General features: G+C 44.2%; 1 protein-coding gene across 4 annotated transcripts; it reads right to left on the bottom strand.

The window, feature by feature from the left end:
- Positions 1-19,830: 19,830 nt before the first annotated feature.
- ABO1 (IKI3 family protein) lies at positions 19,831-61,082 on the bottom strand. Of its 4 annotated transcripts, none has more exons than XM_086519477.1 (6): positions 60,835-60,974; positions 60,432-60,766; positions 23,749-24,054; positions 20,533-23,663; positions 20,356-20,448; positions 19,831-20,267 (listed from the first exon to the last, which is right to left on the bottom strand). In XM_086519477.1, exons 3-6 carry the CDS (start codon positions 23,983-23,985, stop codon positions 20,015-20,017), a joined length of 3,714 nt encoding a protein of 1,237 aa, XP_086375603.1. In that variant the 5' UTR covers positions 23,986-24,054; positions 60,432-60,766; positions 60,835-60,974; the 3' UTR covers positions 19,831-20,014. The 4 variants fall into 4 exon arrangements, with proteins under 4 accessions (XP_086375603.1, XP_086375604.1, XP_086375602.1 ...); XM_086519478.1 differs by having other exon boundaries at positions 60,432-60,770; positions 60,835-60,948; XM_086519476.1 differs by lacking the exon at positions 60,432-60,766 and having other exon boundaries at positions 60,835-61,082.
- Between the last annotated feature and the right edge of the window lie 11,007 nt (positions 61,083-72,089).

Here is a 72,089-nt window from a genome sequence, read left to right as displayed (position 1 = left end):
CTGACCGCTTCTTCTATCGGTGCTGTAAAGAGGTGAATGTCAACTTCTCCAAAGCTTCAACCTCTCTTTACAAGCTCATCCCTTCTCTAAATTTTCTCATCATATATCTCACCATTTGGTGAATGATTTTGTAAATATTTTTTAGTGATAATTACTAACTACTAACCACTAACCTTATTGTAAAATGCACCCTGTACTAGAGTAGGCACTCCCAAATTATTCACTCAATCCCTCTCTCCTTTCATCCTCAATAATTCTCTTCCCTTGAGCCCACATCCATGTGACTCAAAGGACAAGAGATACCCACCCTCATTTAAAAAAATAAAAATATGTATAATCTTTTATTCTTTCAAATAAACTTGATTAGGCCTAATCCTAATCGGGGCTTTTAAAACCTATAAATAGAGCCCTTCTCTCCCTTGTAAATCACCACATGATCACACCACACCACACCATTCTCAACACATAACACACCACTCTTCAAGCCTAGTTGTGTAGAGTGTGTGCATTGTGAGTGCTCTATTCCATCACTACACATAGGTGCATGGAGAAGCTTGAAGTTAAGTATGCTATCTAGAAGAGTGGAGTGATACTATACTCTGCATCACACTTATAGCCTACTCTTGTCCATAAATAAGATTCATAGTTTTGGGTGCAATTGTATGTTGCAACTACGACTCTTCTCTCCAAATTGACTTGATAAGTTGGCTCATCAGGTGGTTGAAGGTATATTGTCCTTGAGTTTGTTGTGCCATTTCATGCTTGGTAGTTTGAGGGCTTGTTGAATTGTTTGCCAAAACTTTCAATCGTAAGAGGGTGCTCAGTGAGAGGGCTCCCGTGACCCTAAGACAATTTGTGTATTGGCAACAAGGTCAAGTTTTGTGTTGTCTCTCTATTTCTCATCAAGCTTTGTGTGCATCTAGTCTTTAAGGCTAAGAATGAGTTGCTCAAGTTGATTTGTGCTCTTTACCTCTCTCTGGCGTGGTGAATGTTTGTGTTTGGTGTGTGTGGCTATCTTTCATTCCCCTCTCTTTGTGTGTTTGAGTACAAGGAGATATCACATGCGTCCTAGTTCGCATCTACAACTAGGTGGTGCCCCTTTTCTTGTTTGGTTTCTGGCTGTGGGATGTTGTTGTCTTTGATTGTGCTTTCTCCAGTCCCAATTGAGCAGCACGGGAGCCTCAAAGGGTTTTTAGAGGCCGCTCTTTATGTTGCCCGCCCCAGAACGCCTCAATAGGATCAGAGGGTGGAGGACTCTGTAGGTCTTAGAGGGAGTCTAGGGAGCGTGTGTCTGGCCTAGATCCTTTGACTTAGGTAGATTGAGATATTTTTAGGTCTTAGTTGAGTTGATAAGTAGTAGTTGGAGTGGTAGAAGCAGTGAGAGGAGAGCTTGAGAGTCCGAAGAGGCTAGGAAGCAACCAAAACACCATTATTACCATTTCACATGATGAGTAGGAGTAGGGTAAGTAGGACATCATGATTCATGATCTAGAGCACTTCATGCATGTATACTTGCTTGTTAGATTCATCACAAGGTTGTAAAAGACGCAAAAGTGTGTTTGAAAGCTGAAGTGAAGTCCAAAGTTACTGTGAGTGTTTTTGATAGAGCTGCAGAGCATCATGAGCATTTCTGTCAGGAAAAAAATTTAATCTAAGCCAGGAGACATCCTACGCGTAGGATGTCTACATGCTAATCTGGTGGGAATTTTGGAATTTTGAGTTGACCAGTGTGTTTAGAAGGTACGTTTTACCCTATTTTCACCTGGAAAGTGAAAATTTGACCATATCTTGACAGGATAAGGCCAGATAGACAGAAATTGCCAGACATTCTACCCAAATTGTGCCAAGGCATTATTTTAAGACCAAAACCATAGGATGGCTGCATGAGAATGATCTGCATGATATAGTGAGTGACTGAGGAAGGTTTCATTTCATTTGGGAGAGAAAAATTGGGTTCTAAGCAGACTTTGGCACTTTTGCCTGAAAAAGGCTAGAACAGCTAAAATTGGGGACTTTTGAAATCCAAACCAAAATCTAAGCATACCACTGGGTTGCTGACATCAAGGGGAAGCTGTGGGTCAAGTCTGGGGTAAAACATGCCAAAACGACATCCTACGTGTAGGGTGTCATTTGTGTGATTTTGCACGCCAAACTCAGTGTTGAGCATACCAAAGTGATTAGCACTTAAAGGAGAGTCTGTGCTTTGCATTGGAAGCCATTCTGAGCAAAAAGACATGCTACACATAGAATGTGTTTTTCATGAAATTCAAGCTAGAAAATGACTGTAGGCCTAGCAAGGTGTTGTATAGCTTGAGGCAAGCCTCCTAGTCAATTTTGGTCCAAATTGGAGTTGTTTAGACTGGTCAGACCAACAACACGCTGGTCAGACCAACAACAGGCTGCTGGAACAGATTTCTAACCAATTGACCAGCTTATAGGTGTCCAAATCAGAAAGTAAAAAATAGCCGTGGACACAGCACATCAAGGGGAATCCATAGTGCAAAAATCCAAGAAAAATAGAGCAGGAAACATCCTACGCGTAGGATGTGTACTGGGGCTTAGGGAAGAGAAAATTTGACTGAGGCTATACAGCGAGGTTCTATTTGACTTAAGGATTCCAGAACTTCTTTCAGAAGTGAATTTGGATCTTGTTTGACCTTTTGACGGAGCAAAGACAGAATTAAGACTTTTTAGGTAAATTGACCAACATCCGAGGGAAGTACAGTTCCAGATTAGCACACCTAATCCAGAACATCAGTAGTGACCTTTTGACGGAGCAAAGACAGAATTAAGACTTTTTAGGTAAATTGACCAACATCCGAGGGAAGTACAGTTCCAGATTAGCACACCTAATCCAGAACATCAGTAGTGTATAAAATACAGTAGTGGTTGAGGTTAACTCTCCAGTTATACCAATCATTTCTAAAAACACCTCTAGCAGTTAGATGCTTTGATTCGATTGCTGAAATTAAACACTTGTGTACAGGTATATTCAGCGGCAGCAAAGCAAGAAGTTGTGCGGAAACTGACCCTTTTCCAGGTGAGTGGTTGGATTTGTAATAAATTGCATTGTTAAGTTTGATGAATTTAAGATCAGGAAGATACATTTTTAGAGACCAAAAGGTGGCAGGTGATCAAGGTAGCTTAGTGTCCACCGAGAAGAGTGTCACTCAGGCAAAGCTAGATCCACTAACACCAATTATTGAGGAGGGTAGTGATACTGACACTTCATCCGATAAATCCTTCTTCATGATGGGTACTCAACAACCAGGAGGTTTCACCTATGATGGACCAATGCCAAGGGGAAGCACCTCCCTAAATCCTTTGAATGATTCCAAGTTCACTGTAATCTTCTTAGAAGGAACAAACTCGAGGGGAGCCCTAGTTTATTCTGACTATCGAGGACGCAAGTGTATTTGTATTGAAGAAAGGCCGGCTTAGAGACTGGAAATAATTCGAGTCTATGATGTGTTGAAGATGATGAAACAGGAAATAGAAGGAAGACAGCAACTCAGAGTAGGAAGAAGATGGAGAAGGAGAAGACACAGAGCTTGTGTACGAGATCTCTGTAGTCTCTCTCTCTATATTGGAATAATAGAGTATATACAAACTCAGAGCTACAAAGCTTATATGAAACCTTAAGAGATAAGGTGTCCTTTCACACCGGATGTCCAGGGGGAAAAACCCAGTGGGAGAAAAGTGCCCCTGGTGAAGCGCGTATACACACTAACACTACTACATGTCTACAAATCCCCCCTGTAGTGATAGTGTGAATCCGTACAAGGTAGCAGATCATCATGTGTATGAGAGTAAGCCCAAAGCTTTTCGGAAAGCTTCAAACTTTTCTCGTGATAACGCCTTCGTAAATAGATCTGCAATGTTATCCTGTGTAGGACAGTAAGTTAGTGTGATCTCCCCTGCATGTAGCCTTTCCCTGACATAGTGGTAGTGAACCTCTATGTGCTTTGTTCTTGCATGAAATACTGGATTCCTTGCAACTGCCATAGCACTCTGACTGTCAGTGAAAATGGTAGTGGGTGCCTGTTGACACTCACAAAGATCTGCCAATAACCTGCGTATCCATACACAATCAACTGTTGCCGTGAAAGCTGCCCTGTACTCAGCTTCACAAGTTGATGTAGCCACTGTGGGTTGCTTCTTGCTTAGCCAAGATATACATGCATTTCCCAAGAAAAAACAATTGCCACTTGTGGAATGTCGTGTGTCAAAATCACCAGCCCAATCTGAATCGCTGTAACCAAGAAGCTGCATGGAACTGTGCTTTCCATACATATCCCCCCTTGGAAAGAACATGGCAAGATTAGGGGTACCTGAAAGGTAACGAAGTATGCGCTTCACAGCCTGCCAATGATGCATACCTGGGCTGTGCATAAATCTGCTTGCTTGTGAAACCCCAAATTGAATGTCTGGACGAGTGTTGCCTGCCAAATATATCAAGCAACCAATCGCTGCTGCATAAGTATGTACATCAAAAGTTTCTCCAGCATCATGCATGCTCAACTTTGATCCAGTTTCTACGGGTGTAGAGATTGGCTTACAATTTTGCATACCAAACTTGTCCAAAATTTTATGCAAATATTTTTCCTGCAACATGTATATGCCATCCTCTGATTGCACAAACTGAATACCCAAGTAATAATGTAGCAAACCAAGATCAGACATCTCAAAGGTTTTTCTCAAAGCATCTTTAAACGCTTCAATTTCATCTGCACTATTGCCTGTAAGAAGCATATCATCCACATAAAGTGTTAGCATAATGAGAACTCCATCTCTTTTTTTGACATACAAAGTACTTTCTGTTGGACTATTCTGAAATCCCTGGCCAATCAAATAAGTATGTATCTTCTCATACCATGCTCTTGGAGCCTGTTTGAGACCATACAAAGCTTTACGCAATCTACATACCTTTTTCTCTTGACCTTTTACAACAAAACCACTTGGTTGACTTACATAAACTTCTTCCTGCAAATCACCATTCAAAAAAGTAGTTTTGATATCCAACTGATGCACTTTCCAACCATGATGAGCAGCAATTACAACTAGTGATCTAACTGTGGACGCACGAGAAGTAGGAGCAAAGGTTTCATCATAATCTATGCCTTTCTGTTGCGCATAGCCTTTTGCCACAAGCCTTGCTTTGTACCTGTCAACAGTACCATCTTGTTTCCTTTTTACCTTAAAAACCCACTTCATACCAATAGGCTTTTTACCTGTAGGCAAGTCCACTAGATCCCATGTATGATTCTTATGAATAGAATCAATTTCTTGCTGCATAGCATCTTTCCACTGAACACACTCTAAAGCTTGTTCAAATGAATCAGGCTCATCTGCATCACAAAGAGTGCTAAAGCAAGCCAAATCTACTTGCTCTCTACCAAAAGTAGTACCAACACGTGTTTTTCGTGGCAACGGTGCATCCAACTTGCTATCCTGCAAAGTTTTCTGAACCCATTTAGGCAAGGTTCTTTCTTCCCTGAGAACTTCTTGCTCTTCACGCACAATTTCCTCTACATCATGAGGTGTCACATGCTGATCAAAAGATTGATCAAGATTATCAACCTGTTGTGATTCTTGATTCTCCACAAAAGAAGGAAGCAAACCTTCAAATACATCATGTGTCTGCATATGAGGTACATCAAAGGCAACCATAGGTTGAGCAGTAGTTTCTGCAAAAATTACATCACGACTTTCAAAAATCTTGTTTGTAGCAGGATTGTAAAGTCTATAACCTTTACTTCCACTACTGTACCCCACAAATATACATTTGATTGCCTTATCATCAAGCTTCCCACGTAACTGCTGAGGGATGTGAGCATAAGCAAGACAACCAAAAACACGAAGATAACTGACTGAAGGTTTTTTGTCATACCAAGATTCATATGCAGTAATGGTCTTCAAGGCACGAGTAGGACACCTGTTCAAAACATGTGCTGCACAAGCAACTGCCTCCATCCATAGCTTATGAGGCAAACTCTTAGCCTTGAGCATACATCTAGCCGTCTCCATTAAAGACCTGTTCTTCCTTTCTGCAACACCATTCTGTTGTGGTGTGTATGGCATAGTGCATTGGTGTTTAATGCCTTTCTTTCCCAAAAAATCCTTAAATGCACCTGACATGTATTCACCTCCTCGATCGGTACGAAGAGTCTGTACTTTGCAACCTGTTTCATTTTCAACCATGGCGACATAATGTTGAAAAACTGCAAACACATCTGACTTTGCTTTGAGTGGATACACCCAACAAAACCTGGAAAAGTCATCAATGAAGGTCACAAAATAAAGGCTGTTTCCTATAGATGGCGTCCTCATAGGACCACATACATCACTGTGTACAAGCTGCAACTTTCGTGTCGCTCTAACTGAACCATCCTCCGAAAATGCAAATCTGTGCATCTTTCCAAGAACGCAACCTTCACATACATGTCTTGGTGGCATCTCCAATAAAGACAAATCATGCACCATATTATGACGTTGTAAAGTCATCAAAGTGCCATAACCAACATGCCCAAATCTAGCATGCCACAACTCAGCATCCTGCATTGCCTGAGTCTTTGTTTCTGCAATACATACCTGAATCTGCTTTTCATAATGATCTAGCACAAATAGTCCATTTTCCAGCGTACCTGTAGTGATAAGAGAATAACCATTCTCTCGATCTCGTACAACACATCTGTCATCCTCAAAAATGACCCGAAGATCATTTTTTGCAAGAGAGGATACAGACAACAAATTCTTCTTGATCCCTGAAACATATAAGACATCTGGCAAGCATAAATCTGAACCATCTGAAATGGTAATCAAAATCTTACCAACGCCTTTGATTGGATAAGAAGCATTATTTGCACATGTCACCTTCTTTCCTGCTGGAGCTGCATCCAATGAACAAAACAAATCCTTCCTTGAAGTAATATGCCTGGATGCACCACTATCAAAGTACCAAATCATTTGTGTCTTGTCAACACTGTAAGCAGAAAAATCTGAACATACTACAAAAGCATAAGAATCTTGCACAAAGTTTGCAGACTCTTCTTTAGCTGTAGAAGAATCACCAAAAGCTGAAACAACCAAACTTGACTCTTTCTTCTTTTCTTTAGCAATTCGCTTTTTACATTCACTAATGTAGTGACCAGGTTTCTTGCAGTAGTGACATTTACCTTTCTTCTTGGACTTATCGGAATCACCTTTAGACTTCTCTGAAGATTGTCCTGCACTAGACTTGGAGTGATGAGCACTCTCTTTACCCCTGTTTTTGTTATGTACAACAAGAGCATGATCCATACCATCCACCTGTAAAGACTTGTTCTTACGTGATTGATCCTCCTGCAATAGCAAAGCCACTAACTCTTCAAAATGAAGAGGGTCAGGATTAGCTCACAAAGACAGAGTCAAAGAAGTCTGAAAAGTCAAATAAGATGGTGGTAGTGAATTGAGTGTTTTGGAAACCAAGTCCTTCTCTGGAATCACTTCATCAATGCTAAGCAATTGCTCTTTAAGATCCCTGATTTTTGTAAGATGCTCGACAATATCGTCACCTTCGTCCATCTGTATTTTGTCAAGTTGTTTCTTCAAAAACTCTATTCTGGCAGCGTTTCTTCCTCCAAACATAGCTTGCAGAGTGTTCCAAGCATCCTCAGAAGTTCTGCAAGATCTGATATGTGGTGTGATTGTCCTCTTTATGGTTAAGGCAATCACAGCCATAGCCTGTGCATCTTTAGTATCCCATCTCTTTTGCTCTGGAGTGACTTGTGAGGGTCCTGCACCAACAGCTGCACCACGACCAGGCGTGGCAGGTGCAATGCTACCTGGACGAACTTCATCTCCAGATACATAATCCCACAATCCTTTACCAACCAAAACATTTTTGGCCATAAAAGACCAAAGAGAATAGTTGGTACCATCCAATTTGTCTTCGGATGTAAACGCACCAAAAATCTCTTCCTCCGTAGATTGAGCCATACTGTAGATGCACACAAGAGAGCAAAAGAACCTCCAAGAGATTCACAAATCTCCTCTCCAATGCAAGAAAAACTCTACACAAAATCTCAGCACAAAGCTAAGACAAGCTGCTTCCCAAAAGAGCTGTTTACCTGAAGAAAATCTGTCAAAAAGCACACCCTCTTGATCTAAACGCCTCGGAAAAGTAACTTCTGCTACGCTGCTCAGAACAAAATTCTGAGGGCTCGAACGGCTTTGAAAGGGGGGTAAAACCCCAGGTCGCCTACTCAGAATACTCCCGGAACGTCGAGGATGCTCCCACGAGCAAATTTTCCGAAAACTGCCTGAAAACTGCGATTGCGCGCGCGGACGCGAAAACGCAAGTAGAGGCTCTGGAAATCACCTCGCTCTGATACCAATTATTGAAGATGATGAAACAGGAAACAGAAGGAAGACAGCAACTCAGAGTAGGAAGAAGATGGAGAAGGAGAAGACACAGAGCTTGTGTACGAGATCTCTGTAGTCTCTCTCTCTGTATTGGAATAATAGAGTATATACAAACTCAGAGCTACAAAGCTTATATGAAACCCTAAGAGATAAGGTGTCCTTTCACACCGGATGTCCAAGGGGAAAAACCCAGTGGGAGAAAAGTGCCCCTGGTGAAGCGCGTATACACACTAACACTACTACATGTCTACATGATGATGGAGATAGATTTCGAGACGAAAAGGGGAACCACTATCTGATAGTTAGTAACCCTGAGGATTACAACAGATATGAAAATAACGTGGCAAAAGGGAAAATGTTTTCAAAAACTCAAGAACCACCACCAAACATTGATCGACCTGGAGCGCTTTTTATGTATGATAAGAAAATAACCAGGGTTTCAACTCATAATGAGAATGTGGGAATTTACAAACATGAGAGCGATGGAATAGTCTCTTACTTTCGTTGCAAAGAACCATACCCAAACGAGTTAAGAAAAGATAAGGTTCTTTACTTATTCTCTTATGAAATTGCTATGGGGAAGGATATCGTTTTTGTTGATAGGTACGGGCGAGAATACAAACGTATTCTCCCAGAGGAGGTAGAAAAGGCAACAGTTCCAGGAGCATCAACATATGCCCCCGATGAAGTGCCAAGAGCCACCTACACCCCTAGCAAGTCGACAAATCCCTTTTCAGAAGATTACGACGCAACCTCACATTCTACCCGACATCAGACATTCAACAACCAAAACCAACCAGCAACTCAGCCATCATTGCAGGCATGGCTTCAACAGAGTGCAACATTAGAACAAGACCAAAACCAAGATGGTTATCAAGCCGCACGAGTGCTAAGGGATTTACAAGAACCACCACTCTATTCAAGATATCAAGGTGAGAGTAAGCCAAAAACTCAGACTAAGGAATGAAAATCTCCAGAAGGACTTACATATGAAGAGGAGCACGACGTTGAACGAGTTAACGAAGGAGGCTCTTTACCTTGTGGACAATTGTGCAGTCTACAAAGAGGGTGAGTTCAAGGATCTCGACGACGATTCATCCTCAGAACAAAGTGGAAGCAAGTCTGCTAAGACAACACTAAAAGGAGAAGTAGCTGTAACCCAGGAGTAGCTTGTAGAGGAAGTGCTAAAAAAGATTAACTTGTACGCCAAACCCTAGGCTAAACAGCCAAAATGGTGTGCTATTGAACAAAAATGGACAAACCATGGGATGGAGGAATGCTATTATAATAAGGGATATGTGAGAGAGAGACCTTACGCTCCCCAAGCTCAGGTAGCATCTCCTCAAATTCCACTGATGCCTAGGTATCCAGCAGGCAACCTACCAGGACCTGTAGGTGTAGAAAGACCACAACTAGTATTGAGGCAACAACCACCCCTACCAGGATTACGACCAGTTGGCATAAGATACACACCAACAGTAACCGAATCAAAAGAGAAGGCTTTGGTGCCTATGCATGCATATTATGAAGATCCCAATGGATATGCTGCAAACCTTGTCTATTATCCACCGAAAGAACCCTCAACACCAGAACCATGGAGCATGATAGGAAATACAGGACCACCAACCGCTGCACAGGCAACAAGAGAAGGAAGATATAGCTTGGATGAACGAACATTGTTGTTCATAGCCAACGGAGGCATGGGCGGGTAGAGACATGCATACCAACAAAGAGGAGCTCAAGGAGCACGTCAACAACCTAAGGGACCCTGCTACAAGTGTGGTGGAGACCATTGGCTAAGAGACTGTCCTCATGATGAAATCATTAGAGTCAACGTATATTGCATCGAGTGTGGAGTTACTCATTTGATTCTGGATTGCCCTAAGAACCCGAGCAAAGGAGCAAAAACTACCTTGAACATGATGGAAGCAGTGCCTTTCAGCAGAGGGTCAGAAAACGAGACAATCATACCTATTCAGGCAGTGACACAAGCCCAAGCTCAAAGAATGACGAATGAACCCATAATTGAAGAGCCAAAAACCGATGCCCCAAGTTCAGAAATAAAACATCAGAGAAGCACTTGGAAAGCTAGAAAGGCGCGTATGAAATCCAGGAGAGAACGAGAGCAAACGGCTCTATCCAAGGAGTTAAAACACACGAAGGATAGATTAGAGCGGTTAGAGGATCTAGCTAGCCTAAGCTCACACAGTGCGGCAACCATAGCACCCAAGGAAATAGCAGAGCCCAAAAGTGCAGGATCAGGAGGATCAATATTGGTAGAAAAGGTAAATGAGCAGTTAGATGCACTTCTAAAAGCTTACAAAGCTAGACTAAAAAAGAACCAAACCGAAGAGCAAAGATGGATGACTTATCCATATGCTGAAATAGAAAAACAGAGGTTGGAAATGTGTAGAAAGATGATTGAAACAGCTCAATCTTTGATAGAAAACCCGCTTGGTAAACCTACAAATTGGCATGAAGTACCAGCTCCAACCCCTATCAAACCAAACTTAGAGGAACAAATAGAAATGAAGGAAAGACTCACGAATGTCTATGAGCCTAGGGGAGAGCCTATCATAGTGCCAAATACAACAGATGAGGCAAGTGAGGGGTTCCAGCCTAAAACATTGGTAGAAATGGGTAAGGATTGTAACGGTCTAGATGACATGTGGAAGCAAATCCGTGAGATCAAAACGAAGCTAACAAGCTTACCTTTTAGATTTTGCCAAAACTTGCCACATGCATGTGCTTTCTCTTGCGCTAAAAGAAGTTGTTTTTTGACTTTCCACCTTTTCCTCTTTTTTTGAACAAGTGCTTTGTATGTGTGTGAACGTTCTAAGTAAACTTCCTTTTCTTTGCTTGCGTCCAACCTTAGCGAGTGTTTTCGGGCTTGACTACATTCCATGTCAAACCATTTCTTCTACCTTTTTTAGACCTTTTGCAAGACACGTGTTTCATTGAAAAGCATTCCTTCGCACAAGAGCATATTACTTCTTTGAAAACTTTCCACTTGCATTCTAATGTTGGGCTCTCTTGATACTTTGTCATGCTTAACATTTGGTCCACCATAGCAACATATATAAGTGCTCGTTTGAAGTCTAGACGTAGGTACGAAGGATTCACATCATGATTGGAGGCTACATGCTCGGATCTTTTATCACACTTGAGATGGATACATAGCATCCTATGATCTGATTCTGGATTCCATTCACCAAGTGTAAAGCTTTGTATGCATTCTAGAGTGACTTCCGAAAACAATATATAGTCAATCACGCTATCACTATTGTGCTTTCGACATGTAAAGTCCTTGGTGCCTTGCCATAAAGATACACCATTTGCAATGAGCATTCCGGTACTATTGCACATATATAGAAGTGACTTTCTATAGTGATCCAATTCTTTTGCATCATTAGAACTTCAATTATACATGTATGAGTCATCCATTCTTCTTGAGACATGCGGCATGTCGACTTGTTGTGTGTCGTGTTGTAACGTATTTGTGCGAGCATTCATGTCTCTAAAGACAATGACTTCACCATGGTCCTTGTAATGAGCAATGTCTTCCTCTAGTTCAACAGAGGGTTGATCTCTATCCATATCCAAGCGAGTATAAAAGTTGGAGTCATAGTGAGGAATGTAGCAACCAACCACAAATATGACTTGACCATTTGGTTGGCTAATTTTCAGCCATAAGTAGCGTTTATACTTATCTTCTTTGACAATGGAAACATCTTTCAAACCCTTTCTGATCATACATGCTACGCCTCCTTGGCCTCTACGTTGCTTTGTATTTTTCGCCCACATCAAAGAATGCACATCATATTTGCTCCCATGTTTCGACAAGAAGTATCACATCGGAGTCATTGGTAAGCTCATCAATGCCAATTCTCGCATTCCATGGATAGCCGTTACAATTCCAAAAGCTTATTCGCAAGCGTGAGTTGGTTTCATAAATTATGTGTCCCTATTTGTTGGGTGCACTTGCATCCTCCTCAAGTGACTTTTCTTCTTGAGATGACACCTTGACCTTCTTGGTTCTTTCCTCATATGCTTTTTGCAACGTACATTTTGTTGCATAAGAGTGCGATCCTCATATAGATTACAACCCGTTCCTTTGAGGTAGATCCAACTATTATCAAGGATTATCTTTCTCTTTACCTCATCAATCATGGTACATACAATAGGTCTTTCTCTCGAGCGAGGGACTCCTTGTTTTCCAACTCGATGTGCATCATAAGCCATGATTTTAGACATGCCAAAGTATGTAGGAAAAAACTCTTCAATAGCAACCGCAAGAGATTGGGGTGTTTCCATGCTTTCCTCCTTGATTCCACAAATGACGATGTTATTTGAGTGTTTTTGCCGTTCTTGCAATTCTTGAGTGTCCACATTCTCTACGTTCTTTGCTTGGACAACGGCTTGCGTGATAGGAGATGTAGAAACCACATTATCCTTACATATATCAGCCCATGATTTGGATGCATTTCTCATTTCACATACATCATGTCGTATTGTATCTATCGTTTCCTCTTTCAATACAGGATCACTCTCAACTTTGCTCAAACGCTCTTTCAATACATTCATGTCCACAAGAGAGCGCTTACATTCTTGAACTTCATTCTCAAGATGCATCAAGCGTGTTGTTTGCATTTCAACAAACTTCTTGAGGTGCTCATTCTCCACAACAAGAACTCTTAAAGTGCCATTCTCAATTGCAAGTGCACGTAGCTCTTCACCTTGCTTTTTGACGGGTTTCTTGTAATAAGATCAAGTAAGCCATGATCATTGCGTCCGTTGTTGTAGACGATGTGGTTGGATTAGCATTTAAATTCGTTGGAGATTTTGCATCATTCTCCATGGCGCATGTGAATTTTCCGCCCTTGCGAGTTTTGTTCGACATTGCCCTCAAGTCGGCAACAAAAACGCAAAGTTTTGACAGTATTTTCAATTCTGATATTCTGTTATAGCAAATCCTTCCATTGCTATTAAAAAAAATTATATCTTTACATCAATGCGTAGAGGGATTCGTGCTCTTCGATTGAGGCTATAGAACACCTAAATCGGAGTTCAAATGAAGAAGTTATGATCAAAAGAGTGAACTGCTATCTACTAGGTCAAAAAACGAGAGAGAGAGAGAGAGAGAGAGAGAGAGAGAGAGAGAGAGAGAGAGAGAGAGAGAGAGAGAGAGAAATGAAATGTTATATTAACGTCTTCAAAAGGCAAAAATGACCTATGAGACCAATCTGTTACAAAATGGTGAATCTAATACCATGTCTGGGTACAAAAGAACTAGATACTACTACTAGAATCCATCCTCATCTGCACTCTGGGTATCGACAGAGTATGGCTCGAATCCTCTGTTGTAGTCTTCGTCGATGTTGTGTAGCCCCTCTCCTCAATCATGGCCGTCTAGATCTCTGTAGCTCCAGTGATTGGTCGATGAGAGTGCCGGTAGTGGTCGAATGAGTGTGAACCGAGCTCTGCAATGATGACTGCTCCTTTGGCTGTCCCATATCTAGCGAAAAGAAATCTGTAATCTATCCCTGGGACTGTCTCTCGCACAAAAGTGTCTCTATATCTGTGTAACTCAAGTAGATATAGCCCAAGACATCTCTGATCCTCATAACTCATGACCCTAGAGAAAGGACCGAAACCCTCTCTGAATAAGCAATGGAAATGGCCCCATATCTCATAGTACACTGTGCAATGACATATGTAATGTAGCTCTGTCTCTGGCTCTAACTTGCATAAGCGGCATATCCTGTTGTCTGCTGGTATCACTCTTAATCTACCAGTCTCAATCTCCAATTGATGTGACGATGTGCATATCTGACCGATGGCACACCGCAAACCATGAGACATATGTGTGTCCATGTAGCTGGGCCGAATCACAAACCCATCTCTTGTGAGGTGGAGAAGATGCTCTCTATAGAAATCCATCTTCGTGCCCAACTTCTGTGGCGGCTCTATCCATGTCCTCCTGGTATCCAGCTAGATCAAGTCTTGACAAATGAGTCTAGTAATCTCTACCTGTGTAAGAGACATCGAGGGTGCCTGAAGAGAGTACTGAAAAGGGGGTAGTCTGTCCATGGTGAAACCATGCGTCTGAAACCATGATGTCATCTGTGTATACCAGCATGAAGTGTCCCTTTGAAGAGCTAACTGTCTGGAAGACTTAAGGGTCGGTCTAGCATATCTATCTCTAGTAGTATCCCACAAGCTGTGCACAAAGGAGACTGATCTGGTAAGCGCCTCAATCTCCATAGGAGGGGTAGCTAGCTCTGCTCGAATGATAGTGTGGGTATGAAGGCCTTGGCTTTTATTAGTCGAGAGATCATAGATACCAAGGGCCTCTCCATACGTCTCCAACCATCCTGGCCTACAGAATGTCTCCATGTCTGCACCCCATACAAACATAGCTGAGGCTACCAAGGTATCAAAGAGCCATAACTTTGTCCGAGCTGAAACTGCGAACACAACCTCTCCAAGCCTCCCCAGGCCGCAAAAGCTCTAGTCAATCTAGTCTCTGTTGCTCTCCCCCAACGAAAACATCGGCCCAGTGAAGACAACCCCAATGTAAGTGTATGCATATGTATACTCTACAATCTCTTGACCATATGTGAAAGTCGGTGCTGATCTCCTGATCCACTGTGGTGTGGTGTTAAACACCATAACCTTGGTTTTAACAAGGTTTACAGACAATCCACTATCCTCTGCAAATTTTTGTAATGCATCCAACTGTCGCCGCATACCCTCTAGTCAGAGATCAACACAATATCATCAACATATAACAACAATGGGATCCACGTCCTTGCCAGCTGGGCACCTCTATCACCCTCTCTGTCAATGTAATCAAACACCTCATCAACATACATACCAAATAGAGTAAGAGACAATGGGCAACCCTATTTCACCCCAATGGTGGAGTGAACTAAATCAGATATCCCCTCCTGAGTGTGTACATGTCCCATCACTGATTCGTATAGAGCCATAATCCCCCAAATCAACACTATGGGAATCCCCATCTCCTGCAGTCTGCGCATCAATCGAGCTCTCGGTACCATGTCAAATGCTTTGCGGAAATCCACAAAGCTACAATAAATCCGTCTCCCATGTGACCTGCCCTCCTCAATGATGGCTCTGAGTGTCAGAGTATGATCAAGAGTGGAGAAACCCCTCCTGAAACCAGCCTGGCCCGTTGCTCGTACACCCTCACCCTCTGCCTAATTACTCACTCGTTGCTCAAGAATGGACGTGCCAATGTGTGCCCAACCATAATAGTGCAGTAATTCCCAGGCTCTGTAGGATCACTTGCTTTGAAGATAGGCACACTAGTAGACAACCTCCAAGTCTCAGGTAACCCCTCACACATGGCACGATTGAACAACACTGCAAGAACCTCTACCAACATATCTCTAGCATGTGTAAAGTGCTCTGCTACTAGACCATCATGATCATATGCCGCCTACTGGTCCTCATCCTATCAATGGCTCTCTTTACCATCTCAGTGGTAAAGAAGGTGTTGGTAGGTGGGAATGGCTCTGTAGGATCTGGAAGGGGGTCCCGTCCAGGAACTGTATATAACAATGGGGCATAATGGCCCCACACATCGGGAGAAGTTATCATTGGGGGAGGGGAGTGCTCATGAAAGAATCGACATGCCTCTCCTGAGTCTCTACTCAAGAACAGTTGATACAAGTCTCGCTCCATCTGGGCCAAGTAAGCTCGTTTCTTTCGTCGCACAAGGCGTCAGGAAGCAATCTGAGATTGTCTGTAAGTGATGACTCCTAAAAGAAGATCCCTCTGAAGTTGGGCTCTCATCTCTCTGCACTCTTCATCATACCAACTATTCTGAGGCATGCTCCCAGAATATCACCTCCGACCCGGCTGAGTGTGTGGGTATGCCTCTGATGCTGCACCATGCAGTGTCTCAGTCAATAAAGTGGTGCACTCCTCCACTGAGAGGCCAGGATTAGTTGTGCATAGACAGCTATAGATCTCCTTTGTATAAATTGAGTTAGTCTCTGGTGTAAATGTATAACGGATATGTGACCTACCTCCTGATGTTTGGACTGTACTATACTAAAATGAAACAAAAAATATCAAAAGTGCATGATCCACTGCTATAAAGTGGTGCACTCCTCCATTGAGAGGCCAGGACCATCTGTGCATATACGGCTATAGATCTCCTCTGTATAAATTGAGTCAGTCTCTGGTGTAAATGTATAGCGGGTATGTGACCTACCTCCTGATGTCTAGACTGTACTATACTGAAATGAAACAGAAAATATCAAAAGTGCATGATTCACTACTATGCCCACTGGTCTGGCTCCCACTATGAAATCTTGAATACAAGGAATAAAGCTCGGTTGTGCCATAACATAGTCCATTGTACTGGCCCCGTGTCTGTGTGGAAAGCATGTGAAACCGGCTGCTCTAGGAAATCGTTGTAAGCCATTAAGTATGGCTAACCCATGTACAGTCGTCATCTCCGTGAGATATCTCCCATATTCCGTCTGCTCTCTGTCATGTGAGCATCTGTCAAGCCCCAACTCACCCACATCCAGCTCTCTAAGAATCTCATTTGAAGTGTCGTAGAAGACCGTCTGAGAGTTGCCCGTTTGGGCGTTGAAGTCCCCCAGGAGGATGATATCACCATCCCTAGAAAACTCCCATATATCATCATCTAGTATAGAGAAAGGCGAATGTCCTCTGAATGCAGCATATACTGACGTACTGGGGGGAAGTAACATATGGCAATGTATAGAAATCAGCATGTGTCAGCTCTCACCTCACCCACATGTATCTAGCACGATCATCTCTCCGTACAATATGTAGTAGTGGCTGTAACTCCTCCCTAAATAGCACTGCTACTCCTCCTGAACCTCTACTCCCATGCTCCGATCTCGCAATTGTCATGTGGGCTGTCTCCCATCTGTATCCCACCACGTGGCATAAGTTGTCTGGGGGCCTGATGCGTCTCTGAGAAGAAAACAATGTCCCTATCTCTGAAACTTTCCTCAAAGGCACCAACGTCCAACCTCATAGATCCATTACAATTCCAAGTAGCCATCTTCAGTGTGGTCCCATAGGTCTCACACCGTCATGTAGAGCGCCGCTCTACAATCACCACCCGACCATCTTTGTAAAAGACCATCTTTCCCTCTCCCTTGCCGTCGTAATCTCTGGCATTACCTCTCTCATATGCGCAAGCTGTGAGAGAGTGAGATCATCACCTAGAAAAATACCCGTCTTCTTGAGAGTAGGCCTCTTTCTCAAGAATTCCTTCTTCTCTTCCAAGGAGGGGAAGCGTAGTATGAGAGCTCTCTCTTTCGAAGATTCTCCCAGGCCATCACTCTTCTTGCCCACTCTTCATACCTTTGTGTGTAAAGGCTTGTCCACCCCCATCATGGATGTGAGGCTTGTGACCTCTTTTTCCACATTGTTTGTCCTTGAGGCCGGTTACCCTGACATGTAGAACCTGCATCCTCCTTCTTTGTTCCTCTTCGATGGTCATGTTAATAAGAGTGGGCGTACAAGGAGCTTCCCTTTCTTGGCAACCTCAATTCATTTTTCAACCTCCTCTACTTTCTTTTGTGTTGCGGAGATGACCGTGGCCCATGACTTCTTCTCCTCGCCTTCCTTGATAACCTGTAACTCTTCTCTCATGGTATTCAATTCTTCCATCATAGATGGCTGAATTTCGCCTTCTTCGAGCTGCCCACTTTTTGCTTGTAGATTTCGGATGATGGAATCTTGGATGACCACTTTCTCCTCGAGCGAAGCGATCCTTCTACACATGCCATCTCTTTCTTCGGTCCATCTTTGAAGAATAATGCTCTCCCCTTCCTCGACTCTTCAACTTCATTTCTCCCTTCTCTCATTTCCTTCTCTATTGCCGACATCCTTTTCCCTATCCGCATGAAAGAGGCTTTGTGGGCGGCCAACGAGGGATGCGTCTTCTTACACGTGGAAAAAGCTGTTGGCACTTCTTCAACGCTTCGAATGATTGAGAGAGAGAGAGAGAGAGAGAGAGAGAGAGAGTTTAAAATAGTTAAAAAAATATAAGAAACCTTTAAAAAACAGTATGAAACGCTTGTGAAACCTTAAAAAACAGCAAAAGACATTTGAAATCCTAAAAAATAGTGAATAAACCATACAAACAGCAAGAAACGATGACAAAATCCTAAAAAACAACAAAAAACAATGACGAAACCCTTAAAAACAGTTTCAAAACCCATAAACAACAAAAAAATTAGTGACAAAACCCTAAAAACAACCAAAAGGCAATTTCAAAACCCTACAGACAGTGAGACCCATGTATATGTGTATGTGTATGTGAGAGAGAGAGAGAGAGAGAGAGAGCTACAACCTATAATAGAACACAAAAGTGTTGTATCGTGATAAACAATAAACAGTAAACATTGAATCTTCACAGGCACTAATTTGCAATTGTTGACGATGACCTCAGCCTATCAATGGGGAATCCGCGATCAAGCATGGGAACCTCACGACATAATGCCATGGTTTTGTCTAGACTCCTCTTAAGTGCAACATGTGCAGCAATATGCAGGGCAGGAGCCACAAAAGAGTTTATAGAGCTGCTGGCTATAAAGAATATTGTTGTGGTGGCTCCTAATGCACTGGCAATGACCTTCATGCGATTTCTAAAATCCAACGGGTGCTATACGGGAGCCAGACGCATGATATGCCATCTTCGTATCTTATGGCTCAACCGTGTCCTTTTCGCATCTTCTTTCACTACATAAACCCATTCAGTTGTCATCAGCTAATGTCTAAAAAGAGGGAGTTGAGGTTGCCATCGATGATTGAGGGGATGGAGCAAAAGTTTCAACAAAACCTATAGATGACAACGTGTCGCTACACACAGCAACATGAAACTTCCACTCTAAGTCGGTGGGGAGTCGGTTGGGGTGTTTGGTTTGCTTTGGGTGCAGCTTCCTCAGCTGAATTGAAGGGTTTACTTTGCTTCTAGCAACCCTACTTGCTCTGCTGCTGCTCCATTTAGAGGATTTTATTAGGTACTAATATGTATACAAAACAAGCACTGTTGCAGCTTGCAAAAGAGGTTATCTTGAAGCCCAACTTAGCAAAGGGCTTGCTTTGCTCTTTGTTTCATTAGTTTCTTCTGAAACGCTACCGTCTTTGCCGCACCTTGAAAGCTGAAGAGGTTAAGAATGACCAAGTGTCCTGCCACAGAGGTTATCCTTAAGAAGAATTCACTTTGCTCTTTGTTCCAGGAGGTTCTTCTGATACCTTACTTAATAAGGGTTCACTCTGCTCACTCCATTTTGAAGCACCTTGCTAGCTAATACGGAGGTTGTTTTGAAACCCTACTAGAAAAAAGATTTTTTGGTCCATTTGAAGCGCATTACAAACATGCCAGATTGCACAAGAAGAAAAATATAGAGCCAAAAAAGCTATGATGAAAATAACATTGAACTCTGACAACCTTTTAAAGTGCAGGAATTATCCAAAAATGGAGACCAGCCCTGCTACAGTTACATTCCTCATGACAAAGACTCTGAAATATACACCTAAAGGGAACCCTAGATTAGCTGCTATAAGAAACACTTTAAACCATTAAGCTTTACATGGTGGTTCCAAGCACTTCAATGGCCCAATTAGACTGGGATATATTATCTGCTAAATTCCCCTCTGCTTCAAGAACAGATTTGTGCTGAGAAGACTGGAACTGAAATACCAGGCGTTGCAGCTTCTCAGCTACCACATTCTGCTTAAAGAAAACAAGAATATGCAGAAGCTTTTTTACTTCCTCCAGAGTCCTCTCCGCAACCTTCATACCTTTCAAGTGTTCAACAAGAGCAGCTTCCTCACCAGGACTAAAAAAAAACCACAGGACAATGTCACTGTATGACTAAACCAAAAACTAAGGCAAAAACTGTATGACAGTAATCCACAGCCTGCTACCTCCCAGCTCGAATCCTGCCACCTTTTGACTTCCCTCCACCTTGTTTGCTCCCCTTCACACTAGATTGCAAAGACAGCTTTGACGATCGAGTTCTGAAAAGTTTCAAAATTCCTATCAGAACAAACTTTGCAAGATATGTCGAAAGAGCGTACAGCAAACAAAGGACAAAGAGCTACCCGGTGGTGTAAACACTCATGCCACTGACATGGCTGCTCACATCAGAAACAGTATCCTCTTCGATGGCATCCAAATCACCCATCTTCACTTTCAATTCAAGCAGCACTCTCCGTTGTTTTACAGCAAGATACCTTGCCAGATACTTTCCAACCTTCTCTATGCTCTCTTGAAACTCGGCAATGTACGATGTAGCGCACTCGAGTGCTGCAGATTGAACCTGCTCTTGTATGAGCTTTGGACTTTTGCACATATACGCCACACGAACAGCTTCCATCCATTCCCGTGCTTCGATATACAAATGGACAGCATCCTCTGGCTCTCTGCAGTGTTCCAATGCAATATTTGCAGCATCCCTCGGCCTTCCAAGGGCCTGCAGCTCTTCACGAAGCTCATGTGCAAGCTTTAAGACTTCCTCCTGTGTGTATTCCATCATTCCTGCCACTACAAGAACACATTGCCACATACCACCTGCCCTGTATGCTCCCATTGCCTTCTGCAGCTGAGAACAGGAACTAAAGGCAGCTGCTGCATCCTCAAACTTTTCCTTTCCAAGGAGGTAATCACCCCAAGCTTCTAGTAATGCCACATTCTCAGGTCTTGTTTGAAATAATTTCCTTCCAATTGGAAAAAGCTGTGGTTGGTCTCTAATCAGATCTAAACACTGGTCGAAATGAGCACTTCCTGCAGCAGCAAGGTTTTCTAATGCTTTTTGATATCTCTGCAGACTGTGGTCTATTTTATACTTCATTAAAGAGGTGGGCATCTTCTCAAGGTCTTGTAGCAAAGGAAGAAATTCTTTGGGATCGCCCTGCGAGTTGGCTGCAACCATGGCTGCAAGATGCAAATCATAAAGACCCAATGCAGCATTGAAGACCAACTTTGAATCAGACAACCACAACAAATGCTTCAAAGCTTCCTCTGCACTTAACCTCTTTGATGAATTATCCACATCATCTTCCTGTATAACCTGGTTCATTTCTTCTTCACGTAATTTTTTAATACAAAAAAGTGCTTCTTCCAACTCAGGTGGGTCACTACGTGCCATTGTGGTCAAAATACACAGTTCTCTCCTTGGACTTGCAACAACCTCATCCTCGAGAGCCTTTCTTATTGCATGCATGATGGACTGAATTTTTGAGCCCTGACCTGGAAGTTGACTTTCCTCACTTGGCTCATCTCTTGGGGTCTCCTTTGCGAAAGGCAGTAGCAAATCCTGATATGAATTGTCTGCAAGATTTCCAGCACTAACAGCACACACCAACTCTGTGATGTGGTTGAGATTTTTAACTTGCCTAACAAAGTCCACACACTGCTGTATGAAGAGCTTCCAGCCTTGGAAATCTACCAACAGATTCAAATTTATGTGATGTCTCCTGGCTAACAACATCGCTTCATTGAATTTGGATTCACATAAAGCTGCCATTATCGATCCAGCAACAAGATTCCTAGGGTAGACTGTTTCCAAATTGCCTCGCAAAGTCTGCAAAATAACAGCTGCACTGTGCCCTCCGAGGGCAGTGACAAGTCTCGCACCCCTTTCCCAAACTATGCATGTCTTGAACACATCCTTGATCCCTTCCTTTCTGTGTCCAACAGTTCGCTCCTCGTTTCTCTTTTCTGGAAGTGTAGGTGAATCCTGTTTGATGCTTGAAGAATCCTTAATTTTCAAGATGTCCTCAATATTCTCGACAAAAAGAATATCCTGCTTAGTGGTATAAAGTACGTGTAACACTGATCTCCCATCTATGCATGTTCTATGAACAGAAAAACTTGTGCAATCCTTTGTCATGACTTTAGAATCGACCTGTAACTTCCCATCTACATCCAATCCTAGTAAAATTACATTTTGTGAGGCAGGCACAAGAAGAGCCTGAATCCAGAGACTTGGATAAACCAGCCTTTTGGCGGGAGTTCCGACATGATCAATTAAACTACCCTTGGAAGTATAAAGACTGAAAGAGCCATCTTCAAAGTGAATCAGTAATCCTTCCTCAGAAGGGTGGTCAGCAACTGCCAGCACTCTCCGGTCTAGTAAGGTTTGTTTGGCACACTTGAATGACCAGTCTGATTTGCACAGATCAACTTCTTCAACAAACTCTTTTCCTCTGAAAATCTCTAACTCAAGCAAGAACTCTGCATCAGAATAGTCTTTCTGCTCCCAAGGTGGCCGGCAACTATCCACCTTCACTGGCACTTCACTGCTGGCACTTGAAACCACCCCTAATAATCTACTCGAATCTAACCAGCGCAAAAGCCGCAATGAAGGGAGCTTCTGTGCCTGCTCAAGAAATGACGCATCTGGAATTATACTCTCACTTCCTTCAAGAGTATCCCACTTCTCAACAGCAGGGAGTGCCAACAAGCCAATAGCTCCGCTAGACAGGCTGGATGCCACCAAACAACCACCTTCACCAGTTTGGTGGAGGCAAACTGTGTTTACAGTGCTACTATACTTTAGTTGAAAAAGGCTCATAGGGGGTGGGACTATGCCCTGGGTTAGAGGAGTCACAAGCACGCGCGGTCCATCGACAACTAATGCAACAGAATCTCCTGTAGCAGCACTGTCCCAGCATAATGTGACAGGCTGTACCAGCCCTAATGTAGTCCATGTGAAGAGGTGCATGGGTCTCTCTGGATCCCAGGAAAATCTGATAAGAGATTCTTTTGTGTACTGCCATTCTGACTTCAAATACCAGTGATAATTGCTAAAACTCCAAATCTGAATAGCATCAAAGTGACGACAATTCAGTAACACTGCAAACAATTCAGAGTTACAGTTCCATCGTAAGCACCCAATACTTGCGTCAGCTGGCCCGCTAACATCAAAATAACCTCTCTCCAAACCATTTCTCTCAAAGAAAGCAACACGAGCAGGTTGTTGAGACATATCTTGACAGTAAGCAGTAGCTAGCCTACTTCCATTTGGTATCCAATCCAAGCCTGAACTCCGCATAGAAAGTGCTTTAGTGCAAGAATGTAAGGCTCCAGTGTCTCTTTCCCAAATGCGCAGCTCCTTTGCAGTGCCACATCTTGTGCTGCCATCTAATGTTGCAAAGTACTTCCCATCAGAACGCCAGGTGATGTCCACGAGCTCATTGGCCGGATTAACATCATTATCTGTGCCCACATCCTACAATTAGCTGCTCCAATCAAGATGTATTTCTTCAAGAAACATAAAGAATCTGACTTCAAGAGAGTAAAGAACCCCCACTGACCTTTAACTGTGTATGTTCATGCAAAGATATTTCGTAAAGAACCTCCCAGTCGGTAGTCATAACCAGGAGCATTCCCAGACCTGTAATAACAGCAAGCAATTCTCCATCGGGACTTGCAGAAATTTGAACCAGACCACCTTCCAAGTTTCCCACCACTTCTACAAGCTGTGAGGAAACAGACACAGCGAGCAATTCGCCAGATGATGTGCCTGCCACCAAAACCTCATTGTCTGACATAAATTCCAGGCCAACTATGCTCTCTTTTATCAACTCTTGCGAAGGAAAGAGAGGCAATCTCCATAATTCCTGCAAAATAGGCGAAAACGCTCTTTAAAAATATGGCCATGGTATGCACAAGGTACTGATAGAGCTCCTCGAGTGCTTGTGAGTCACAAACGAATCGACATCCTAGAAGCCTACTTGTTGAATGTCCCAGAACCCACATCATCCAATCCTCATAAAGGGAACGTATTTGTTTGTCTTGGATAAGCTCCATCCCTCTCTTCTCAGCAGAGGCAGCAGCTCGCAGCTCCTCCCAAATCTCCATCTCAGAAGGGTACAGTCTATAAGGATGAGTAGTTCTTACCAATAGAGAAGGCAATCCCAGCCCCCCACCCCTGTTCCCTTCCTCCAAAATTGAGAACTGTGACAAGAGTGCTCAGTGTTAGTGGGAAAATTTTCCATGGCCATTGTCACATGCGCATTGCTCTTGAGCCAAATGGACAAGCTTACTGCTACAGAGCACCAGTTTTAGTTAGCTTAGGATCTAGCCTGGCAATTTTGTGAGCCTCTAGAAGGACATGCATGATCAGGTAGGTCATAGTTGCATACCCTCACTTGCACAGTACAGTCACTTAAGTCATTTATTAATAAGAGACTTTGACAAGACATTTATAAAAAGTAGGTAGGGAAAATGGCTAAAAATCCTATAAAAGAATCACTTGGCCTTGAGTTTTAAGCACATCAGAAACCCAATACCCACAGGGGCATCCAACACCCCATCACCTCAGCACCTAGCGTTTCCATCACAAGTACCCCAACATCATTAGCGTTTTTTGCCGAGAAGGGGTGCCAATCTTTGGGGCTAGTGCTTTTGGGCGCGAAACTCTGACGTGCTCTCTCTCCGCGAGATGAGATTCGGCTGTGCCATGACATAGTCCACAGTGCTAGCTCCATGTCTGTGTGGGAAGCATGTAAAACCTCCCGCAGCAGGATATCTCTGTAGGCCGTTCAAGATGGCCAATCCATGTGCAATGCCCATGTCTATCAGGCGTCGCCCATACTCAGTATATTCCACATCGTGTGATAGTCTGGAAAGGCCCGTCTCTGCTACATCTAGCTCTCTTAGCATCTCCTCTGAAGTATCATAAAACACTGCCTCGTGATGGGCAGTCCTGGCATTGAAGTCCCCTAGGATGATGATGTCACCATCCCTAGAGAACTCCCATATGTCATCATCCAAAATAGAGAAAGGGGACTGTCCTCTGGGTGATGCATAAAGTTTAAACTGATGTACTCGGGGGAAAGTAGCAAATAGCTAGATAGAGGTATCTGCCTATCTCTGCTTTTAGTCTCACCCACATGTACCTAGCTTGCTCGTCCCTGCGGGCTATGTGTATCAGTGGCTGCAGATCCTCTCTAAATAACACTACCACTCCCCCCGAGCCCCGCCCTCTGTGCTCTGAGCGTGTCTCCTGTCTGTAGGCTGTCTCCCACCTGTATCCACTGATGTGTGGCATGGATTGCCCAGGGGCCTGGTGTGTCTCAGAGTAAAAGATGATGTCTCTTCCAGTAAAGCTATCCTCAAAAGCTCCCACATCAAGACGCATAGATCCATTGCAGTTCCAGGCAGCTACTTTGAGTGTGGTCCCATAAGTCTCGCACCATCATGTGGAGCATCGCTCTAGTATTACCACTTTTCCGTCTCGATAAAAAGCGATCTTGCCTTTTTCCCTTGCCGCTCTAATCTCCGGCATTACTTCCTGCATATGAGCGATCTGCGAGAGGGTGAGATCATCCCCGAGAAAGATGCCAGTCTCTTTAAGAGTTGGTCTTTTCTTCAAGAAGGACTTCTTCGCTTCCATGGAGGGAAAACGGAGGATGAGTGCTCTTTCTTTTGAGGTTTCTCCACTGCTTCCATTTTTCTTTATGTTGCCCACTCTCCATGCCCTTGTGTGCGTCGGCTCATGAATCCCCATCAAGGCTGTGAGTTCTTTTACTTCTTCGTCCACATTGCCTTTGTCTTTAAGACCGCAAATTCTCACATGTAAAGCGCGCACCCTTCTCCTCTGCTCCTCCTCAAGTGTCTGATTAATGATGTTGCTGGGTGTGGACGTGGGCGTTATCTCCTTGCCTTTCCCTTGCTTGGCCACCTTGATCCATTTCTCGGCCTCGTCCGCCTTCTGTTGAGTTTTGGTAAGAACATCCACCCAAGAAGTCGTCATTTCTTTGTGCTGCTCTTCTCCCTCTTGGATGGCCCGTACTTGCTCCTTGATCGTGTTGATTTCTTTGATTACTGAGGGTTGCATTTCGCCCTCTTCCAGTGCGTTTCTTGATCGTGCTTCGGCGAGATCTTTCTTGAGTGACGCGATCTCTTCCTCTTGGGTCGTCACTTGGTCTTCCAGCGTGCTTATCTTGCTCTCTTGGATCAACACGCGTCCTTCGAGCATGTTTATTGTAACCCAGAGATTGCGGTTCATCTTGGTAATGGTCTCCGTCATTTCCTCTTTGCATTTTTGAATGGCATTCTCCAGGGGGTCGGCTTTATCGTTCATCTTCCTCATGCTTGATCGCCGTCTGCAAAGGGGGGGGGGGGGGAGGGGGGGGGTTAGATGTACGAGTGCACGTGTGCACCCACACTAGCAACGGGCGCGATAGCTGGGCGAGTGGGGGAGCCGTCCGCAAGGGAGAAGACGCGTGTACACCCACACTAGCGGCGGGCGCGGCGAGTGGGGGAGCGTGAGGCGATACGACTAGAGAGGGGTGTCGGTAGTGACAGACGGGAGAGAGGGGGAGAGAGGGGGGTAAAGTATGAGGGGGGGGGGGGGGGGGGGGGGGGGGGGGGGGGTAAGGTATGGTAAAGAGAATGGGGGAGGGGGGGGCGGCAGAGGGAATGCAACGTCAACTGGATGCTTTGCATACGTTTGCCCACGAAAGTGGTTTGTCTGTCAACCTGGGTAAAACCAAGGTTATGGTGTTTAATACCACCCCACAGTGGATCAGGAGGTCAGCACCTACATTCACATATGGCCAGGAGACTGTGGAGTACACAGACGCTTACACTTACCTTGGAGTGGTTTTCAGCGGACCTGCATTCTCACTCAGAAGAGCAGCTGAGACCAGACTTACTAGAGCCCATGCAGCATTGGGTAGATTGGAAAGGATGTGTTCGCAGGTTCAGTTTCAGGAGCCCCGGACGAAGCTCTGGCTCTTTGACACCTTGGTGGCTTCAGCATTGCTTTATGGAACCGAGATATGGGGACCTTCACTGGATCACCACGGGAGGTAGGGTCACACAGACGGTTGGGGGAACATGGAGAAACCTCTCGTCTCTATGATCTCGCGGCTCATTAGAGCCAAGGCATCAGTACCGCGAGCCATTATCCGAGCAGAGCTAGCGGCGCCCCCACTAGTGGTGGAGGCGCTCACCAGATCAATCTCCTTCATAAGCCGCACATGGGAACTTCCTAGAAACAGATATGCTCGCATAGCACTTGAATCCTCTCGACAGCTAGCCATACAAGGAGATACAGCATGCTGGTATGGGGAGATGACATCATGGTTTCAGGCACATGGGTTCAGCATCGACAGGCTGCCACCATTCCATTACTCATTGGATGCACCGTCTCTCACTCTTACACAGTCAGAGATCACCAAGCTCATCCGCCAAGACTTGACCCAGCTAGACACCAGGAGGACATGGATACAACCAGCACAGGAATTGGGCACGAAGATGGCTTTCTACAGAGACCACCTTCTCCAACTTACGGAAGATGGTTTTGTGACGAGACCCAAATACATGGATACCCACTTGTCTCATGGGATACGATGTGCTATTGGCCAGTTACGCACATCCTCTCACCAGTTGCGAATTGAAACTGGGAGATACAGCGGAGTACCTACAGAAGATAGGACATGCCCCTTGTGTAACTTGGAACCTGAGACAGAGCTACACTATACATGCCGTTGCCCCGTCTACTACGAGATACGAGGCCGATTCCACTGCCTGTTCAGAGAGGGTTTTGGACCACTCTCAAGAGTCATGGGATACGAAGATCAGAGATGTCTGGGTTTGTTATTGCTCGAGCTACGTAGACACAGAGATAGCCTGATGAATGGAGAGGCTAGCCAGTCTCAAAGACGGATCACAGACTTTTTCAGAGTAGACACGGGACAGCCGCAAGAGCCACTCCCACAGCAGAGCTCCCCCTCGTCTCACACCAGAGGCACACTGATTGACCGAGTGATTGAATTGGGGAAATCCAGGCGCCCGCGACTGCGAATAACTACACAGCATCGACGGAGGCTACGACAGAAAATTTGGAGCACGTTGGCCAGGCATGCACGACGCCCGGTCAGACTACTAACCATGGAGGAAATTGATGAGATTCGCCAACGACCGATGATAGATCTCTTGTGATTCAGCTATCCCAACAAGCCGCCCATTTTTTGCTTAGTTTGTTGCTTGGCTCACATCGACCAGCTTAGGACCCCATAGTATATATCTTTGTTTTGTACTGTTGGTAGGTTATTAGGTTATTTTGTTACTCTGACTTTGTATCAGATCCACCACTTTGTAACTTTCGGGTCTCATAGGTCATTATGGCCTTTTGAAGACGTTAATATAACATTTCATTTCATTTCATTTCTCTCTCTCTCTCTCTCTCTCTCTCTCTCTCTCTCTCTCTCTCTCTCTCTCTCTCTCTCTCTCTCTCTCTCTCTCTCTCTCTCTAGAGCAGGATCTTTACCAGCTATTCTTGAGTCAGGACTCGCGTGAGGCGTGGCGGCTCTTTCATGAGCAATTCCCCCCCCCTGCCATTACCTCTACAAAGACTTGGGGCCAGTACGCATCATCTCTATACACAGTTTCTGGACAACCGCCCTTCCCCGACCCCCCCGATCCATGCCCACACACATGTGCTTTTTTTACCGCTGAGATGGTGAGGAAAGGCCATTGACAGGATGAGGACTAGGAGAGCATATGATCATGATGGCTTAGTGGCTGAGCATTTCATGCATGCCAGAGATCTACTAGCAGAGCTTCTAGCAGTTATGTTTAACCGTGCCATGTGTGAGGGCTTACCTGATACTTGGAGCCTTTCTACGATTGTACCCATCTTCAAGTCAGGAGACCCTATGGAGCCTGGGAATTATCGCACTATCATGATTGGACACACATTGGCACGGTTGTACGCATCCATTCTTGAGCAGCGGCTGAGTAGATGGGCAGAGAGGGAAGGGATACGTGCAGTTGGGCAGGCAGGTTTTAGGAGAGGCTTTTCTACTCTTGACCATATCTTGACACTCAGAGCCATCATTGAGGAGGGCTGATCACATGGGAGACGGATCTATTGTAGCTTTGTGGACTTCCGCAAAGCATTTGACACAGTACCCAGAGCTAGATTGATGCGCAGATTACAGGAGATGGGAGTACCCACAGAGCTCATTTGGGGGATCATGGCTTTGTACAGGTCAATAGTGGGGCATGTACGCACCTCAGAGGGTTTATCCGCACCGGTTCACTCCACTATTGGTGTGAAGCAAGGCTGCCCGCTCTCTCCTACTCTATTTGGTATGTATGTGGATGAGGTTGCTGACTACATTGAGAGAGATGGTGATAGAGGTGCACAACTGGCAGGGACATGGATTCCACTATTGCTCTATGCTGATGATATTGTGTTGATCTCCGACTCTCCAGAGGGGATGCAACGTCACTTGGATGCTCTGCATAGATTTGCCCACGAAAGTGGTTTGTCTATCAACCTTGGTAAAACCAAGGTCATGGTATTTAATACCACCCCACAGTGGATCAGGAGGTCAGCGCCCGCATTCACATACGGCCAAGAGACGGTGGAGTATACCGATGCTTACACTTACCTTGGAGTGGTTTTTAGTGGACTAGCGTTTTCACTGAGGAGAGCAGCAGAGACTAGACTGACTAGAGCCCATGCAGCATTGGGCAGATTGGAGAGGATGTGCTCACAGGTTCAGTTTCAAGAGCCTCGGACGAAGCTTTGGCTATTTGACACTTTAGTGGCGTCTGCATTGCTCTATGGAGCTGAGATATGGGGACCTTCATTGGATCATCACGGGAGGACAGGTTGCACTGATGGGTGGGGGGAGCCTCTGGTCTCTATGATCTCGCGGCTCATTAGAGCCAAGGCTTCAGTACCACGTGCCATTATCCGAGCAGAGCTAGTTGCTCCCCCACTAGTAGTCGAGGCACTTACCAGATCTGTGTCCTTCATACACCGCATGTGGGAACTTCCCAGAGACAGATATGCCCGCCTTGCACTTGAGTCCTCTCGACAGTTAGCCATGCAGGGAGATACAGCATGCTGGTATGGTGAAATGACATCATGGTTTCAGGCGCATGGGTTCAGCATAGACAGATTGCCCCCCTTCCAGTACTCATTAGAGGCACCCTCTCTGACTCTTACACAGTCCGAGATCACCAGGCTCATCCGACAGGACCTGGCTCACCTAGACATCAAGAGGACATGGATACAGCCAGCACAGGAGCTAGGCACGAAGATGGCTTTCTACAGAGAGCATCTTCTCCAGCTTACAGAGGACGGTTTTGTGACGAGGCCCAGATACATGGACACTCACTTGTCTCATGGGATACGATGTGCTATTGGCCAGATACACACATCTTCACACCCGCTGCGGATCGAGACTGGGAGATACAGTGGAGTACCAGCAGAGGCCAGGACATGCCCCTTGTGTGGCATGGAGCCAGAGACAGAGTTGCACTACACATGCCACTGCCCCATCTACTACGAGATACGAGGCCGCTTCCACTACTTGTTTAGAGAGGGCTTTGGACCACTCTCTAGAGTCATGCAGTACAAGGATCAGAGATGCTTGGGTTTGTTTCTACTCGAGCTGCGCCGACACAGAGAGAGCCTGATAAGAGGAGAGGCTAGCCAGTCTCAGAGACACATCACAGACTTCTTTAGAGCAGACACTGGACACCCGGAGGAGCTACTACCACAACAGAGCTCGTCGCCTCACACCAGAGGCACACTGATCGACCGGGCGATCGAGATGGGGAGATCCAAACGCCCACGAATGCGGAGGACTACACAGCACCGACGGAGGCTGCATCAGAGGCTTCGGATCACTTTGGCCCGACATGCACAACGCTCGGTCAGACTACTGACAATGGAGGAGATTGATGAGATCCGCCATCGTCCGATGCTGGATCTCTTGTGATTTAGCTACCCCAGCTAGCTGCTCTGCCTCGTTGGGCAATAGGCCAATCCCAGCTCATTCACATTGAGTGCCACACTAAGTCGCGGTTTGGTGGCGTTGTTGGCGCGGATTTTGTTTTGGTTGACACCGGAGGATTGGAGGCAGGAGATACAGGCAAGATGGCGCAGACAGCTTTCTTCTTCTCAGAGGTTATTCACAACGCAGACTGCTCAGTCTCGCTTCCCTTATTCATACAGGATGATCACCGTGTAGACAGCTTGGTCTGACCACACCTCATCTCAGAGGCCCTTCACAACGCAAACAATTGAGTCTGGCTTTTCCCTTGTCACAAAGTGATGACATGGCATGACCACCCCAGACAGCCAGATGACGTGGCAGGATCATACGACAGGCTGATGTGGCAGATGACACGGCAAGACCATACGGTAGGCTAACGTGGCACACTGTACGGAAGCCCGGATTTTACATTGGTTGATGGCGTAGCAACCTGTACGAAAATTCCATTTTTTGCGCTGACTATTGACGTAGCAGAACTACACAAAAATTCCGCTTTTTGCGCTACTGATTTTATGGCAGATTTTTGACCAACTGCTTTTGGGATTAATGCTTTTGAGTTTATGGCTTTTTGGGGCTCTGCTTTTGGCATCACTTGGCCTCACTTCTCAGAGCATCTGGATGCAGAGTCTGATAGCTGGGGACCCGCGAGAGTTGTACTTTGCTCAAAGATGAATAGACAAAGAAATATCGAAAGGGGCGTCAGTCTTTGGAGCCAATCTCTCTTGGCACGATATCACGTGACACATCCCAACCCTATGTGTCCGTGGACAAGCTACACTACAGCAGGGTTTAGTCAATCCGATCAAGTTAGATTAGCAGTGATCTGGCACTTTTGTGAGTCTATTCGTAGACCGTGCATGCCCAATCACTTAGCATAGATGCATATCCTCCGGTTGCACACAGCATGATCATCGGAATTCCCATCAGAATCCATTAGCATCAGTTAGGGGAATTTTCCAGTGCATTTAGCCTATTTTCTTATTTATTGGTATTTTCACTTATTATTTTTAAGTGACTTTCCAACAAAAGTAGGTAGGGCAATTTTGCTAAGTTAATATATAAGCAAACCCAAGTTAGCACTTTCTGGCAGAAGAGGTAGCAGGAGCACCTTGCTCAACAGGTAACTTCTCAGCAAGACAAACCCCCGCGACTACTCTGGCGTTTTCTCCACAGAAGACCTAGCGTTTTTGCATCAGATCAACCTTGGCGATTTGTGCACAGCAGATCAGCCCTGGCGTCATCACGACACAGCAGATCAGCCTAGCGTTTTTGCATTTGCAGAACCCCGACGACAGAAGGACCAATTTCAGCCCCTGGCGTTTTTGGATTTCAGCAGCAAATTAAGACCGGCATTATTCACCTAATGTGTAGCAGATTCAGCCCGTAAAGACCATCAGTTTTCAGCCCTAAGAAACCTCATTTTTCAGCCAAGAAAACGCAGCCAAAACAGTCATTTTCAGCCACCGAAACAGTCCCAAAATTCAGCGATTAGAAGATCTCAGATTTCAGCCATCAAGTCGTCGTCGTCGTCGGCATAGACCAAGTTGCTTAGTCCATTGCATACGCATTGTACACCTTTGTGCAATCAAAGAATAGACCACTCTCGCCGACGAGAGTGGGGCCTTCGGAGGAGGTTTTTACAACCTCTCGGGTGTCGTATCTCTTCTCTCTCCTTCTCTCAGTCTCATTCACTTGCACGCACAATCCACTCACTTTGTTCGTGACCACAACACTCTACAAGACGGAAAGCTCTCTCTTTCCCTAAAGAACTAAAAGGAACCTTGAGCAATAAAGATCACTAATCTTGAGAAAATACAACATTCATGCCGCTGCACCTAACATTGGTATCAGAGCTTTGGAAGTGTTCTGCATCACTCAAGGAAAGAACCACAAGAACCACAAGAATTTTTTTTTGCTTGTTGCGATTGCATGAACCCAAGTTTACTTGGGTGTGGCGATTCCTAATCGTGTTTTGTTGAAGAGTGACAGGAATCCCAAGAAAGAAGGGCTTGTCCAGCCTCCGAGCGTAAGGCCGCCAAGGCGCCCGCAGAAAGGAGTAGAACTCGGGTGAAGAGAAGATCCTTCTCCAACGCGATTTGCAAGCGAAAGAAAACCTCAAGAACCCTAGATTCTCACGAATCAAGGACCTCAAGAACCTCAAGACTGTCAAGAACCCAAGTTCCTCGTGAACTTCAGAACCCAAGACCCTCAAGAACCCAAGTTCCTCGTGAACTTCAGAACCAAGACCCCCAAAGAACCCACGATTGCAGAATGGTCATCACTCGAAGCGGAATGGATACTTCGCTTGGAAGCGATGAGCATGAGAGAGGCGAAGAAGAATTTTCCCCACCAGGAGGTTTTTCTGACCCTTCCCCATCTACAACACTGATTGCACTAACTCCAATGGAGGAGTTGAAACTGTTGTTTATGGAACAGACTTTACAACGCAAAGCACGAAATGCAATAAGAATAGCAGCCATAGCACGTGAGCGTGAGCAAGCACGCTTGGAAGCCAAAGAACGACAAGCCACATTGGATCGTGAATTCAAAGAAATGGAACGCAGACACGCAGAGAACCAAGCAAGACAAGCAAAATTTGATCGTAAGAACAAAGCCCTCAAAGAACAGAGCGATCGACAGAACAAAGAGATGTTGCGACTTTTTTCTCAAGTACAGGCGTACTTTGCATAGAATCACGAAAAGGAGACTCTCCGTCTCTCCTTCTCCAAAGGATGACACACAGGATTTGCATGATTGTGTGAAGCATGATGATGATTTGATTGACAACGATAAGCACAATGATTTGCATGATGATAAGCATGATGATTTGGATGACAAAGCTAAGCATGATGATTTGAATGATATTGCTAAGCATGATGATTTGGATGTCAATGACAAGCATGATGATTTGCACGATCAAGATGTGATTTCTCACAAGCATGATAAGTTGCATGAAGAAGATGTGATTGTTCACCAAGATGATGTGATTGATGATGTGTTAGTTGATGCTGTTCCTAGCGAAGCTAACCTCGTTGTAGAATCGATCAATCACCAAGAATAGATCTTGGCTTTCGAGTCGAGGTCCACAGATCCCTCACGAGAAGATTCAATAGATCCCGAAGAAGCAATCTTGGCTCTCGAGCCTTGGTCCAAGGAACCATCACATGAAGTATTATGTGTTCGCATGATTGATACGTACGCATTGTTCGAGTGTTTCATTCGTGACGGTTTCCTGTATTTTAGTCAACATCGTTATGTGATCCCTTTTACTAGGCATGACATATTGTATGTTGAGCACGTTTCTCTCATGGATGAGCACGAATGTATGCAGATTGTTCATGAAAAGCTGAAAAGTTTGTATGTAAGGAAGTCGCATTCCATGTTTCTTCCTTGGCATGACACAGTTTCTGAAAGAGCACATGATAGTATGATCACCGAGCATGGGCATTTCCATTGTGAATTGCCACAGTTGATTGATTTCGATCAAACAGAAAAGATTCGACCGCATTGTTTGCATGTGTTTGATGAACGGGTTGTAACTCCGTCTCTATGTTCATCTACATTGCATACACAGTCTTTAGAGAAGACAAGATTTTTTTCCTTCACTTTACATGGAATGGGTATGTTCATGGTTTTGTGTTGGAGATGGTTTCAGGAATTTTCAACCATGGAGATTCTTGAAGAAGAAGAAAGCAGGACTCTAGACAAAGTTGCAGAAAGGAAGGAATCTTTGCAGACTTTGTGTCGCTTTCGGCGCGGCCCAAAGAAGAAGGCGTTGCAGACCTTTATGAAGTTCAAGTACCGTACGACCCACACATCAGAGTGGGCCGGCGAAGAGTCCCTTCCAAGATTCCGGATGCTGTTGGCGATCTCCCTCGACGCCATACAGTTCGGTACCAGTACCTCACTTTGAAAAGGAGGGGATGTCACGTGACACATCCCAACCCTATGTGTCCGTGGACAAGCTACACTACAGCAGGGTTTAGTCAATCCGATCAAGTTAGATTAGCAGTGATCTGGCACTTTTGTGAGTCTATTCGTAGACCGTGCATGCCCAATCACTTAGCATAGATGCATATCCTCCGGTTGCACACAGCATGATCATCGGAATTCTTATCAGAATCCATTAGCATCAGTTAGGGGAATTTTCCAGTGCATTTAGCCTATTTTCATATTTATTGGTATTTTCACTTATTATTTTTAAGTGACTTTCCAATAAAAGTAGGTAGGGCAATTTTGCTAAGTTAATATATAAGCAAACCCAAGTTAGCACTTTCTGGCAGAAGAGGCAGCAGGAGCACCTTGCTCAACAGGCAACTTCTCAGCAAGACCAACCCCCGCGACTACTATGGCGTTTTCTCCACAGAAGACCTAGCGTTTTTGCATCAGATCAACCTTGGCGATTTGTGCACAGCAGATCAGCCCCGGCGTCATCACGACACAGCAGATCAGCCTAGCGTTTTTGCATTTGCAAAACCCCGGCGACAGAAGGACCAATTTCAGCCCCTGGCGTTTTTGGATTTCAGCAGCAAATTAAGACCGGCATTATTCACCTAAAGTGTAGCAGATTCAGCCCGTAAAGACCATCAGTTTTCAGCCCTAAGAAACCTCATTTTTCAGCCAAGAAAACGTAGCCAAAACAGTCATTTTCAGCCACTGAAACAGTCCCGAAATTCAGCGATTAGAAGATCTCAGATTTCAGCCATCAAGTCGTCGTCGTCGTCGGCATAGACCAAGTTGCGTAGTCCATTGCATACGCATTGTACACCTTTGTGCAATCAAAGAATAGACCACTCTCACCGACGAGAGTGGGGCCTTCGGAGGAGGGTTTTACAACCTCTCGGGTGTCGTATCTCTTCTCTCTCCTTCTCTCAATCTCATTCACTTGCACGCACAATCCACTCGCTTTGTTCGTGACCACAGCACTCTACAAGACGGAAAGCTCTCTCTTTCCCTAAAGAACTAAAAGGAACCTTGAGCAATAAAGATCACTAATCTTGAGAAAATACAACATTCATGCCGCTGCACCTAACACACGAAACTACGTCGGGCCGTCGACTCATTAATTCTGAAGTGTTTTAAGTGAATCTCTATTGTGTCACGACAGAACCTAGACTTGGGGTGCCCAAGTTTGTTACAGTGGTATCACAGCACGGCCGATATCTCTTCTACGAGGAAATCCAATCCTTCTCGCGGCACTTATGGATTCCAAAGAGAATCAGACGACTCCATCTGCCACCCCTGAGGCGGGAGACAGTACGGGAAATTCAAGCGACTTAGCAAAGAATGAGTACAGGCCACCCCGGCCCTCGTAGTATGAACTCATGGAGATGCAACTGCGGGTTGACGAGTGCGCAAAGTAGATGCTTCAGTTTTGCTAAGGATCCCCAATATGCAAAATTTTTGACCTGGCAGTCGATGGTTGAAGTGCATACCCAGTGGCAGAAAGCCATCGAAACACCAATCAAACCGGCAATCAAGAAACCTCGTACTCCGAGGATGTTCACTGAAGAAGAACTCCATGATGTGGTCCAAACCCAAATCAATCAGCTTCTCGACACGAAGAAGCCATCGAAGAAACCGTCGAAGAAGCAATTGAAGAAGCACAATAAGGGGACTAACTACCCTGGTTACTTGGGCCGTCAATCTTCTTTTGCAAATGCACGAAAACACAAGAAGCATGTGCATTTCGAAGGACTACCCAGTTCTTCTTCCTCTTCTTCCGACAGTTCTTCTAGCTCTTCCTCTTCGAGGAGAAGAGAAAGGGCAAGAAGCGAAGCAAGAAACAAAGTTTTGGAAAGAACAAGAAAAATGTTAGGTGCAGCGGAATGAATGTTTGCGCTTTGCTCAAGATGAGTGCTCCGAACTGTGCTCAAGGTTCCTTTTGTTCTTATGGAAGGTAGAGCCTTCCGTTCTTAATGAGAGAATGCTATAATCACAAACAAAGTGAATGGACACTGTGCGTGCAAGTGTATGAGACTGAGAGATAGAGAGAAGAGAGATACGACACCAGAGACGTAAAACCCTCCTCCGAAGGCCCCCCTCTCGTCGGCGAGAGTGGTCTACTTATTGATTGCACAAAGTGGTACAATGACGATGCAATGGACTGATGCAACCTGGGACTATGTCGGTGACGACGACGGGGACGACGACGAAGACTTCAGGGCTGAAATCTGTAGTCTTCTATCTGCTGGATTTCTAGGCTGTTTCGGTGGCTGAAAATGACTGTTTTGGCTGCGTTTTCGATGGCTGAAAATGGGGATCTTCTACAACCAACTAGGGTTGAATCTGCTGATGTCCAATAGGGCTGAAAACGCTGACCATCTGATGCGATTGAGGCTGAAAACCAAAAACGCTGGGGCTGCCTGGTAGCATTAGTGAAATGCTGAGGTTCTGGGGGTGATGGCGATGCATGCACAGCTGAATGTAAGGTGCAACAGAATGAATGTTGTATTTTCTCAAGATTAGTGATCTTTATTGCTCAAGGTTCCTTTTAGTTCTTAGGGAAAGAGAGAGTTTTCCGTCTTATGGAGAATGCTATGATCACGAACAAAGTGAGTGGATATTGTGCGTGCAAGTGAATGAGATTGAGAGAAGGAGAGAGAAGAGATACGACACCCGAGAGGTTGTAAAACCCTCCTCCGAAGGTCCCACTCTCGTCGGCGAGAGTGGTCTACTTTGATTGCACAAAGGTGTACAATGCGTATGCAATGGACTGATGCAATGGGACTATGCCGATGACGACGACGACTTGGTGGCTGAAATCTGTGCTCTGCTAACTGCTGATTTTCAGGACTGTTTCGGTGGCTGAAAATGATTGTTTTGGCTGCGTTTTCTTGGGTCAAAGATGGGGGAACTTCTGCAACCAATCTGGGGCTGATCTACTACTTTGCTAAGGGCTGAAAACTATGTGTATCTGCTGCAGTAAGTCTCAGAATCAAAAACGCTGATGGGTCCTGCTGCTAGCCAAAAACGCTAGGCTGATCTGCATGTGCAATCCAAAAACACTGATGATGCTTGCAAAAACGCTGAGATGGCTGATATCTGCTGTACAAAACGCTACCTCTTCTGCTCTGCTAGCGACCAAAACACTGATGGCAAGGGCTATTGCAGATGGGCAAAAATGCCAAGGGAAGTGGATGGCCTAGGGCTGAAAACGCTAGGGGTCATGAGGGGGGGTACTGCTGAGAAGTTGCCTGTTGAGCGAGAAGCTCCTACTGCCTCTTCTGCTAGAAAGTGCTAACTTGGGTTTGCTTATATATTAACTTAGCAAAATTGCCCTTACTACTTTTGTTGGAAAGTCACATAAAAATAATAAGTGAAAATAACCAAAAATAGGAAAATAGGCTAAATGTACTCGAAAATCCCCCTAACTGATGATAATGGATTCTGATGGGAATTCCGATGATCATGTTGTGTGCAACCGGAGGATATGCATCTATGCTAAGTGATTGGGCATGCACAGTCTACGAATAGACTCACAAAAGTGCCAGATCACTGTTAATCTAGACTTGACTGAACTGACTGAACCCTGCTGTGGTGTAGCTTGTCCACGGACACATAGGGTTGGGATGTGTCACGTGACATCCCCTCCTTTTCAAAGTGAGGTACTGGTACTGAACTGTATGGCGTCGAGGGAGATCGCCAACAGCATCCGGAATCCTGGAAGGGACTCTTCGCCGGCCCACTCTGCTGTGTGGGTCGTGCGGTACTTGAACTTCATAAAGGTCTGCAACGCTTACTTCTTTGGGCCGCGCCGAAAGCGACACAAAGTCTTCTGTGGCTCCTTCCTTGCTTCAACTTCGTCTAGAGCCCTGCTTCTTTCGTCTTCAAGAATCTCCATGGCTGAAAATTCCTGAAACCATCTCCAACACAAAACCATGAATATACCCATTCCATGTAAAGTGAAGGAAAAAAATCTAGTCTTCTCTAAAGACTCTGTATGCAATGTGGATGAACATAGAGACGGAGTGACAACCCGTTCATCAAACACGTGCAAACAATGCGATCGAATCTTTTCTGTTTGATCGAAATCAATCAACTGTGGCAAATCATAATGGAAATGCCCATGCTTGGTGCTCATACTCTCATGTGCTCTTTCGGGAACTGTGTCATCCGAAGGAAGAGACATGGAATGCGACTTCCTTACATACAAACTTTTCAGCTTTTCACGAAAAATCCGCATACATTCGTACTCATCCATGAGAGAAACGTGCTCAACATACAATATGTCATGCCTAGGAAAAGGAATCAAATAACGATGTTGACTAAAATACAGGAAACCTTCATGAATGAAACACTCGAACAATGCGTGCGTATCAATCATGCGAACATATAATACTTCTTGTGAGGGTTCTTTGGACCAAGGCTCGAGAGCCAAGATCGATCCTTCGTGATTGATCGAATCTGCCACGAGGTTAGCTTCGCTAGAAAAAGCATCCACTAACACCTCATCCTGGTGAACAATCACATCTTTTTCATGCAAGTCATCATGCTTGTCTTTATCATCCAAATCATCATGCTTGCCTTTATCATCCAAATCATCATGCAAATCATTATCATTCAATTCATCATGCTTCTCATAATCATGCAAATTCTGTGTGTCATGTTGTGTGTCTCCATAAAATTTCCTTGGCTATCCACTTGAAAGTAACTCCTTTTCCTTGTAGTGCATGGAGTGGAGAAGCAATCTCAACAAAATTTCGGATGAACCTCCTGTAGTAGGAACATAAGCCTAGAAAGCTTCGAATGTCATGTACGGACTTCAAGTCTGGTCATGACCTAATTGATTCCACTTTAGCGGGATCCATGCGTACCCCATCCTTTGAAACAATGTGCCCAAGGAAGTGAATCTCTTGCAAAAAGAATTCACTCTTCTCCGCATTGATGAGTAGCCTGTTCGTACGTAACTCATTGAAAATTGCAGTCAAGTGATCCCTATGCTCCTCTTCAGACTTCGAATAGACAATCATGTCATCAAAGAAGGTACCCACGAAGTTTCTATGTGGTCTAAAAATTATGTCCATCATTCTATTAAACGTGGCAGGAGCATTGGTGAGACCAAATGGCATAACAAGAAACTCATAGAGACCAAATGTTGTCCTGAACGCAGTCTTATGGACATCTTCTGGCCTAATGCGTATCTGATGGTAGCCACTCTTTAGGTCTATCCTTGTAAACAATGACGCTCCCTCAAGCCGATCAAGAATGTCATCTATCCTCGGTATGGGGAACCTGTTCTTGATGGTATTCTTATTCAAGGCGCGATAGTCAATGCACATGCGCCATGAACCATCCTTCTTCTACACTAAGAGTTCAGGCGAACAAAAAGGGGATGAACTGGGCTGAATCAGCCCCTTCTCTAAAAGCTCGTTGACCTGACTCATAATCTCTTTCTGCTGGGCTGCACTAACCCTGTATGGTGGTCTATTCGGTGGACTAGAACCTGGCACAAGATCTATGGTATGATCCTCAGGTCTCTCAGGAGGTAACTCCCCTGGCAAAGAGTCCGAAAAACAATCACTGAAACCACTCAAAAAAGTTGACCTGTCTTTATCTAAGGTAGACAAATTAGATACAACTTGAGGTACTTCTTTTGCAAAGATCAAGTACGCAGAAAGATGATTCTTTATTACAGATGAAATAGCAGAAGCAGAAACAACTGGAACAGACTCGCCTTTAAGCTTTACATCAAGGACATGAGTCTTTCCTCTATGTACAAGGGTAATCTTTTTGTTGTAAGTATCCACCATAGCATGCAACCTGTAACACCATGGGATACCCAGTAACACATCACAGTCCTCAAGTGGCATAATATGAAACTCTTCCGCATCCACATAACTCTGAATGTGCAAACGAAGCTTTCCCCAAAATGGGAGTAACGGGGTCTGAATGACCTGGGCATGCCAAACCTGCTTCCCCTGTCATACCCATCTCCTCTGCACGAATGCCCAACTTTGATGCCAATTCTGGTGATATAAAATTTGCACGGGCTCTTGGATCAAAGAAAACCAGCACTTTCTGGTCTCTAACTTTGCCCCAAGCTCTGCACAGCTCCATGGCATCTATGTTTGGCTGGTCTCCAACCAAATCTAGAACAAGTCCTGCACTTGGCTTTGGCTTCTTCCCTTTATGGTCTGACTTGTCATCCTTATCCTGTGACTTCTTCTGTGGGCATTCATTTGCAAAATGTCCTTCCTGTTCACAAATGTAGCATTTCTTGGCCTCCCTAAGAGCTTTCCATTCTTCAAAAGTTTTGCCAGAAAAATGCCTTTTTTGTCCTTGTCCTCGTCCCGAAGAAGACTTAGACTGCTTCTTGGACGTATCACCTTCTTCAGTGGAGGGCTTCTTTGTGGGAGGCTCAGAAGGCTTTGCTGCAACATTGCCCTTAGCTGAAAACTGTTTGCCCTGGGACCCTTTCTTGTGGTTATTAAATCCATCGGAATCTCCCTTCGACAGATTGCTGGCCACTCTTGCATTCTCTATCAACTCATGACAATAGTCTTTGTGCAATAGTCCCTGATTTTCTTGGGCAATCCGCAACAGTACTTCTCAATTTGTTCTGACAATGGCACAAACCTGTAAGAGGTGATTGGTAACAGTGCGGCCCAAAACTGTTTATTGTACTCTTCCAAATTAGCACACTGTTTAGCATTCAACTCGTGCCATTCTGTGACCTGTCATCACATCCACTTCAAAAGTGTTTGTCAACCATGCAGGTGCAAAAAGCTGTTTGAATTGGACCCACGTTGTTGGGGCTTGACCCTGGTTCAACAATGCGGTCCACCATTGAAGCGCATTCCCTTTCAAGAAAGTGGCAGCGTTGCTATCTTTGAAGATTCCGTGAAGTTTCCTCCAACATAAGCTGCATCGAACTGATGTATAAAGGTCAAAGCCTTCAATTGATCCTCAGTTCCTCTGAAAGTTTCAAACTTCACTCCTTGCCCACCTTCCTTGTAATCCTTCAGCTGACTCAAAGGAGCCACATTATCATAAACAGGTGCCTGTAACATTGGTGCTCCATGATTGTTCATTCCAACACTCGCATCAACTGTTTTACCTGTCATATCTGCATTTTGTACGTATGGCTGCCAAAAAGCAGCCATACCAAATTGTGTTCCAGGCACTCGAAACTGGCCATAGGCACCCTGAAAACCTGGTTGGACACCCATGTTCGCGTACATAGGGTTACCCATGCCTGTTTGCATTGTCCCGAACACATTCCCTGGCATATAACCTGTGGAAGGTCCAGCCATAGCTTGAAACACTGAACCACCTCCAAAATAACCAGGATAAGTATTAGGTAATGAAAGGTTCTGACGCATAGCGTGTTCATTACTTCCTTGACCATTCACAAACGGTTCCTGTCCAGCTAAAGCAAGTTGCTTTGGATCATTGGACACCGCTAGTTGCTCAACCACATGGGCTTTCCCTCGAGCATCATGAGTCCTTTGCGCATTGGAAATCTCCTTTTCCTGCAACGGCTCAGTCATGCCCTGTGTAGGAGGCTGAAAACCCTGTGTCGGAGCCTGTAAGAGCTCCTGCATCCTTGGATTGTTAGCCAACTACTGAAACATGTCCATGCAGCAACGCAGTTGAGTTCTAAACAACCTATCCTCTTCTTGAAGAGTTGAAGGAACTTTCTCCGTGCCATGTGAGGAAGATCCCTCTTCAAGTACTTGGTCTCTCTTCTCTGCCATAACGACAAGCTCTGTGTTGCTTTCACCCACAACAATCCACGCTGCAATTTTTGAAGAAAAAGTGACTATCCCGTCGATGGAACCATATAACCGGCCTGTACAACGTAGACGGCGGTACTATTTCAATTACCTGTTAACTTTACACAGAGCACTGAGAAGGAAAGAGAACACAGTTGCGTCCAACGACTAGAATGCCACTGCGCACACGAGACCGACACCCTGTAGGCCCCAAAGACTGGCGCCCCTTTCGGTATTTCTTTATTCAAATTAAGGTAGACGATCCGACCACTTAGCACAAGCTTTCACAAAGCTGTCCAAACCTGGCGAGGGCTGAAAACGCAGGTTTTCGACCTGATTTTGGCAACATAACGACGCAAAAATCCCTGTAGGTCAAAAGCACCTGTCTAGGACGGATTCCCTCGCTATCTGGAAGCTTTCTGGTGAGCTGTCACAGAAATTCAGCGGGCTGTAATTCTCTGTTTTGCACTGCCGGGTGCCCAAACGCCTGTACACGCATCCCAAGGCTCTCACGAGGCTCCCCCGTGGTTCCCTTGCAGTTTAGGTGCGAAACCCTAAACCTGCAGAAAAACACAGCAGGCTGTAATTCGCTGTTTCGGATCGTTTTTAGCGGAGCGAACACGCCTACGCGTGTCCCAAGGGCTCCCACACGCAATGGGACAGTTCCCCTGTGAATTGGACGAGTTTTCACGCGAGAAAACTCTCCGAACTCGCAATCTTTCGCGATTGAACTGTGCGTACCTGTGGGGAATTAGCAATTAGCTAATCCGGTTCCTGTTCAGAAGGCTCTTGCCTTGGCAAACGCGCATAAACCCCCAGAACTGTACATGTTCATCTGAGTAGCCCAACTAGTGGGGCATTACCATATGTGCCAATAGGGAGAGAGATGCACGAGAGCAAATCATCGCACTACATGAGACGGAGGAGAAGGCAAGCTTTCCATTAAAGCTGTAGACCTGCACCCACTACTCACACACACACTGTAGCTCACTTATGAGTCAAATCAGCCTCCTCTCTCAAATTGGGCGCCCCCTCTTGCTGATGGAAGTGGAAAACTGCACCAAGAGCCGCCATGTGTCCAGTTTGCCCCTTTTGAGTTAATTCTCTAGTTCCCACTGACTTATGAAGTTATAAGTGACTTTCCAAGTGGCCCAGACTTCATTTGGCGCGCACAGGCTTCCATACTCATCAGAATTCAGTGCTAACTGGCCCGACCAGTCCCAGACTGACCGACCAAGACTCCCGCTGTGAGAAACCTATTCGGCCACAGCCGTTTCACACTGGCCATGCAATGTCCACTTGCACCTTTTCAAGGGTTCCGAGGAAAACAAGTAAAAATAAAAATAAATAAAAATATCTAGTACTTATTTACGGAAGGCAACAGGAAAAATACACCTCCTGGTGACAGTAAGCTTAGGTTTAGCAGTTGTGTTAGCCTTACCCTTGGATTCATTGGAAGAATTCTTTGATGAGAGACTGTTGGAAGATTGGTTAGAAGAGTTATCATTCTTACCATTCTTACCGTTCTTAACCGTTCTGAGAAATCTGCGAGGTACTTGTGGAAGTCTTGTTCTCCTTAGGCTTTCCCTTGTTGTGCTTCATCTCCTGTGCGAGAGCAATCGCTACCGCCTTGTTGAGATCGATTGGATCGAATACCTCGACATCGTACTTGATATACTCGTCCAATCCAAAGAGAGAAGCCTCTTTGCGCTCATCATCCAACATGCGTAGTTGGGTACCTAGCTGCAAAACACGATTAGAAAAGGACATAACCGGCATTTCATTTTGCTTGAGAGCGCGCCAATCGTCCTTCAATCGTGCAAGGTACTGAGGTGGCATAAACCGCACCTTGAGCTTGTCTTGGAAATCAGCCCAACTAAAAGAGAGGGGCGTGAAATCGTCGGCTGCCTCTAGGTGCGCGGCTAGTTGTGCCTCTTGCCATGCGTGGTACCAATTGATGGCATCACCGGCAAGGTACATAGCTGCCGTCAAAACTTTACTATTTCTTGTCTTCTTAGTTGTCGCAAAATAAGCATTAAATTAATGCAACCAAGAATGAATAACTGTAGCATCCATCTTACCGTCATACTTACTGAAAGTCAACTTTTCTGTAACTGGATGGTTGGAATCCGCGTTGTGGCTTGCGCCACTTGACGAACTCCCACGATCTTTGGGTGGTTTGGTCTTCGAGGCTAGGACTTGGGCAATAAATTCTTGAGAACGAATCTCTCTTTGAGCTTCACGCTCGGCGTCCTTTTCTGCTTTTCGTTCATTTCGTTCATCGCGCTCGCGTTCAAGAGCAAGTCGATTTTCTTCTTGTTGTGCGACAAGTCTTGCGTTTCTTTCATCGCGCTCACGTTCATGAGCAAGGCGCTCACGTTCCTGAGCAGGCGCTCACGGTCTTGAGCAAGGCGAGTTGCTTCTTGTCTATCCATCATGGCCATCATTAACTTGACCATTGCCTCCATAGCACTTGGTGGCGTAGATGGCGAAGGAGGAGGATTGAAAAAATCATCTCCGGGTGGGGACGAGTCTTCGTCGCCTCTCTCATGCTCATCACCTGTATGTGAAGTATCCATTCCGCTTCGAGTGACGACCATGCACTATAATCTTGGGGTCTTAAGCTCGCGAGGAACTTGGGTTCTTGAGGATCTTGAGGTCCTTGATTCGTGAGAATCTTGGGTTCTTGAGGTTCTTGAGGGTCTTGGGTTCTTGGGGTTCTTGAGGTTTTCTTCCGCTTGCAAATCGCGTTGAGCAGGATCTTCTCTTCACCCGAGTTCTACTCCTTTCTGCGGGCGCACCCCTTGGCGGCCTTGCGCTCACACCAAGGTTGCTTTTTCTCACCTCACGTCGATTGGCCGGCCGCTAAGTGCACGGTCTGCTCTCAATGAGTGAAAACAGACACAAGGGGAGGCTGGACAAGCCCTTCTTTCTTGGGATTCCTGTCACTCTTCAACAAAACACGATTAGGAATCACCACGCCCAAGTAAACTTAGATTCGCGCGACCGCAACAAGCAAAAAAAAATAATGTGGTTCTTGTGGTTCTTTCCTTGAGTAATGCAGAACACTTCCAAAGCTCTATACCAATGTAAGGTGCAGCGGAATGAATGTTGTATTTTCTCAAGATTAGTGATCTTTATTGCTGAAGGTTCCTTTTAGTTCTTAGGGAAAGAGAGAGCTTTTCGTCTTGTGGAGAGTGCTATGATCACGAATTAAGTGAGTGGATATTGTGCGTGATAGTGAATGAGACTGAGAGAAGGAGAGAGAAGAGATACGACACCCGAGAGGTTGTAAAACCCTCCTAAAAAGGCCCCACTCTCGTCGACGAGAGTGGTCTACTTTGATTGCACAAAGGTGTACAATGCGTATGCAATGGACTGATGCAATGGGACTATGCCGATGACGACGACGACTTGGTGGTTGAAATCTGTGGTCCGCTAACTGCTGATTTTCGGGACTGTTTCGGTGGCTGAAAATGACTGTTTTGGTTGCGTTTTCTTGGGTCAAAGATGAGGGAACTTCTGCAACCAAGCTGGGGCTGATTTGCTACTTTGCTAAGGGCTGAAAACTGTGTGTATCTGCTGCAGTAAGGCTGAGAATCAAAAACACTGATGGGTCCTGCTGCTAGCCAAAAACGCTAGGCTGATCTGCATCTGCAATCCAAAAACGCTGAGATGGCTGATATCTGCTGTACAAACGCTGGCTCTTATGCTCTGCTAGCGACCAAAACGCTGATGGCAGGGGCTGTTGCAGATGGGCAAAAACGCCAAGGGAAGTGGATGGCCTAGGGCTGAAAACGCTAGGGGTCATGAGGAGGGGTACTGCTGAGAAGTTGCATGTTGAGCTGAAAGCTCCTGCTGCCTCTTCTGCCAAAAAGTGCTAACTTGGGTTTGCTTATATATTAACTTAGCAAAATTGCCCTACCTACTTTTGTTGGAAAGTCACTTAAAAATAATAAGTGAAAATAACCAATAAATAGGAAAAAATAGGCTAAATGCACTGGAAAATTCCCCTAACTGATGCGAATGGATTCTGATGGGAATTCCGATGATCATGTTGTGTGCAACCGCAGGATATGCATCTATGCTAAGTGACTGGGCATGCATGGTCTACGAATAGACTCACAAAAGTGCCAAATCACTGCTAATCTAGACTTGACTGAACTGACTGAACCTTGTTGTGGTGTAGCTTGTCCATGGACACATAGGGTTGGGATGTGTCACGTGACACTGAAAAATGCCAGCTTGGTGGAGAGGCCAATGATGTCAAAAACGCTAGGGTGTAGGTATATGTGGCAATGCCAAACTGGAAAAGCTAGGGCTAACTGTTGATGGCGATCAAGAAGGGCTGAAAACGCCAAGTGAGGGAAAAGTCTGGCGATGAAGGGAATCTGCAAACGCCAGGGTTCTGATGGGGTTCTTGCTGACAAGGTGCCTGTTGAGCGAGAAGCTCCTGCTACCTCTTCTGCCAGAAAGTGCTAACTTGGATTTGCTTATATATTAACTTAGCAAAATTGCCCTACCTACTTTTGTTGGAAAGTCACTTAAAAATAATAAGTGAAAAATACCAAAAATAGGAAAAATAGGCTAAATGCACTGGAAAATTCCCCTGATGGAATCTGATGGATTCTGAAGGGAATACTGATGATCGTGCTGTGTGCAACCAGAGGATATGCATCTACACTAAGTGACTGGGCATGCACGGTCTACGAATAGGCTCACAAAAGTGCCAGATCAGTTCTAATCTAGACTGACTGGACTGACTGAACCCTGTTATGCTGTAGCTTGTCCACGGACACATAGGGTTGGATGTGTCACGTGACATCCCCTCCTTTTCAAAGTGAGGTACTGGTACCGAACTGTATGGCGTCGAGGGAGATCGCCAATAGCATCCAGAATCCTGGAAGGGACTCTTCGCTGGCCCACTCTGATGTGTGGGTCGTGCGGTACTTGAACTTCATAAAGGTCTGCAACGCTTGCTTCTTTGGGCCGCGCCAAAAGCAACACACAGTCTTCTGTGGCTCCTTCATTGCTTCCACTTCATCTTAAGCCATGCTTCTTTTTTCTTCAAGAATTTCCATGGCTGAAAATACATGAAACCATTTTTAACACAAAACCATGAACATACCTATTCCATGTAAAGTGAGTCGAAAAAAACTTGTCTCCTCAAAGACTATGCATGCAATGTAGATGAACAAAGAGACGGAGTGCCAAACCGTTCACCACACGCACGCAAACAATAAGATCGAATCTTTCTCTTTTGATCTAAAGCAATCAACTGTGGCAATTCACAACAGAAATGCCCATGCTTGGTGCTCATACTTTCATGTGCTCGTTCGGAAACTGTGTCATGCCAAGGAAGAGACATGGAATGTGACTTCCTTACATACATACTTTTCAGCTTTTCATGAAAAACCCGCATACATTCGTGCTCATCCATGAGAGAAACGTGCTCAACATACAATATGTCATGCCTAGGAAAAGGGATCACATAACGATGCTGACTAAAATACAGGAAACGATCACAAATGAAACATTCGAACAATGCGTGCGTATTAATCATGCGAGCACATAATACTTCCTACGAGGGTTCTTTGGACCTAGGCTCGAGAGCCAAGATCGGTTCTTCCTGAAAGATCTAATCGTCCTGTGGGGATTCTTTGGACCTCGACTTGAAATCGTGATTGATCGAATCTACAACGAGGTTAGCTTCGCTAGAAAAAGCATCCACTAACTCATCCTTGTGAACAATCACATCTTCTTCATGTAACTCATCATGCTTGTGAGAAATCACATCTTGATCATGCAAATCATCATGCTTATCATTATCAATCAAATCATCATGCTGATCATTGTCAATCAAATCATCATGCTTTTCACAATCATGCAAATCCTGAGTGTCATGCTTTGGAGAAGAAGAGACTGAGAGAGTCTCCGTCTCCTGAATCTCTTGCGTCTATGTCGGCAAGGGAGACAAGAGTCGCAAGAACTCTTGTATGTGTCGATCGCGTCGTTCTTGTCTTGCCTTTCTTTCGGCTTCTCTTTCTGCTTTGTCTTCTACGTGTCTGCGTTTCATTTTTGCCATTCTATCTGCATCTCTTGCTTCGCGTTCTAAATTCTGTTTCAGAAACAATTGCTCCAAAGCCTCCATAGGAGTTAGTGCAATCCTTGACGTAGACGGGGAAGGGTCAGAAAAACCTCCAGGTGGGGAAAATTCTTCTTCGCCTCTCTCATGCTCATCACCTCCAAACGAAGTATCCATTCCGCTTTGAGTGATGACCATTCTGAAGTCGTGGGTTCTTGTGGTCTTGGGTTCTTAAGTTCACGAGGAACTTGGGTTCTTGGGGGTCTTGGTTCTTGGGTTCTTGAGGTTCTTGAGGTTTTCTTTTGCTTGCAAACCGCGTTTGAGAAGGATCTTCTCTTCACCCGAGTTCTACTCTTTTCCGTGGGCGCACCCCTTGGCGGCCTTGCGTTCACACCAAGGTTGCTTTTTCCCACCTCACGTCGATTGGCCGGCCGCTAAGTGCACAGTCCGCTCTCAATGAGTGAAAAGAGACACAAGGGGAGGCTGGACAAGCCCTTCTTTCTTGGGATTCCTGTCACTCTTCAACAAAACACGATTAGGAATCGACACGCCCAAGAGAACTTGGGTTCGTGCGAGCTCAACAAGCAAAAAAAAAATCTTGTGGTTCTTTCCTTGAGTGATACAGAACACTGCCAAAGCTCTGATACCAATGTTAGGTGCAGCGGAATGAATGTTTGCGCTTTGCTCAGGATGAGTGCTCCGAACTGTGCTCAAGGTTCATTTGTTCTTATGGAAGGTAGAGCCTTCCGTTCTTAATGAGAGAATGCTATGATCACAAACAAAGTGAATGGACACTGTGCGTGCAAGTGTATGAGACTGAGAGATAGAGAGAAGAGAGATACGACACCAAAGACGTTGTAAAACCCTCCTCCGAAGGCCCCACTCTCGTTGGTGAGAATGGTCTACTTATTGATTGCACAAAGTGGTACAATGACGATGCAATGGACTGATGCAACCTGGGACTATGTCGGTGACGACGACGGGGATGACGACGACGACTTTAGGGCTGAAATCTGTAGTCTTCTATCTGCTGAATTTCGGGGCTGTTTCGGTGGCTGAAAATGACTGTTTTCGATGGCTGAAAATGGGGATCTTCTGCAACCAACTAGGGCTGAATCTGCTGCTGTCCAATAGGGCTGAAAACGCTGACCATCTGATGCGATTGAGGCTGAAAACCAAAAACGCTGGGACTGCCTGGTAGCGTTAGTGAAATGTTGAGGTTCTGGGGGTGATGGCGATGCATGCACAGCTGAAAAATGCCAGCTTGGTGGAGAGGCCAATGATGTCAAAAACGCTAGGGTGTAGGTATCTGTGGCGATGCCAAACTCGAAACGCTAGGGCTAACTGTTGATGGCGATCAAGAAGGGCTGAAAACCCCAAGTGAGGGAAATGTCTGGCGATGAAGGGAATCTACAAACGCCAGGGTTCTGATGGGGTTCTTGCTAAGAAGGTGCCTGTTGAGCAGGAAGCTCCTGCTGCCTCTTCTGCCAGAAAGTGCTAAATTGGGTTTGCTTATATATTAACTTAGCAAAATTGACCTACCTGCTTTTGTTGGAAAGTCACTTAAAAATAATAAGTAAAAATACCAAAAATAAGGAAAATAGGCTAAATGCACTGGAAAATTCCCCTGATGGATTCTGAAGGGAATACTGATGATCATGCTGTGTGCAACCAGAGGATATGCATCCAACCCTATGTGTCCTTGGTGTGCAACCCTGTCACGTGACAAAAAAGGCAAAGAAGATCAGATTCCGACCAGTTTCTGATAGTTTACAAAGGAATCATCCTCTGACAGTTTGGACTCCGATCACATGTTTTATGCAAAGAAGAAACACTTTTACAAAGCCAACCAGTATGATTTTCTCGAAGATAAGAACAAGAAGACAAAGGAATTTAAAGAGGGTGGATAGTCAGTGAGATTTGAATCCTTTTCTGGATTCTGAGATGCTCTGAAGGTTGGCTTTCATTCAGCAGTTTGATATAGCCTTCTTCGGAGGGCAATACTCAGAGCACTCCAAGATCAGGATGGCACCATCGATTTTAAAGGGAAATGCACGAACATGGTGGTCCACTCTTCTTTTGAGGAAAGAAGCTCCGACCAAGTGGTTGAAATTCAAACGGCTCTTATTTCTTCTTGGTTGATCCAAGAGTATGAACGAGATGTGAGAACCGCTTGGAACCATCTTCGTATGACCAAGGGTGACACTTTGGATGCCTATTGTGAAAGGTTTTGGGATTCCTTTCTACCGACCTCCTTGTTTAAGAAGGTCACTTTCAAAGAACAAATTGAGCGGTTTCGCTGCGGACTTTCTACACAGATCCGAGATTACTACCTTGAACAAAAGTCTGAGTCCATACTGATAGGACATGCTAAGCCGGGATTCTCGATACATTCGGGTAACTTGACCTACCCCACTGACGAAGTTTTGACTCAGAGGACCAAACAGACCTCAACAAACGACAATAGAAAGAAGAACTCCTCCCAGAAAAAGAAGCATGCACAACCCCATTTGACTGCGGAGCAGAGAGCCGACTATCTCAAAGAGGGGAAGTGTTTTGGTTGCGGGGAACAAGGACACATCTCCGCAATGTGCCCCAAAAAGGCACAACGAGGACAGACGGAAGACAAGCCTGAGAGTTCTAGAACAACGGAAGAACGTGGCAAAAAAGGCAAGATGAAAGCAAGACTGGTACCCGATTGCATGGGAACCAACCCAAGCCAAAGGGAAGAAAGTACGGAGCTTTGTTGCGCATGGGACAAAGTAAAAGATCAGGAAGCCCTCATCTTCTTTGATGGAGGAGCCAAGGCCAACTTCATTTCACCTGAATTGGTGACTCGATTCGAGATTACGCCTGATAGGATGGGGCCACTGGCGGAGGCAGTTCTAGTGGCGCCCGGACGGTAATGGGTACTGATGTTGTGGTACTTGACGACGACGACTCTGCCTTGCGAGCAGAATACCAGTCTTGTGCTGACTCTGCCTTGCGAGCAAGTACTTTCACTCGAATGGCCTTGTCGTGAAAACATTGCGAGGTGCTCGGAGGTATTTCCAAGGGTTTCTTGTCGACGGAAGTGGATGCACGCTACATGCAAACGCGAATGCAGAAGAGGCTAGGGATCCTGTCTCCAACTCCTTCCATAACTGCATAAGAGGCAAGTAGGTCTTGGTACTCAAGATCTCGGTTCTCGTGTATCCGATGTCGATCTTCCTTCAAAGACATCGGAATGAAGATGGGTTCTAGTAAGTCTATGGTCGAGACTCAAAGATTCTTCAGGAAAAAAAACTAGGAGAGGTTCTTTGGGTTCTTGGTTCTGCTTGGGTTCTTGATGGTTCTTGGGGTTCTTGGTGGTTCTTCCCTTGAATTCGCGAAGCCGAAGTACACACACAGCTCTGATACCAATGGCAGGTGCAACGGAAGTGTTTATGGATTTAGCTCGGATCTAGTACGCACAAAAGCAAGGGACACTTTACTTCACTAGAAAGACTGAACTGAACTGAAAGAAAGAGAGACAAGAGAGAGGAAAGAGATGACACACGGATGTCCGGTCCCAACCCTCAAGGGTCCCCTTGCTCTGTTGCCAGAGCAAGTACTTTCTTTATTCTTGCATAAATGCTCATACAATGATTGGATGTTGAGATGCTGATGCTAATGGGTACTGATGTTGTGGTACATGATGACGATGATGTCAACGACGACAACGACGATGACAATGATGTTGACGATGACGACGATGATGTCAAGGTTGAAATCTGAAAATGCTAGGTACTTCTGCTAGAGATCTGCAACTACAGCGGTACTACGGAAAGGATCTGCAGCCGCTAATGCATGCAAAGCTGAAATGCAAAAACCCTGGCTGATCTGGGCTGAATCTGCAAAGCGCTGGCTGCTTTGGGCTGAAACCAAAAACGCTAGGCTGATCTGGGTGCTGATGGTCAATGCGGCGAAGATCTCCAAGTGGGAAGGGTGCAATACGGCGAGGTTCAGGGCTGATCTGAAAATGTTGGTTTTATGGACTGAAAACAATGGTCTTCTGATGCTGAGGTGTTGCTGACCGGATGCCTACCTCCTTGTGTCTCTGCATTCCTCTCCTTCTACCGAGCGTCCAATGGGTTTTTTTTATAGTTCCCTTAGCCATTTGCCCTACCTACATTCCAACTAGGGTAAATGAAAAGTCATTGATTAATAAATGACCTAAAAGAGGTGGTTCACGCGGTAAAATGCCTACATGATGAAATGTTGTCCTGTGCAAGAGAGGGTATGTGTAAGGTGCAGCGGAATGAATGTTGTATTTTCTCAAGATTAGTGATCTTTATTGCTCAAGGTTCCTTTTAGTTCTTACGGAAAGAGAGAGCTTTCCGTCTTATGGAGAATGCTGTGATCACGAACAAAATGAGTGGATATTGTGCGTGCAAGTGAATGAGACTAAGAGAAGGAGAGAGAAGAGATACGACACCGAGAGGTTGTAAAAACCTCCTCCGAAGGCCCCACTCTCGTCGGTGAGAGTGGTCTATTCTTTGATTGCACAAAGGTGTACAATGCGTATGCAATGGACTATGCAACTTGGTCTATGCCGATGACGACGACGACGATGGCTGAAATCTGAGATCTTCTAATCGCTGAATTTCGGGACTGTTTCGGTGGCTGAAAATGACTGTTTTGGCTGCGTTTTCTTGGCTGAAAAATGAGGTTTCTTAGGGCTGAAAACTGATGGTCTTTACGGGCTGAATCTGCTACACTTTAGGTGAATATTGTCGGTCTTAATTTGCTGCTGAAATCCAAAAACGCCAGGGGCTGAAATTGGTCCTTTTGTCGCCGGGGTTCTACAAATGCAAAAACGCTAGGCTGATCTGTTGTGTCGTGATGACGCCGGGGCTGATCTGCTGTGCACAAATCGCCAAGGCTGATCTGATGCAAAAACGCTAGGTCTTCTGTGGAGAAAACGCCAGAGTAGTCGCGGGGGTTGGTCTTGCTGAGAAGTTGCCTGTTGAGCAAGGTGCTCTTGCTGCCTCTTCTGCCATTTAGGGCTAACTTGGGTTTGCTTATATAGAAACTTAGTAAAATTGCCCTACCTACTTTTGTTGGAAAATCACTTAAAAATAATAAGTGAAAATACCAATAAATAGGAAAATAGGCTAAATGCACTGGAAAATTCCCTTAACTGATGCTAATGGATTCTGATGGGAATTCCGATGATCATGCTGTGTGCAACCGGAGGATATGCATTTATGCTAAGTGACTGGGCATGCACGGTCTACGAATAGACTCACAAAAGTGCCAGATCACTGCTAATCTAAACTGACTGAACTGACGGGAACCCTGCTATGGTGTAGCTTGTCCACGGACACATAGGGTTGGGATGTGTCACGTGACATCCCCTCCTTTTCAGAATGAGGTAATGGTACCGAACTGTATGGCGTCGAGGGAGATCGCCAACAGCATCCGGAATCCTGGAAGGGACTCTTCGCCGGCCCACTCTGATGTGTGGGTCATGCGGTACTTGAACTTCATAAAGGTCTGCAACGCTTGCTTCTTTGGGCGGCGCCGAAAGCGACACAAAGTCTTCTGAATCTCCTTTCTTGCTTCAACTTCGTCTAGAGTCCTGCTTCTGTCGTCTTCAAGAATCTCCATGGCTGAAAATTCCTGAAACAATCTCCAACACAAAACCAATTCCATGTATAGTGAAGGAAAAAAATCTTGTCTTCTCTAAAGACTGTGTATGCAATGTAGATGAACATAGAGACGGAGTTACAACCCGTTTCCATGAGAGAAACGTGCTCAACATACAATATGTCATGCCTAGGAAAGGGGATCACATAACGATGCTGACTAAAATACAGGAACCGTCACGAATGAAACACTCGAACAATGCGTGCGTATCAATCATGCGAACACATAATACTTCCTGTGATGGTTCCTTGGACCAAGGCTCGAGGGCCAAGATCGCTTCTTCTTGAATGATCGAATCGTCTTGTGGGGTATCTGTGGACCTTGACTCGAAAGCCAAGATCGAGTCTTGGTGATTGATCGAATCTACAGCGAGGTTAGCTTCGCTAGAAAAAGCATCAACTAACACATCATCCTTGTGAACAATCACATCTTCTTCATGCAACTCATCATGCTTGTGAGAAATCACATCTTGATCATGCAAATCATCATGCTCATCATTGACATCCAAATCATCATGCTTAGCAATATCATTCAAATCATCATGCTTATCTTTGTCATCCAAATCATCATGCTTATCTTTGTCATCCAAATCATCATGCTTATCATGGTCAATCAAATCATCATCATGCTTCACACAATCATGCAAATCCTGTGTGTCATGCTTGGGAGAAGAAGAGACTGAGATAGTCTCCTTTCCCCAAATCTCTTGCATCTGTGCCTGAACTTGAGAATAGAGTCGCCAAAACTCCGTGTTTTGTCGGTCGCTCTGTTCTTGTATTGCTTTTCTTTCTACTTTGTCTTTTGCGTGTCTGCGATCCATTTCTCCTTCTCTTGCTTTGGCTTCCAAGCGTGCTTGCTCGCTCTTACGCGCTATGGTTGTCATTCTTTCTTGGTACTGACGCTCTATGGCTACCATCTTTTCTTCATGGTCACGCTCTATTTCTGCTTTTCGTTTGGCATCTCTTGCTTTGTCTTCTAACTTCTTGTCAATCATCCTCTTGTCGAAAGCCTCCATGGGAGTTAGTGCAATCGGTGTCGTAGATGGGGAAGGGTCAGAAAAACCTCCTGGTGGGGAAAATTCTTCTTCGCCTCTCTCATGCTCATCACTTCCAAGCGAAGTATCCATTCCGCTTCGAGTGATAACCATTCTGAAGTCATGGGTTCTTGTGGGTCTTGGGGTCTTGGGTTCTTAAGTTCACGAGGAACTTGGGTTCTTGCAAGTCTTGGGTTCTTGAGGTTTTCTTTCGCTTGCAAATCGCGTTGGAGAAGGATCTTCTCTTCACCCAAGTTCTACCCTTTTCTGCGGGCGCACCCCTTGGCGGCCTTGCGCTCACACCAAGGTTGCTTTTTCCCACCTCACGTCGATTGGCCGGCCGCTAAGTGCACGGTCCGCTCTCAATGAGTGAAAAGAGATACAAGGGGAGGCTGGACAAGCCCTTCTTTCTTGGGATTCCTATCACTCTTCAACAAAACACGATTAGGAATCGCCACGCCCAAGTAAACTTGGGTTCGTGCGATTGCAACAAGCAAAAAAAATTCTTGTGGTTCTTGTGGTTCTTTCCTTGAGTAATGCAGAACACTTCCAAAGCTCTGATACCAATGTAAGGTGCAACGGAATGAATGTTGTATTTTCTCAAGATTAGTGATCTTTATTGCTCAAGGTTCCTTTTAGTTCTTACGGAAAGAGAGAGCTTTCCGTCTTATGGAGAATGCTGTGATCACGAACAAAGTGAGTGGATATTGTGCGTGCAAGTGAATGAGACTGAGAGAAGGAGAGAGAAGAGATACGACACCGAGAGGTTGTAAAACCCTCCTCCGAAGGCCCCACTCTCATCGGTGAGAGTGGTTTATTCTTTGATTGCACAAAGGTGTACAATGCGTATGCAATGGACTATGCAACTTGGTCTATGCCGATGACGACGACGGTGACGACGACGACGATGGCTGAAATCTGAGATCTTCTAATCGCTGAATTTCGGGACTGTTTCGGTGGCTGAAAATGACTGTTTTGGCTGCGTTTTCATGGCTGAAAAATGAGGTTTCTTAGGGCTGAAAATTGATGGTCTTTACGGGCTGAATCTGCTACACTTTAGGTGAATATTGTCGGTCTTAATTTGCTGCTGAAATCCAAAAACGCCAGGGGCTGAAATTGGTCCTTCTGTCGCCGGGGTTCTGCAAATGCAAAAACGCTAGGCTGATCTGTTGTGTCGTGATGACGCCGGGGCTGATCTGCTGTGCACAAATCGCCAAGGCTGATCTGATGCAAAAACGCTAGGTCTTCTGTGGAGAAAACGCCAGAGTAGTCGCGGGGGTTGGTCTTGCTGAGAAGTTGCCTGTTGAGCAAGGTGCTCATGCTGCCTCTTCTGCCATTTAGGGCTAACTTGGGTTTGCTTATATAGAAACTTAGCAAAATTGCCCTACCTACTTTTGTTGGAAAGTCACTTAAAAATAATAAGTGAAAATACCAATAAATAGGAAAATAGGCTAAATGCACTGGAAAATTCTCTTAACTGATGCTAATGGATTCTGATGGAAATTCCGATGATCATGCTGTGTGCAACCGAAGGATATGCATCTATGCTAAGTGACTGGGCATGCACGGTCTACGAATAGACTCACAAAAGTGCCAGATCACTGCTAATCTAAACTGACTGAACTGACGGGAACCCTGCTATGGTGTAGCTTGTCCACGGACACATAGGGTTGAGATGTGTCACGTGGCAGTATGCAACTATGACCGGCCTGAAATGCACGTCCTGCTAGAGGCTCACAAAAGTCGGGCTCAGTCCTAAGCTACTGGATCATGGTAGATTGTGGCAGACCATGTCCACGTAATGCAAGTGAAGTGCGCACGTGACAACACTTGTTCTACCAATCCGTTTTTCACACATGAAATCGATTATTTTTACAAAAGTTGTGGTAGTAGAGCCATAATTTACACTTTTAAAAGCACCATTATCTTGAAATATATCTCATATGCATGTAGTTTAAACTTTAAGTGCACTTTTGTCTTTGACCATAAATGCTAGCTAGATGTAAAATATCTTTTTTAATGCACTGTGTATTCTGTATCTTATCCACAAGTTACAAGCAATACGTGTATCATACCCGTACCTAATCTACGGTACCTGTCAGGTGCAGCGGAAGAGAACTAACTGAAAGAAAGAGAGACGACGAGAGAGAGAAGAAGCAGGGACACAAGGAGGCAGGCACCCAGCAGTCAAGCAACACCTCAGCAGGAGCCCTAGCGTTTTCTCAAGAAGAAGAAGGCCCAGATCAGCCTGGCGTTTTCAGTTTTCAGCCTTGACGCCGTCATCATCGACACAGTAACGTCGTCGACTTCATTGTCATCAACAAAGACCCTTAGTACCTCGTCGTCGACTTCATCATCTTCGACATAGACCTCGTCGACCTCCCCGTCTTCGACATAGAACCCGCAATACCCGTCGTCGACATCATCGTCTTCGACATAGAACCTCAATACCCCTTCAGTACCGTAGTACCCAGTACCCAGCATCAGTAGTGTCAGTACCCATTAGCATCAGCATCTCAGCATTTAGTCATTGTAGCAGCATTGTGCAAGAATAAAGAAAGTACTTGCTCTGGCAACAGAGCAAGGGAGCCCTTGAGGGTTGGGACCCGACATCCTTGTGTCGTCTCTTTTCTCTCTCTCATCGTCTCTCTTTCTTTCAGTTAGTTCAGTTCTTTCAAGTGAAGTAAAGTGTCCCAATGTAAGGTGCAACGGAATGAATGTTGTATTTTCTCAAGATTAGTGATCTTTACTGCTCAAGGTTCCTTTTAGTCCTTAGGGAAAGAGAGAGCTTTCCGTCTTTATAGAGAGTGCTGTGATCACGAACAAAGTGAGTGGATCTTGTGCGTGCAAGTGAATGAGACTGAGAGAAGGCGAGAGAGTTACGACACTGAGAGGTTGTAAAACCCTCCTCCGAAGGCCCCACTCTCGTCGGCGAGAGTGGTCTACTTGATTGCACGAAAGAGTACAATGCAAATGCAATAGACTGATGCAATGGGACTATGCCGATGGCGACGACGATGATGACGACGACGACTTGGCTGAAACTGTGGATCTTTGATACGCTGAATTTCTTGGACTGTTTCGGGCTGAAATTGGACTGTTTTCATGGCTGAAAATAGACTGTTTTCTGGCGGGTTAATGGCTGAAACTGACTGCTGAAAAAGGGCTAGGTTTAGGGTTCCCTTAGGCTGCGTTTTTGGGGGATAAGCTTGGCTGATAAAACGCTGCCACAGCAAAGTTCTTACTGCTGAAAATTGACTGTTTTGCAAGTGTCTAATTACCCTTACCCGGCTTGGGTGTTCTACTGCAATTGCTTGATGGAAACGCTGCCTTGGCTGAGGTTTCCCTTGCGTTTATAAAGGCTGATTTGCTGCAGATCTGGCGTTAGTGACTTGATGAAGAAAACGCTAAATTCTTCTAGTTGCTTGGCGATAGCTTCAAGGAGGGAAAACGCTAGGCAATGCCAGAGGATATGGCGACACTAATGGGCTGAGGATGCGGGGGAATGGGCCTCACCAAGAAGCTTGGAGAGGGTCTTGCTGAGAGAGGGAGGGAACACCTGTCGCTTGGTAGCCTGCTATGCTCCTTGGCTCATCTGCCAATTTGTGCTAACTTGGGTTTGCTTATAAATTAACTTACCCAATTTGCCCTATTGAGTACCCAACAAAAGTCACTTAATAAATAAGTGAAAAATGTCAAAAATAGGGAAAAATGGGATAAAGTCATCTAGAAAATCCCCAAACTGACTCTGATGGAATCTGATGGAAATGCTTATGCTTATGCAAGGTGCAACCAGAGGATATGCATCTACACTGAGTGACTTGGCATGCACGGTCTACGAATAGACTCACAAAAGTGCCAGATCACTTCTAATCTAACTTGACTGGACTTGACGGAAACCCTGCTATGGTGCAGCTTGTTCACGGACACATAGGGTTGGGATGTGTCACGTGACAGTACCTAACTACCCTGACCTATGGAATCTGTAGAGGGGTTGTTGTGTGTATGAGAGAGATCCATGCCGCTATTCCTGCTGGCTGGCATGGCCTCATGGAGGGACATACTATTTTACCCTCTCATCAGGGCTGGTGGGCATTTTTCACCCTCACTCTCGACACCAAATTGTTGTGCAACATGGACAGACATGTTGGCATTGGAAAGACTAGCAAACATGTCAATCACATCAAATTGGCTTTTCAGGGTGAGGTGGCTCTTGATCAGCACCTAGCTCCTTGTTTGCAACCTATTCAAGTGGTGGGCTCTTTGGGAAGGTGCTCTTGTGTTGACCCTGTTTTCAAGGCAAAGGAGGCACCACTTTGAAGGTTGTGGATTTGGCAGGGCGGCAACAGGTTCAATTGGATTGGAATCTTGGAGAGTGGCAGTGCCCTTCTATAGAGACTGATGGGGCCCCTATATAGCTGCTTTGCAAAACATTTCTATATGTTTTGTGTTATTTTCGAACACATGGCTAATATTTGGAAGGGATAAGCACCTCCCCTTGTGGGCTCTCTGGTGTGTCGAGAACAAAATAATTATAAATATATATATATATATATATATATATATATATATATATATATATATATATATATATATATATATATATATATATATATATATATATAATATTATACAAAAGAAATGGGTGTGTGTGTGTGTAGAAACAAAGATGATTGGAAGTTACCTAAGACTGTAGCCACACAAAACTGTGTCCCATCTCTTGAAGGAAAAATTGTTGGAATCTGATAGAGACTTGTCATGACAAAAAAGCTTTGGTTCAAGCATCAGATGAAGTGGTTCAATCCAATGAAGATGACATATTCTGATGTCTTTTACATGGTCAAGTGCATTTTCACACTAATAACCAAAGGGAAAGGGCTGAAACAGACAAATACACTATGCTTGCACATTTGAAGATTCTTGCACATTCTGTAGCTGAACTTGCTTCCCTCTTAACACAGTCATGAGGTGTGTCTCTACTCTTTGCAGATTTCCGGCAAAAGTTGAAAGTTACCGCAACTACCTACCCGAGTGCAAAGTTAGCTATGGTAACTTGGTGATAAAATTGAAGAGAGGAGAGGAAATACCATGTGGCTATGGCGTCCGTAGCAAATAAGTGATGCCGATGATGTCACGAAGACGATTTGATCGCGACTTGCGTCGAACGCAGCAAGGACCACTGTCTCCTGCGCTGAAAGCGCAAGCTGCCAGCTCTCCACGCTCGCCACCCTCAAATTCCTCATCTCTCCCGACAGCAGCAGCCTGAACGTGATATACAGGCCTACTCTCTCTCGGTGCCTAAGAGAATAACAAGGTGCCGAGACAGCTAAGTTAGGAGAGTAATGCTTACAATCACATGGCATTTTCTTTTGTGTTTTAGTATAAAATTGTATTATCCAATATACATACATAATCACAAATGGATTATATATTAGGAAGGATCCCACTTAAATAATAGGTTCATAACAAAATACAATAAAAAGAAGTACAATGAAAATAAGAAAATAAAAGGACGCATTGACAAACCAAAACAAAACAAAAAATCAATGCTTTTATTGAAGTCCTTAAATGAAAGGACTCTTTACAAATTACAATATTTTTTCAATAAGTTAATACTTCATATCATGGATCCAACTCCTATAAATGCACTCTTTAATCTTCTGTTCTTTAAAGCTTTTCTCAATATGCCCAAAAAAAGTGAATACAATTTTGATTAGAAAAATAAGGTTTAAAAATGAATACAACTTTGGAAATAGCATTCGAAAGGGACAACGTTCCTTTTTCTTGAACACTTTTAAGCTCACTTGAGGGACACATGTCTCACAATAAGAATTGGACGACCTTCACTCATATGATACTAAGGCCTTTAGCAGGCCAATAATAGTGTCTCAATGAATATGGTGGCGGTTTGTGTAATTCCACCTGGTTTGTGTACCTCCAAATGATGTTCTTTTTGTTTCTTGAGCCTAGAAGTGGCTGCTTGAATGATGTTCTTTTTGTTTCTTGAGCCTAGAAGTGGTTGCTTGGTATGATCTAGGCCATTAATGGCCTTCTACCCAAATCTCACAGCCAAGAATGAATGTATTTGGTTTGCTTTTCTGACCAAATGCGCTTGCTGCGATGAAAGCTTTAAGGTACTTGTCCCTTGTTTCGAGGTCTGCACACAGCTAGAAGCCAACACCGGTTGATCTAACAAATTGTTAGCAAAGCTCATCATCGATCTCATCCGATGATGTAGCAGAAGTGAACATAACAGTCGGCACAATGGTAGACGTCATTGAAGAAATGATGATGGAGATTGCAATATCAACACGATGATGGAGATCGCGGTGGACATGATCAACGTGAAAGAAGGTATGCAAGGCGAAGAGACCATGATAGAACCACAAGGATGGTGATTAAAGGACTCATGGATAGCATGATGGTGAATGCAAAGACTAGATCAAGAGGGATCAAGATGTGTTTGTGACCTGGTACACGATGGATCGTATATTTGGTACCTTGTTAGATGGTCACCAGACTTTGTAGACTTGTCCCTTTAGACCTAATAGAGCTTCACTTAAAGTTCCGTGGCAATCTGAATCGGTTTAGTCATCGAAATAGCGTGATGACTTAGAGCGGTGAGATAGGACATAGGCAGACTTTCTGATCTAGGAGTGGTGATTTACTTGTTGAGTTGATGCGTTCTTGTTCGGTTCACTTCTTGAGGATTGACACCCTCAAAGTGTCTCCATGGCCCATCCAAGTCACTTCCCTGGGTATTGACATTAATATGTTAGTGCCCCATAGCTATGCTACAATGTTCGTCGCGGTGACCTGCTAACAACTTACTTGGACAAACAATATTCTTGAAGAGGTGATGACAATCAGACAGTGTAGCACTCACACTATGTAATGGAATAAGCCTTTTAACCTGAGTTGGAGCGGAAAGTGAATAACATATTGAGCATTTCCTTGAGCATTCTTTTGTGTGTAGATGTATAGTGAGAAAGAAAGTGCTTGGATGGAGAGATCAACACTAACACATTACTTCATTAACATGGCATGAGCAATACTTGTAAAAGAGAGTGAGAGTTTAAAGAAATTAACACCAATAGAGGACCGGATTAGTTGGAGCCGGTCCCCCCTCCAATAGGCATTTGTATTATAGATTCTTCCATGACGGAAGGCTTGTTTACAATACAACTGTTTGTGTTCCTTGAGACCTTCTTGATGAGATGAAGATGGTAAGCTTCACTCACCAAGTATTAGCATAGCAACAATAAACATGATTAGCTTGAACTTGGAAAATACCCAGCCTCAATCCCAAGACCTCAAACACCATGAAAGGTGAGGAGAGCTGGCAGGGAGTGAGGAAGAAAAGAGAAGTAGAAGTAGCTCTATGAGAAAGCAATAACCCCTTGCACATAATCACTCATAGATCTTGTAGCATAGCTTAGCATAGTGTTAATGGAGATTAGAGAGATTGATAAGCAAGCATAAGCATTCTCTTATGTGGATTTGCTTCCATAGCCCAGAGCTTGTGGTAGTAGGCACTCAACTTCTCAAGCTTGGAGCAGGAGATGGAGTCCTTGCTTCACGAGAGTGCGTGAAGGGAAGAATGAGAGTGAGAGAGCTCATGGGATGCTCAAATGAGTGAGAGAGAGAGAGAGAGAGAGAGAGAGAGCTAGGTCAACCCCCTTTCCTAGGCTTCCTTTGAAGCTCATTGGGCCATGTAGCCCTCTAGCCAATGAGAGCTTGGCTCCCTTTGGGACAAGGTGTGTAGCCTCTTGACAAGTGTCCTTCTTTCCCCTTGTGAGGCTAAGCTAGCACCCCCCTTGCTTAAGCACAGCCCCTATTTGCTTGAGCAATGTGTCTCTACACTTGACATGTGGCCCCTTTCCTCCCATGAGATTATGGTCATTGGTGAGGTGCTCACATACTATCCACCTCCCTCCTTTGTGGGCTTGCCCCCTCATTAGTAGCAAGTACTTTGAACTTGGTAAGCAGGCAGGCCCCCTGCTTAAGCACAGCCCTAGCTTAAGCAAGCTGCCCCCTTGCCTGCTTGGACCTTAGTGACTAAAGAGTAAAAATTTAAAGACTATGTCTTAAGGCTTTTAACACTTACCTTTGGAGGCTTTAATGAAAACAACCCTAAGGTTTTTTGCTCCATTGGTTAACCTTGCTCTTTGATAGACCTTTTCTCATTTGGATCCCTTTACCATTGGCCCCATGCTGAAATAGATCTATAAGCACATCTATATCTTAACCCTTGTTCCCGTTTATTCTCCCACATTAAGTGATTAGTTTAATGTGAGAAAATCATTTAGGTTGGTCAGATATTAGATTTTATGACACACTATTCCTCCAAGATTATCATTTTGAAAAAAGAGACCGTGAGCCTAGAGGTAGATTTCTAGAATATTTTGATTGTAGTTTTTTATATTTTTAGTGGCCAATATTTTTAAGTTACCTCATTCTACCAGAAGCTATACTTTAAATAAGGAGGTCATGTAACTTCATGAAAAAATATTCTTGAAAGCTTGACAATTCCTTGGAGCTTGAGGCTTTGTGGCTATGGAACTTCACCAATGACATTATCTTTGATAAAAGCAGCTACTTGAGAGATTTTGGATTCTTTTGTGTAGCTCCCCCATTGACAAGATATTGTTAAATTGTTGAAACAACTGCAGTGATTTCTTCTAATCTTTCACTCCACAAAAAGTGAAAAAATTTATTGTAGATCAACCATACTTGAAGTGTTTAGGATGAGACGATGTAGATACCAAAGGTGGATAATAGGGCTAGGCGTATGGGCTCCAATTATGAAAATTACGTGGCAGTGGAGGAGATGGTGGAAAAGGAGGTGGCACCGATGGTGAGAAATCAGACAGTGCAGCCATGTGTCGAAATAATCCCGTAAGAGGAATATAGGCTTTTGTGGGCTATCAACCACGTCAAGAAGAAGTTATGATATTGTCTAGTGTTAGAGGAGGGAGGGAAACCCTGAGGCATCAGTGGTGGCAACATGCAGTTTACGAAATGCTGGAAGCTCTGCAAAACAGGTAGTTTTTGTTGAAGATGCTTCGAAAGGATGTCATAAGTCCATGGAGGAGGAACTACAAGTACTCAATAGAATTAAGAAACGCCATCTTTGTTTGTCCTAAAAGGACCAATTTGCTTGTCAACACACCAAATGATTGAAGCTCTCATACCATTATAACCATAGAGGCACCACGTGCCAATTGAAAATAAAAAAATTAAAAAAATTAAAAAAACTTTAGCACTTCAAACACAACTGAGGGGGGAGAGAGAGAGAGAGAGATGGTCACTTTGGGCTCTTTAAACATGCCCTCTTTAGTTGGCCATGCCACATCATCACTTTGAAAATTGTAGATCTTTGAAGTGAACCGTTTGGATTTCTTTCTATTTTCAAGGGTGACACAACAATGGATCCCATGTCTCTTGATTTTACATGTGACAATGCTACACATGTGACAATGTGACAATGGAGCCCATGTCTCTTGATTGTACATGTGACAATGCTACACATGCACAATCCCTTCCTTTTAATCATAAAACCTTGCAAGTTTCACAAAGTAGCCATGATCCATGACATGTGAAACCCTACCTCAGTAAACATTGAACAACTCAAGTTCTTGTGGTTGATGCCCTTTTGAAGAGCAAGATAAGACTCACAGACGTTGTTGGGAAAATATTACAAGGGGCACCTCTATAGCAATGTCTCCTAATAGCACTCAAGACACAAGATCAGCACCACAAATGATATAAAAAAAAACCCAGCAAAACCACAACTCAAAGACAAGTGATCCCTTGGGAATTTATAAGCACACGCCCACCCAAAAGACCACCATGGAAACTAGGAAGCACTTGCCATGGCATGGATTACAACACACGCCAACCAATGCACTTAAGGAATAGAGCTTCCACCTTCACCAAATAACTCTTCAAAACCACAATTTTGAAGTGTAGATACACCACCAAACAAGAGAGCTTCCACAACCTACCATACACAAAACTGCATGCAGGCTTCCATATCTTGTACCCTGTTGGAAATAGACTGTATCTCACAAACCACAACTCCCAAAGGGATGATTTCAAGCCTCAAAAGTTCTCTGCATTTTCTACAACAAAAGTTCTAAAGATCACAAATTTTAAATCTATGCACCTCTATGTGCAAAATTGGTGCGAACAACAAGCTGCCATGGCCCGACTACACAAAAAACTGCATGAAAAAACATGAAGAAGGCACAACGAGCAAAAACATGAATTTTTTTATATTTGATTGAATTTTTCTATGTTTTTACATGGGTTTTAGTTATATACAAGTGACACTTCAAAAAACTCACTTACGGCCATCTAAGGCAACCCGACAGCTAACACTACGCTAAAATGACTTGCATTGCACTTATAGGTGCTTGCTAATGCAAGCTAAAAAGACCACAAAAAGAAATCCAACACACCCTTTTGACACACAGCATCATGCCCATATGTACAAATTTACAAAAAAAATGGGGTTCCTAAAATGCGCGTAATAATGTGGTCACAAACCACAACAAAACTTGAAATGCTTATACTTAAATGAAAGAGCAAGACACAAAGATCACAATGCAATTCTTGGAATCAAGTTTGGATTGCCCAATCATGAGAAAAATGGATTATAAGTTTGTGCAGAGTAGTCTCTTGACAATCATACAACAAAAGCTCTTCTTTTCCAAAAACAATGATGTGTTCAAACTAAGGCTTTTGACTTGTATACCTAGGGATTTCAAAATGACCAACGATCAGCTACTTTGGCTTTGAGTACATGATCAAATATTACATCTCAGAGTTTTACAGCTTTTGGATCAAAATAAATGGCTCATATACATGGTTTCTCAGAAGAAATAAGATACAATATATAAAAAATGTGGCTTGGCATAGTGTGTCTGACAAGGAGGGTGCCCGTAAGCTGCATCAGCTAGACACTCCCCCTTTCCTAGCCGTTGCACGTCCTCGTGCAAGTTGGAGAATTTCTTCAGTAGTCAGATTGTTGCTTCTCCAAGGCCTCGATGACTTTATTGAACTTTCCTGCCCTAGCTATGATGCCTGCTTAGACTGATAAATCTCTAAGTGGGTTGTTTAACAATATGCTCTGGTAAGCAATGTATTGCGCAGATCTTTTGTCACTGGGATGAAGATGGTAGAATCTATCTCAAAGAAACCTGTCATGAACGCCTCCTCAACATCTCACACGTAATGCAAGGGCAAGAACATTATCTTGATGTACATACCCATAATCACATTCTTTGAGGGTGCCTATGTCTCCATGTTCCAGTTGATGCCTTTGATCCCTTCAAGGAACAGTTCTCAGGCGTGTCTTGATTTGTCTATATCATCAAAGGCTTCAATACAAGTGAGAATCAATTTTTCTATCTTACATTTCATCTGACATGTCAAATCAAGCACATCTCTCAGTAGTTTGATGGTAGCCTTGAGTGTATGTAGCATGTAAGCTTCAGTGGGCTTGTGGTTGTGTGAAGGTTTGGCAATGACAGGGTAATTGAGCTATCTTACATTTCATCTGACATGTAAAATCAGGCACATCTCTCAGCAATTTGATGGTAGCCTTGAGTGTATGTAGCATGTAAGCTTCAGTGGGCTTGTGGTTGTGTGAAGGTTTGGCAATGACAAGGTAATTGAGCACGATTGGTCTGCTTTTCCACATTACATATGTCTCCCAAGATCGCCTTCTTGGTATGGGGAAATAGGTTGGGTCGTCGACCAACAGGTGATGGGGAGCATTTCTGTAAATAATCTCATCTTGGAGCCGCTTTTTGAACCACTTATTTCTCCATAAAGGTTGGCTCTCCAAGATGAGAAACGCTTGCTCTTTGGTGACTAAAACCCCTTCGTACTTGCTTGAGCATTGAGCTCCAATGTTGGTAGCAGCTTCTTTTTCCATAGGTTGGCCTCTTGCTTCATGAGTGGCAGTGCTAGCATTTCATTGCCAAAATTCTTTATTTGCTCGTTTGGTTTGATCATTAGCAAGGCTACGGACTCCAAGACTTGGAGCTCATATAGTATATATTCCTTTGTTATGCCTTCTGGCATGTTGGCTAGCCACTGTTTGAGCTCGTCTCTAGCGTTTGCTAATTGCCTTTCTTTTGCAAAAGCTTGCATGCCTCCAAGGGTTGAAGTGTCAGGTAGGTCTAATGGTGGTTGATCAACACTTTCAAACTCAGTGTATTGTGTTTGGGTGATTGGTACATGTGCCCGTGTTTGTGAATTACCATCCAAGTCCATAGATTTAGCTTGTAGCTCTTTTGCATGCATTTACTAATTGCCTTTCTTCTGCAAAAGCTTGCATGCCTCCAAGGGTTGAAGTGTCAGGTAGGTCTAATGGTGGTTGATCAACACTTTCAAACTCAATGTATTGTGTTTGGGTGATTGGTACATGTACCCGTGTTTGTGAATTACCATCCAAGTCCATAGATTTAGCTTGTAGCTCTTTTGCATGCATTTTGGCTTGTGCCATCAAATCAAGTTTGGCCTTGGCTAGCTGCTCTTGCAACTCCTTGATTTGCTGCTCTTTTTGTGCATTGATGGTGAGTATGCTCACCATTAGTAGCTGTCTCTGCAGCTTTTCTTGCTCCAATTTTGCTTTGAGTGGCTGTATCTCCTTTGAGCTTGTTGTAGAGGGTTGTGAGGTAGAGGCAGGTGGAGCAGCATCTTGGTTGGCCAAGAGGGTTAAGGGAGCGTGCTTGACTACATCATAGGAATCACAAAGCTTTGAATATATTTTCTTTCCTCTTTCCAACCCCTCTTCAAATGCTTATTGCTCCACTTGTAATTCACTGTTGGCCTCAAATTTCTTTTCTAGATCCTTGAAGATGTTCTTCGCATTTGTTTTTTCTTTTGCTAGATCTATCTAGAGATTTGTCTCTATGCAGATTGTTCACTTGTTCTTTATTCAGAGATGCTATCTCTTGGTGTGCTTGTTCCGCGGACGCTTTAGCTTCTTCCTTAGCTTCAATCCTAATGCAAGTCACCATCTTATGGCAGTTAAACTGTAGCTCTATCATTTCCAAGGTTTCTTTAAGCTCTATCATTTTTGCAGCTTCAATCCTAATGCGAGTCACCATCTTATGGCAGTTAAACTGCAGCTCTATCATTTCCAGGGTTTCTTTGAGATCAAACTTTTCTATAATCTTCATGGCCCCTATCTCATATGTTGGTTGCAGAGAGGGGACATCTCTCCTCGCTTTGTCTTCTTGTCTTTGGGAGGTCTCCGCAAGCCCTTCAATTTGTGGAGGAGTCTTTTGAGTGTTGGCACCTTCTTCTTGTGCCTAGCATTGCTCTTCAAGATGTAGTTGCTCTATATCCAGGCGGTCTTGAGCTTCTTGTTCTCCTTGAGATTTCCAGTTCTATTGATCATAATGGAAAAATATGAGAGAGAGGTAGGGTAGAACCTTGTCCTTCTTCCAGTATATTGGCAGGAAGCGGGGAAGGTGGTTTTGCATAGGTTTCCTCCCATGTTTCCTCTACTTCCTTGGTTGCAGTTGTCTTTCCTGGCATGGTCTCTTTGTGTTATGTCTGTAGATTACCATGAGAATCCAATATTGAATCTAATTATGTTGTTCTCTGTCTTTTGGATTCCTCCTATGCTTTCCGCTTTAGCTCGTTAAAATTCTTTGTATGGTGGAATCAACTACTAACTTTAGGCCGACTTTGGCCAATTGTCTTCTTTCTTGTTTGAGCTTCTCCAACCTTGCATCTAACTTTGCATCATCACATTCAGAGAAAGAGGAAATTTGTTTGGTCTCCTCTGCTTTCTTTTGCTCCTCTTCTTTCTTCTTGAGTTGTTCCTCCCTTACTCATAGTTGAGCTTCTTCCATAGATTGTTGCACTTGTGTTTTGGTAATTTTCTCTACTTGCTGTAGTTTCTTCCTGGTCAGAGGGATTCTCACATCTTCCTCCTCTTCTATAGACTGGTACTCAGATGGTATGTCTTCTTTTTTCTTTTTTTCCCCATGTAGCTCAATGTTTGATTCAGTTGCTTCACTGCTAGTTGTCGGTACTCTTGATCTTGATCCACATGTTTTTTTCTTGGTCCATGTTGTTGAAGTGCTTCCAATAGCTTTGACAATGTGCTTGGACTTATGGAGGAGATCCAATTGGGACTCCACCTCTGGTAGATATTTGATCATGCCCAAAGCTTGGTAGGCAATGTGCACTACCATGGGTCTTGCATTCATGTAGCACTTGTTCTTTTCGCAACTTTTAATTATTCATTCACAGCATGTGCATTCTCGTTCAACGATATGTCAATAATCTCGCATGGAGCTACTCCCCATTTCTTCTGTACACACCGACAAGGCATCCTACTAATAGAATTTATCCTTTTAGTGCTAAAAAATTGGTCGAAAAGTTGTCAAAGAATTCGCATTTGTAAGGACCTTGGAGATTGGCTTGAGAGATCCACCTCCCTACCACCCTATATATAGGCTCTGTGGCTCTTAGCTGAGCACAAGATAAACACTTGTAATCTTCCTATCTTCTCTGGATGACTTGAGATGTGTTTCCCCATCGTTTACATATAGTCAACCAAATTGGCTGGTAAACAAGGATCACAATTCTTTGCAACATTGTTAGAGTAATAAAAAATGTTAGGAACAACCATCTTGGCTAACTTTAGGGAGCTGATCTACAAGAATCAAAACCGAGCTATGACCTTTATTGGTGATTGATAGATGTACAATTAATCTCATAGAGATAGTGCACATAGAGTGTGAAATGCTTTAGTAGCTACTAATTTTAGAGATGATAGCCACATGGCTAGGGCATAGAAGCATCACACATGGGTGAGTGTGTGAGAGAAATGAGTTTAAAAATATGGAGAATTGTTGGAGGTCATCTAGAATAGGAAAAGAGAGAACTAATGGAGGGGACTAGTGATCACACACATGTTAATCCTTATGCTAATCACACAATGTTGGTTGTTGCATTCTCTATTAATCCTTGTGGGCACATCCTAAAGACAAGCTTATGGGATTACAATTACAATGAAATATATGCAAATCCTACTCTACACACTACTTTATTCATGCTCACAACACCATAATCAAACAGACAATAGGTAGTCAAGAGATTAGACAACCATTAGTTCTCTTACCCACATCAAAACACTAATACAAAACTTTAATGAAAAGCAAGAGGTCTTAACTTCAATGCATGGATTAATCGATTTATGAAGCAAGTACACGTGGCTCCAAGTTTCCACCTCCATGGCCTCCTTCTTCTCCTTTTCTACTCTAAGTTATCTTCACAAAACGATCACATGACCTACACTTTACTTATATGCTTAGGGTTTTAAAAATAAATGGTTGGCCACCCAAGATAAAGTTACTGTAAAATAGTAGATACAAATCGTGTGTTCATAGAGAGCCCGTCTATCTATACATAGTGAATGGAAAATGTGCTCATGGAGAAGGTGAGAATGGTTTTTGGTGTTGGATGATTCCAACATATATGAAGTTTATCAAACTTTAGAAAAGAAGAATAAGTATCTAGAGATGGAATTGAAGCTAGAAAAGATGCAAAGGAGAGAGCTCTCACTAAGGTTCATGTAGAAAGTGAAAGCCTACTTGCAAAAGATAGAGAAATTAAACACATATATGAAGAAAGCACAAGAGTCCAAAAACTATAGATTGATAAAGAACAACTTGAGAATCCAATGGAGACTCCAAAGCCCTACAATTTTTGCAATGCCTAGAAAAGTCTCTTGGTGGATCATCATCGATGCTAGATAGATCCCATAGAGGTCGAGGTTGATTCATCTTATGCACATGAAAGATTGAGAATTGAGGCAAAAAAGAACTCAAGAAAAATATCCTAGAAGAGAATGAAAAGTTCTAGAAAGAAGCCATATGTAGACAATGGGAAAAAACCTTAGTTTGGAGTTAGACAAGCAATAGAAATTGGTAATCATCAAGCCCAATTACTGTGATAACAATACATGGGACAATCAGTTAGAGGCCGAATCCAACACCTATAAATATGACCCATTATTCATTTTGCAGGATCTATTGTTATTGTAGTTGTGATTCTAGAGCTAGTTGTACTCTTATATTCTTTTGGCATTGGCTCAAAGTATTACTTGGCTCTCATTATTGTACATGATATCAATTGTACTTTTTCTATCTAAATATACATTCCATTTCCAGTCTCTTCTCGTAACATTCCATTTTAGTCTAGTCTTTGTCTGATCTTGTATCTGAAGTTTGATTGCGTGATTTGATCTAACTAACTCTAATAATCCAACCTGGAATAGCTATCAAAAGTGGAAAGCCCATTTCATTTT

The sequence above is a fragment of the Adiantum capillus-veneris genome, chromosome 9 (assembly GCF_014529385.1).
Source record: "Adiantum capillus-veneris isolate H3 chromosome 9, ASM1452938v2, whole genome shotgun sequence".
Classification (NCBI taxonomy): Eukaryota; Viridiplantae; Streptophyta; class Polypodiopsida; order Polypodiales; family Pteridaceae; genus Adiantum; species Adiantum capillus-veneris.
Note: the sequence above shows the minus strand (reverse complement) of the source record. Positions and strands in the feature narration are given on the sequence as shown.

Coding starts and splice junctions, on each gene's coding strand:
- ABO1 (XM_086519476.1), bottom strand. CDS start 60,990: ATGAGGAATTTGAGGGTGGCGAGCGTGGAGAGCTGGCAGCTTGCGCTT. Junction 24,055..60,834: donor ACGGACGCCATAGCCACATG/GTATTTCCTCTC, acceptor CCTATTTTGCAG/GAATTATGGAGATTGCCTCT. Junction 20,449..20,532: donor ATGAGTGTTTACACCACCGG/GTAGCTCTTTGT, acceptor GAAACTTTTCAG/AACTCGATCGTCAAAGCTGT.